Raw genomic sequence first — 63,218 nt, forward strand, 5'->3', positions numbered from 1 at the left:
CAGAGTCTTGCTGAATTGCTTATGGCCTAAGTTGCTGAAGCTGGTCTTGAACTTGCCATCCTCCTGCCTCAGCCTCCTAAGTTGCTGGGATTACAGGTGTGCGTCACCACACTTGACTAGAAATTTATAAATAATGAGCCTCTGGGGGTGTATCTTGGTGGTAGAGTGGGTGCTTAGCATGTGCAAGATCCTGGACTCAGTCCCCAGTACCCCCACCCACACCAGCATATATATAATAGTAAAAATGGAAAACCACCATCCAAATCTGTAGAAATGTTAAAAGCATTAAATATATGGGCTATATACTATTGGCATTTATAATGTTTTTGGAGGAATTTTGAAGACACAGGAGAGTTTTTCCATGGCTAAGTGAATAAAGCACAATCTAAAATTGCATATGTAATATGATCTTTGCAACTTGACTCAGTCCAGTTTACTTACCTTTTTTTTTTTTTTTTTTTGTTATCAGGGATTGAACCCAGGGGTACTGAGCCACATCCCCAGCCCTTTTTCATATTTTATTTAGAGACAGGGTCTTGCTGAGTTGCTTAGGGCCTCACTAAATTTCTGAGGCTGTCTTTGAATTTGCAATCCTCTGCCTCAGCCTCCTAAGCGGCTGGGATTACAGGTGTGTGCCATCATGCCCTGCTGTTATTTACTTATTTTTTTTTATTGTGAATTGGAAAATTTGTATATTTCTGTCTAGTTTAATTCCACAGAGCCAGTGCCTTCCATTACTAAAATACGCCTGCTAGAGTGTAGAGAAGAATGCATTTACAATTTTTTTTTTTTTTTTTCAGTTAGGCACCGTGACACACACCTGTAATCCCAGTAACTTTGGAGGCTGAGGCAGGAGGATCAAAAGTTCAGTTCAGCAACCTACTGAAACCCTGTCTCTGAACAAAAATTAAAATGGTTGGGGATGTAGCTCGGGGTAGAGTACTCCTGGGTTCAACTCCCAGGCCTTGCAAAAACAATAAAACACAAAACAAACACTAAAATACACCTGCTAGAGTGTAGAGAAGGAAACAAAAAATCCAATCTGTTAGGTATTGATACTTTTATGAAATATAAAACAAATGAGTTACTAGAAAAATGAAATTAAAAAGACAAGCCTCGATTTTTTCTATTATCAGGCATGGAATTATTAGTGGCTTACTGTAAGTTTTTGAATGCTGGTCCTCAGTTCCTGCTTTATCTGGTAGCAGACTAGTAACAGCTTGTGAAGTTCACTGCAGTGGGCTTTACGCTGCTCTAGGGTGTAGGGACAAGGGACAAGCCATCCTCCACAGGGCCCAGATCTCAGTGGTTTCCTCCTTCTCCTCCTCCTCCTTTCCCTCCCTCTCCACTTCCTCCTCCTCCTCCTCCTCCTTCTGGAACCCAGGGCCTTGCACATGCTAGGAAGTGCTCTACCACGGAGCTACGTGCAGCCCCAGCCCACACCTGAGTCTAGAGACCACTTCTGTATGGGCTTTCCTTTTCTAAAAGTAATATAAACTCATTTTAATAACAGCCTGGAAAGAGACTTCCTTCATGGCTACCCGCCTAAGGTGACACCACTGGCAAACGGCCTCTGCATCATTCCAGACAATAGACAGCACTGACAGCTTTGCCCATCAGCACACAATCTAGTTCACCATTCGCGGTGACTGCACGATGTTCCATTGTGTGGCTGCCCTACTAAGTGCTTTACCATTGCAAACAATGCTACAATAAATACTCCGGAGCTTTTTGCCAAAATATCCAGATAAGATGATACACAAGAAAATTCCTAGAAATTTCCTAGGTGCTGGACATGTGCACTTTCATTTTTTAAATGAAAGCTTTGCTGGTCAAGGAGGTGCATGCTTGTAATTCCAGTGACTTGGGAGGCTGAGGCAAGAGGATAGCAAGTTCAAGGCCCAGACTGGGCAACTTGTTTTTTTGGTGGAAGTGAGTGGCTACTGAGGAATGAACTAAGGGGCACTCAACCACTGAACCACATCCCCAGCCCTTTTTTTTTTGTATTTATTTAGAGACAGGGTCACACTGAGTTACTCAGGGCTTTGCTGTTGCTGAGGCTGGCTTTGAACTAGTGATCCTCCTGCCTCAGCCTTCCTAGCTGCTGGGATTACAGGCCTGCGACACTGTGCTGGACTTAAACTAGGCAACTTTGTGAGAACCTGTCTGAAAATAAAAAATAAAAAGGTACTGGGGTTGTGGCTCAGTGGTAGAGCACTGGCCTTGCATGCGTGAGGCACTAGGTTTGATCCTCAGCACCACATTAAAAAAATAAACAGAAAATAAACAAAGTAAAGTTAAACAAAAAACCTGAGGGCTCAGGATGCAGGTCGGTGGCAGAGTGCTAGCCTAGCAGATGTAAGGCCCTTGGTTCGATAACCCAGCACCACACAAAGAAAGCTTTATGGAAATATAATTCCTATACCATAACATTGAGCTTTTAAAAGAATATGATTGAGTGGCTTTTACTATATTCTTGAATTGTGCAACCACATTTTTTTTTTTCCTTTGGAATGGAAATTGACCCAGGGGTGTTTTACCACTGAGCTACATCCCCAACCTTTTTACTTATTTATTTTATTAGAACTCTATAGTTGTATGTAGTAGTTGGGTTCATCTTGACAATTTATTTTTTTATTTTGAGACATTACCATGCCTAACTCTGCCATGAACATTTGTGTGCAGATTCTTGTGTGGACATATACTTTTAATTTTCCTGGGTACATATAGGAGTAGAATTGCTGGGTCATATGGTAACTATTTAATATTTGAAGAAATTGCCAAATTATTTATCAGTTGGGGCTCACTCAGCTCACAACCCATCTAGCAGCGTAAGAGAGTTGTAATTTCTCCACATCCTCACCAAGATTCATTCTTGTCTGTTTACTTTAGCCACCCTAGTAGAGGTGAAGTGGTATTTCATAGTGATTTTGATTTGCATTTCCCTAGTGATGTTGTTGGGCATCTTTTCATGTGCTCATTGGCCATTGTATACCTTCTTTGGAGAAATGTCTATTCAAATCCTTTGCTCATTTCTGGTTTTCTTTTTTGTATCACATCCCTAATCGTTTTCATTTTGAGACAGTTTCTTGCTAAGTTGCTTAGGGCCTTGCTAAATTGCTGAGGCTGGTCTCAAATTCATAATCCTCCTGCCTAAGCCTCCCAAATCACTAGGATTGAAGAAGTCTACCACCACGCCTGGCTTGGGTTGTCTTTTTAAAAAATTTTATTTCAATTGTTGATGGACCTTTATTTTTTATTTATATGTGGTGCTGAGAATCGAACCCAGTGCCTCATATATTCGAGGCTAGCGCTCTACCACTGAGCCACAATCCTAGCCCTTGGGTTTTCTTTTTATTGAGTTGTGAAAGTTCTTTATTGTAGATGTGAGTCTGTTATCAGACATGTGACTTGCAAATACTTTCTCCTATTCGGAGTCCTGAAGGTGTCCTTTGTCCTTAACATTAATGAAGCCAATTAATTTTTTCTTTTATCACTTGTGCTTTTAGTGTTCTAGCTAAGAAACCATCGTCTAACTCAAAGTCAGGAAAATTTATAATTATGCTCTCTTCAAAGAGTCTTATAATTTCAGCTCTTACATTTAGCTCGCTGATCCGTTCTGAGTTAATTTTTGTATGTGGTGTGAGGTAGGGCTCCAACCTTATTCTCTTCTGTGTGGCTCTCCAATTCTCCCAGCGCCATTTGTTGGAGACTACTCTTTCCCCATGGAACCGTATCAGCACTTTGCACTTACATTTTTGATATTGCCAAATTGTCCTCCAAAGAGGTTGTCTGGGTGTATATTCTCACCTAAAGGAGCCTGCGTCTCTGGCCATGAAAGGTCAGCAAGAACATTGATGAACCTGATGAGCATATGGGGACCATCCCCAGGGTGGAACAGCGTGGGGTGGGCTAGAGAGAAAGTGTCATCAGCAGGGTGTGGTGACGCACACCTGAGATCCCAGCTACTTGGGAGCCTGAGGCAGGATGATCAAAAGATGGAGACCAGTCTCAGCAACTTGGTGAAAACCTGTGCCAAAATAAAATTTTAAAAAGGGCTGGGGGTAGCTCAGTGTTCAAGCACTTACCTAGCAAGTACAAGGTCCTGCGGTCAATCCCCTGTTCCTCGCGCGCGCACGCGCGCGCACACACACACACACACACACACACACACACACAGGGTGGCAGAGAGGGTGGGTTGAAGATGATGAAAATGTTCCTCAGAAAAGGGAAAAAAGTGGGGGAATATGAACTCTGAGCAGAAGGGCCTGAGTTTACAACCTGTCCTGCTCCTTACCAGCTAAGCAGCCACAGGTAATTAGCTCTCCAGCCCTCTGAACCTCAGTCTCATCCTCTGTTGCACGGAGAGGGTGACTGCTTACTTTTTTAGGGCTGTTCTGAGTAGGAAATACACATAAATAGCCCAGCCCATGACAGGCCCTCGATAGCAGTAGCTCCTGTGACATTTCTATATGTGGTATATGTGGCTGAGCTCCTGTGACTGTGGGGGGCATCACCGTGGGGGTGGTGTTGGAGCCATTTGGTGAGTGTGAGATTTTTAATGATGACTGAGCACGTGTAGAAGCTAGGATCCACTGGTATGTGTCACTGTCACCCAGAGCAAGGCAGTACTTGAAATCTTTGCTGTGACATGTTAAGGGGGGGAGAGGCTGTGACTGAGATTGAGTGTGACAGCAAGACAGATCCTGAGTGACAGAACGGAATAAAGTGGAGAGAGGCAGGCTGCGCCAGGCAAGCGTGGGTGCCCAATAGGGGCTGTGGGGAGTTCAGATGTCAGGGCAGGTGTCGTGTGTGTGTGTGTGTGTGTGTGTGTGTGTGTGTCCCTGTGTGTGCCCCTCCTCGCTTCCCGAATGCAGGGGAGAGAGAAAGGGCGCTTTTCCAGCCGAGAGGCGATCTTGGTCCCAGCATAGGACCTGCAGTATCCAAAGAGTGTGGCTCAGGCACCTTTGGTTTTGTCACTCAAGGCCCGGGAAAGGGACCTGCTGGAACTGTGGGCACAGTGTGTGGGAAGAGCCTGGGCCGGTTTCTTCTCCGAGCTTTAGTCTTCTGAGTGGCCAAAAACACAGAATCGAAACCTAAGCATTCCTTCCTCTTCTTTGTCCCTGGGGGGAGGGAAGAGAGGGACAAGTGCCACATCCCATTAAGCCTTTGCGAGCTCAGGCAGGCAGAGGGGGTCCATACCCGAGGCAGGCAGGGGACTGGGGGAGCGGAGCCCAGAACTTGAGGCCTACTCTGCAGGAAATGAAATAAGGGGTTAACAACAGATGTGAGGCTGACAGCTGCTTTTATTAAGAAGAAATCAGAAGGGCAACAGGGACAGGAAGTTGGGAGAGGTGGGGTGGACAGAGAGTGGCAGAATGAGCCTGCAGCTCTGTAGAACCTGAGGAGACAGCTGTAAGGCATAAGAGTCCTGAGGGTGGGAGGGAAAAGTGAGACAGTTCTTTGTACCGTAGGAAGCTGAGATAACGAGATTTTAAACAGCAGCAGGAACCCTACTGCCCTGACCCAAGGTGACTGCAACACCAGGTGGAAAGACCAGCATGGATATTAGTTTGAACAGGGCAAATGAGAACTCTTTCTTTGAGCTCAAGAAGATGAAAGAATTAAAATCGTGATTAAGGCTGTACACTGGCTTGGAGCAGAAGGATGGGAGAGAAAATAAATACCCCAGGGACCCACATATAAACAGACCATAAGCAAGGTGAGGCTTGAGGGTCGTGGAAGGCCACCTTGCCCATCCTGCCCCAGAGCACAACGGTGCCACATGGGCACCCATAAACACTGCATTCCCTGGTCCCTGCGGGGGTGTGGGCGAGGGGTCGGAACGTGTGCTGTGGTGTTGAGGCGCATCGTGGCCAGGCTAGGGCAGGACCAGCCCCTGCTGATGGAGTGGGAGGCAGGGTATGGAGCCCAGGCTTTGGGGGTCTGCAGAGAGAAGGCAGGGAGAGGGGAAATCAGGCTGCTGGGGCAGTGCTTGTAATATTGGGGTGACCCCGGGAGGCAGTGGCAGAACCAAGAGCAGCAGCCTTCCCAGGAAAGGTAGAAGCCTTAGGCTCATCCCCCGCTGGCGGCTGGGGAATCACGGGTTGGTCCTGTGTGGTAAGAGCCACGCAGCCAGACCCAGAGGCCAGGCCCACTTCCGCCATAAGAAGAAATACTGTGTGGCCAGGGAGGCGGACTCTGGCAACGGGACTCGGGGAGAGTCCCTGAGCCTTGCCCTGTCCTGTGCTCTGGGCATGTCTGCGGGGACCGTAGCAGGTTAGTGTTGAGGAAGGACGTCCAGCAAGGTGAGGGCGTCTGGCGTGGCACCCACTGCCTCCATCACTTCCGCAGGAACTTCTTGTTGAGGAGGAAGATGAGAAGGTTGACATTGACCTTGGCCTTGTTGAAGAGCTTCATGACAGCCACGCCCTCATACTGGAGCTGCAGGAGGTCCTAGGAAGCAGCGGGCAGGGCGGCTAAGGGCTTCTGGCTGCTGCCCAGGCAGCCTTCCCTCGCCACAGGTGGCACTGGCTGAATGCCACTGAGACAGGGCCCTGAAAACCCACTTCACAAACAAGGCGGCCAAGGCCGAGAGGGGTGTGGTCACTGGGCAAAGCAGCAAGGCAGGCAGAGCGGGGGCTTGGAATCAGTCTTTTCACTCAAAAGGCAAAAGCAGAGCAGAAAGATCTGGATTTAAAACCCGTTTCCCTGAACACCGGCTCTGACTTAGATTGGCTTCTTGACCTTTGAGCCCCAGGGACTGTAAACCAGGTATGACGCCTCAGGGCAGAGGAGGGGATTAAATGAGGTACATGAGATAGGGCTTCCGACACAAAACCTGCTTCTGACACCACCAGCCACTTCACTGTCCCGGTGGGTAGTGCTGGGGTCTGTGTCAGGGCAACGGAGGAGCTTGGGCTGCCCGGCCTCCCGCTGATCCGGTGGACAGCCAAGCTGAAGTCATGAGGCCTAGGGAAGTCGGGTGGCCATCCTCTTGAGGCCAGCACCTACAGCCCACCACTGGGTGTCCTGAGGGTCATGGCGTGTCCCCTCACCTGATAGTGAAGCTGGAATCGTTCCATGTCCACGCCTAGGAACTTGGCGTTGACTTCAAACATTCCTGCCTCATCTCCAGGGGTGATGTCAAAGATGACATTTCTGAAGCTGTCGGGAACAGAATTCAAAACAGGGACCCATGGCCTCTTTCCAGAGCTACAACCTGGCTCTTGCTGCTTCTCTTCCTGGGTGACAGGGTGCGATATCCAGAGCCCAGTCTTCCCGTCTGTCTCCCTGGGTGGGTGGAGTGGGGGGAGGGTGGAGCAGGGGCCGCTCTGTCTTCTCCCAGTTCTGCATCTGCTCACAGGGTATCTGTCCTGCTGCTCCTGCCTGGTGTCCTCACTTCCGGAACCATTCCCAGCACCCTGAGTCCATCCAGAACCGTCCTACACCATGTTCACGGTCCTCGACTCTGGGGTGCCCTGCCTGCACCATCACGCGAGCGGCTCCTTCAAGGCAGGGACCACGCTCCTGTTTCCCTTCTCCCCCCTGCTACCCTGTGCCCTGCCTAGAGCCATCGCCAACAGGGGACAGGAAGGGCTGACATCCTGCCTTCCAAACACACATACTGAGAGGTGGGGAGATCTTCGATTTCCACCAGGACGCCCTTCTCCAGGAGCTGGACAGCAGTGTAATGAAGAGATGGCTGCTTCTTCCCCTTCCTGGAGCTCCTGATGAAAAGAAGGACCCAAAGAGCTCATCCAACAAGCTCTCCAGCACCACAGACCCCCGTTCCCCGGGATGCAGGAAGGAAACGAGGCCCGAGGAAGGTGCCTCACTCAGGGTGGGAGACAAAGGAGGGGACTGCTGCTCTGAGATTCCCAGCTCCAAACTGGGAGACAGGGGCAGAGGGGGGCGTGGGCTGGGTAGAGGTCACAGGTAACTTCCAAGTGCAGGACGGCAGCACCTACTTGTTGCTGGGGGCCAGGTGGTCCAGGCAGGCCCGGATGTACTGGCTGTAGTAGTCGCCCTGCTCCTCGTAGAAGGCCGTCTTCGTGCTCAGGGCCTGGAACGTGGCCCGAAGCTTCACCAGCTCTGCCTTCCGCCGCTGCCGGTGCCTGCGCTGGTTGCGGATGTCCTGGAGTTTGGGACCGAGGGAGGGGGTCAGCTGGCCCTTCCTGGCTGGACAGCCCTGGGGCCTGACACAGGCTGTGAAACACTCACGGGGAGGATGTTAGGAAGAGCAGGAAGAGGCAGATTTCTAGCTGTTTTTCCTAAGAGGACAATCTCGAGGATGCCATCCCAGGCCCTTAAGGCACTCGTGACTCTGACTGGTTTCTAGGCCCCTCATTTTTTAGCAAAAGAACTGTAAGAACATCCCCTTCCCTGGCTAAATTTAGAACGTTTTCTTTGAAAAGAACCCTGTCCTTCCTCTAGCAGGTGACAATTTTGGGGAGCATTCACCAGGACAGGCCTGCCCATGAACCCCTCATGTCGGTGTGCAGGTACCTGGTACAGGTGTGTGCAAGCATTTGCACGCACATACACAGGTGCCTGCGTGCAGATACCCAGAACTCAGACCCAGGTCATTACCTTGGCCAGCTCATCCACCAGTCCCTGATAGCCATCGCTGGCACTGACCAGCCCCAGGCCCTCTAGTCTACGCAGATTCCGCAGGACACGCCGCTGCTTCTCTGCCAGGGGCAGGAGGGAGTGAGCCGTTAAGGAGCGGTGTCGACGCAGAGGCTCGGGGGTCTGGGCTTCACAGGCCTGGCGCCGGCACATTAGATGCTTGTGGGCTGCTTCCTAGGGGCAGAGATGCTGGATGGGGCGCCATTCTTCCCCCCAACCAGGACAGGCCAGGGACCCCAGCAACCCAGGGAAAGCACCCCAGAGCCTAGCTTCTGGGGGGGACAGTGGTGGGAAAGGACCTAGCAGTGGAAAACATCAGGGTGTGACATCCTGACACTTAGTGTGACACACGGACAGGCCTCGTGGACTGCCACAGGATGGAGGGGCCCCCAGGAGAACCAGACAGAGGCTGCAGCATAAAACATCTGGATGGACATGGCTGTGACTTCCCAACCATGGAGTTCTGTGCCGCTCAGGGTGTGGGGGCACCTCCCTCCCTGCTCCACTTGAGGACCTGCCTCTACTGCCATCACCCCCTTTCCTCTGGGGAGCCCGGCTTTGTTTTTATTCCAGCTGGCCCCAGCCCCCACCCACTTCCCACCTTCTCCTGCCTGCAGCCGTCATTTGGGGAGCGAAACCCTTCTGCACTCTTCCAAGTACCCTCTTGGAATGCCCCCTGCAGCCCCAGCACAGCAGACCCCCACAGGAAAGCTCATTTCAGCGTGGGGAGTGGGAGGGACGTGGCCTCCACCACCCGGCAACCCGAGGCCCCTGAGGCAAGGCTGCTCCTGAGCCTGCTCGGGGTGGAGGGCAGATGCTTGGCCCTCGGAGCCCTCGTCACGGGCAGGCCGGGCACCTGTTTTAGCCAGCCACACGAACCAGCAGCGCAGAGGGAGTGAGGTGGGTGAATGAGGCAGGAGCTGTGGGTGGGCTGGCCTGGTCACCTGGCCACTCACCTGCTCTCCAGTAGCCGAGAGGGACAGGATCTCCTTGAGGGAGTCCCCAGGGTGGAACTGTATGATATCGGCCAACATCTGCTTGGTGCTGTGGAGGGAAGGAGTGGTGGAAGGGAGTGGAGAGGCAGGACAGGGTCTGGACACGAGTGGCAGAAACCAGAGGGTGGGCGTACCCCTGGGGCCCTCGGGGGGGGGGTAAGGAGAGAGTGAGGGCTCAGAGGGGGGGAGAGGAGTGTGGCCAAGGACACCTCTCCCTCAGAGGGTATTCCTTGGAGTCCTTTGGCTGAGGGACATGTCCTCCTCGCAGCCCTGGTGTCCCTTCTGCAGCGCTCTCAGGGTACCTGGAACCCCCTTCCCCTGGTGGCTGTGTTCTCCCCAGCCCAGCCTACTGTGTGCTCTGATGAGGACCAAGCACAGGCCTTGCTGGCTCGTTTACTGAGCAATAAGTGAATGGAAGCGGCTGCCTCGTTGGCCAGGAGACTATCTGGTTGCCTGGCTCCTCTTCTGCCCAGGTGACCGGCCCAGTCCTGCTGGGGTCCTGCCTCACTCTTGCAGAAGTGGGGTGAAGAAGAAAAGCCCCATGCCCCGTCCTTATTATCACAGGAATGGGAATGAGAACGTGAGCTCCCTCACCCTCGGCCTGTGGGACTTTGGAGGAGTCTCCTTCCTACTGAGTTCCTTGCTTAGCTATGAAGAGGGAAACCACCACCCATAGCTTGTCCTAAACGCTGACATTAAAAAGAATTTGGCTGGGCACGGCGGGGCCTGCCTGCAATCCCAGCAACTCAGGAGGCTAAGGCAGGCAAATCACAAGTTCAAGGCCAGCCTCAGCAACTTAGTGAGACCCTGACTCGGATGTAGCTAAGTGGTAGAGTATCCCTGGATTTAATCCCCAGTACCACCCACAAAAAATTTTCTAATTACAAAAATTTTATAGATAGCACAATATTCAAACTCTGATTGTTGTCCATATCTTTTTTTCTTTCTTTTCAGGGGGGTTGGAGGTGGGTACTAGAGATTGAACCTAGGGGCATTCTATATCCCCAACCCTTTCTTTATTTTAAGTCATGGTCTTTTTTTTTTTTTTTGTATCAGAGATTGAACCCAAGGGTGCTTAACCACTGAGCCACATCTCCAGCCCTTTTTATTTTTTACTTTGAGACAGAGTCTCCCTAAGTTGCTTAGAGCCTCACTAAGTTCCAAGGCTGGCTTTGAACTTGTGATCCTCCAGGCCACTATGATTACGGGCATGCTCCACCTTTCCCAACTAAGGCAACGTCTTATTTAAGTTTATAGGATTTGCTTAAACCTTTCTTTTCCCCTTTTTTGTATGTGTGGTGCTGGAGATCAAACCCAGGGCCTCGTATAAACTAGCAAGCGCTCTACCAAGGACTGATTTATTACATTTTCTTTCTTTCTCTCTCTTTTGATTTTCTTTTTGAGACAAGAGCTTGGTAAGTTATTCAGGCTGAACTTGGGCTTATGATCCTCCTGCCTCAGCCTCCCGAGCAGCTGGGGTGACAGGCTTCGCTGTCGCCCATTTCTGAACCGTCCTTTTCTTCAGCTATAACCCGAGCACAAAGTCAAGGTGGCAGAGGGCTGAGACGGAAGCAAGGGGAGTTTAAGCGGAGCTTCAGGGAGCACCTCCTACAGGCTCAGGGGCCAACAGGAAAGTGGAGCCACAGTATGGGGCGCAAGGCCAGGGAGGGTCTCAGGGGGGCAGGGGCCACCACACCCACCTTAGAAGCAGGCTCTGGGCCTTGGTGTCGTCAGCCTCTGCCTCAAGCCCTTCGAATTTGTTGGCGAGTGTCAGGGACACTTCGAGCTTGCTCAGATCCACGTGCCCATCTGCAGCTATGTTCTCCCCTGGGTGGATTGAGGAACGAGAGGGACAGTGCTCAGATGGGGTCCCAGCACCGGGCTCCCCACACCCTCTCCCAGGAGCCCTTCCCGGGCTGCCCCGTGGTTCCACACGATACCCTCGACCTGAGCACCACAGAAGGACCCTGTGTTGCTGGTGGTGCTCCCCACACCTCAGCCCTGGGGCCAGAGCGGGGGCTGGGCCGTCCCCCCACAGCCTGGTGCCCCTGCTCTCCCCCAACCCCTTCGTTCCGTCCTCTAGCCTTGGAAACGTCCCTCCGCGTCTCTTGCACATGACTGAACTGGCCATCGACATAATGGGAGTGGGTCCCTCTGGGACCTGTCCACTCTCTCCAGGTCAGTCTGCAGGCCCGTGTCCACCTCAGAACAGGGAGGCGAGGGAGGGGGACGTCACCAGCTGCTGGCACGCACCCCAGGCTGAGCAGACATGCCCACGTGCCCTCCCACTGCCCCTTCCTGTCCCTCCCTCTTGGCAGGTCCCAGCTGCCAAGGGGGGGCACACACCGATGAGGTCAGGGATGGTGGGCAGCTCCCCAAGGTCCTCTAGGAGCTGGTGCAGGGGGTCCTGGTGGTCAGGAGCGACCCAGTCCTGGTGCTCCAGCAGCAGCTGTGGCGGAGGAAGGACAGAAGCTGCAGGGACCCAGCAAGGCCTTCCTTCTGGGACCAGCCTGCCCACCATGGGCTTCCAACCCCCTCCCCACCTAGCCGGTATCCTTCAGTCCCGGCCCCTCACCCTGTGCGTGTTGACCAGCTCCCCGACCGTGATGTACACCATGGGCTTGGCCACAGCCACCATGTCTGAGTACTCATCCATCGCAAAGCGCTCCTCTGGCTCTGGCACCTGGCAGGCTCTGCAGATGAACTTCCTGTCCCCAGATAAAGGGCAAGTGAGATGGGGAGGGCTGGCATCCCCACCGTGTTCTGTCCCCGTCATTCCTTCCCTGATCCTCTCTAGAGACTGCTGGGACCCCTTCTGACTCTCTAGTCTCAGCTCCTGCCCTGGCTCTGTCCCAGTGTCCCACTCAAACCAACCTCTTCTAATATAGCCCTCCCCTCTCCCCTGGGCAGTCCTCCCCCCGCCTGGCCCCCACCTGGCCCCTGCCTGCTCACCACGCCTCTCACCCCTGTGCCTCCCTCCCTCATGTTCTCCACAGAGGAGAAGTGGGCCACGGACCGTGGGAATGGAGAGAAAGGACAGAGAGCAATGGGATGCCAGGACCAGACCTGAACTTGAGGTGTGTCTCCTCCAGGTAGTCATTCAGCACCTGCAGGTGCCGGCTCTCCCCAGAGAAGGCCTTGCCAGCCGCTGCGTGCTGCAGGAGCTGGGCTATGGCCCCCAGAGCATGGCGCTGGGGGGCGGCCAGGGCACCGCCCGCTGCCAGGGCCACGATGTCAAAGGCATCAGGAGCGACCACAGCGGGGTTCAGGAAGCGGTAGTACAGCAGGTTCCCCACCACCTAAGGGCAGAGGACACTTTCCCAGAAACGCCTAGAGGCCACCCTCACAGCTACCCCTCTATATTCCCAGCTCTCGTAGCTAGAAGGGACCACTTGGGCCAACCCCTTACTTGGCAGAGAAGAAACCAGACCCGGAGCAGGTGGGCAATTTGCTCAAGGTCATGCATCAAACTTGAGCAGGAGGCGTGTCTAGAACCCATGTCTCCCAAGAAGCCACCCAGGCCCGGGTTCCTTCCTGGGTTCCTTTCTGTCGTGGGAAGCCCTGCTGATGGGCGAGGCTCGGTTCACAGGGGGGAGCATATTTCCTCCTTAGATTTTACAGCACAGGGTTCTCTCTCCCTTTGCCTGTCTGGGGAGTACGGCGCCTGCAGGGCTCAGGAGGGGGAGGGGGAGACGACACTTGCCTTATAGACCTCAGTCTCTATGGCATCGGGGAACTTCTCTGCCAGGGTTGTCTTCAGAACTTTGGCCACATACCGCATCCCATAGCTGGGGAAAAGCAGTAGGTCTGGGTTCTGCCATCCCTAGCCAGAGCGTGGCCTGGCTGTCTGGCTGCTTCTGCCTTCCCAGCCTCACCAAAGCTGAGCCCAATCCCCGTCCCTTCACTTCTATAGGCAGGCCCCTGCGGCCATCCTCCAACACCTCTGAGCCTTGTCAGGGACAGGGCCTGGTCATCTACTAAAGCTCTCCCGCTGCCTCCAACACGGCTGGAGAGTCTCTTCTTTGAGACTCCCGGCTCCTCTGCAGAATACCCAGGTCACCTATCCCCTGCCTTCCCCAGGGAGGCTTTAACCTACCCCTTGGGTATCTGGCATTCATAGACACAACACTGTCCCAAGACAACCCAGGAGGCTCTATTTTTTTAAATATTTTTTTTTTAGTTGTTCATGGACCTTTATTTTATTCATTTATTTATACGCGGTGCTGAGAATCAAACCCAGTGCCTCACGCGTGCTAGGCGAGTGCTCTACCACTGAGCCACGACCCAGCCCCAGAGGCAGCCAATCTTGTCAGGGATCTTAGGAGCTGTGAGAGGCCTGTCTGGGCCGAGGCAGGGCCTGCCCGGGCCGGGGCAGGGCCTGCCCAAGGAGGTCAATGAACGGGAGTGGACACTCCGGTCCAACTGCTCACCAGCCGGAGACTTCAGGCCCTTTCCTTTCCCTCTGAGGGTGTGTTCTCTGGTCTGGAAAGTGGCAATGACCACTCTTGTCCTTTCTAGCTTATTTTAATTTTTTTAAATTTTTTGGTACTGGGGATTGAACCCAGGGGCAACAACCCTACCCATTCTTTATATATATTTTTTAGAGACAGGGTCTTGTTGAGTTGCTTAGGGCCTTGCTCAGTTGCTGAGGCTGGCTCTGAACTCAAGATCCTCCTGCCTCAGCCTCCCAGCGGCTAGGATTACAAATGTGCAACACCATACTCGGCTCTAGTCAGACGACTTTTATTGACTAAATTTTAAGAAGGGAAAAACTATAAGGTGCTTTACTATTTCGAAGTATTTCTTCTGTTTGACTTTGTGGATCAGAGTTCCATTTGATCCCCATTTGCTCAGACAGTAATGTCCCCATCATCATCTCAGGTTCCCTGCTCTGGCTCCCATGACCTCCAATAGGACAGACCCGCCGCTGAATTCCACCCTGGCAGTGGCTCCTGGCCCTCCAGGCTCACTCCCCTCTCGGGCTGTCGTCCAGTTCTGCCCTCCCCTGATGGCTGCCCTGGGCATCCAGTGCCCAGCCTGCGGCACAGCAGTCCTACTTACGGAATTTGGTCCACAGAAGAAACAATGGCCACGAGGAACTTGTCAGTCACGGCAAGGAGGTTGCGCAGGGAGATGTCCAGCCTTCTCTGGACCTCGGGGTGGCTCAAGGCCTGCTCGGGGGTGACGTCATAGGGGAGACGGCTGTGGGCAGAGAGACCAGGTAAAGCCGGAGCACCTTCCTGCTATCTCTCTCCCCAATCTCTCTCCCAACACCAGGGTTTCACACTGACTTGCTAAGGACTTGGGGAGGTTTACAGAACTGTGTGGCAGGCGAGGAAGAGTTAGCGTACCCACGGGAGGCTGGAGAGTGTGGGAAGGAATGGAGAACCTAGAATTTATGTCAAGACTCCTAAAGGGAACCAGAGGAAATAAGGGGACGCCCATCAAGGTGTGTCTGTGTGTGTATGGAACTTGGGATTAAAGTCAGGGGCACTTTACCACGAAGCTACATCCCCAGCCCTTTTTATTTTTTATTTTGAGACAGGGTCTTGCTAAGTTGCTAAGGCTAGCCTTGAACTTGTGATCCTCCTGCCTCAGCCTCCCAAGTTGCTGGGATGACAGGTGTGCGCCATTGTACCCGGCCCCATCAAATAGTCTTTGGCACTTGGGACAACAGGGAAAGTTGGGGACTTGTATTTCCCTCACTTATAGCCTCCTATGCCATCCAGAGCAGCCGTTGGGATTGCCAGATCTCCTCACTGGATCCATTTCCCTAGCACCTGTGAAATTGAGCAATGCCCCCAACCTACAAGGATAACCTATTACTTCCATGTTCTCATTTGCTTATTTATCTGTAAGTCTGAATATTCATATGAACCCCTATCAATAAGAAGTCTACATCCTAACTCCCACAGCTATTAGGCACACTAGCATAGTCGTGTGTGCCCACTTTATGTTGAGCCCACAGGTGTCAATCACTGGAGCGGGTCTGAAAGGCTACCTTATTTACTCCTATAGGGGTGGTGTCGTATTTGCATGAATCAGCATGCTCATCCATATGTCACCTTCAAACCCACCCAGGCTTCCCCAGTGAGGTCCAGCTGAAGCTGATCAGAGAGAGCTCTCCTCTGCCCATCTGCTCACCTGCGCTGCCCCGTCTGGGCCTCAGTCTGGTTGATCCAGCTCTTGTAGATGTGGACGGGGTCTGTGTGGATGCTAAGCACTTTGTCCTCCAGCACATCCTGGATAACCTTGCCCAGGATCTCCCGCAGGGCGCTCTGTCCCCGCTCATTACGGTAGAATCTCACCACCAGCCTCACCACCATTGGGTTGCCTGTCACTATGTCCTGGGGCCGTTCCACCTTTGACCTGTGGTTCAAAAGATCAATGCAGCTGGTCTCCGACTCTGTGTAGGACAGATAGTTTCTTTTCCTTTCTGGGATTTTGGTTCTTGGAAGCCTGCTCTGGTGTCCCTTTTTTTTTTTTTTTTTTTTTTTTGGTGCTGGGGATTGAACCCAGGGGTGTTTTACCACCAAGCTACATCCTTTTTATTTTTTATTTCCAGATAGGGTCTCACTAAGTTGCTCAAACTTGCAATCCTCCTGCCTTGGCCTCTTGAGTCACTGGGATTACAGGCATGCACCACCATGCCCAGATAGTGTCTTTATCTTAAGAAATGTCCTGCTATCTCGGTTTCATCCTTTTTGCTAATATGTCAGCCCATGTCCGCCCACTGTGCTACCTGGAAATGCCCTATAGTCCTTCCATGGAGGCAGAGAAGACGGCTTCTGCTGCCAATCTACCCTGCACCTCAACAAACCATCATCTTGTGTGGTTTTTTGGTACCAGGATTGAACCCAGGGACTCTCAAGCCACATCCCCAGCCAGCCCTGTTTTATATTTTACTTAGAGACAGGGTCTCCTTGAGTTGCTTAGGGCTTCACTAAATTACTGAGGCTGGCTTTGAACTCATGATCCTCCTACCTCAGCCTCCCAGATACTGCGATTACAGGTGTGCGCCACCGTGCCCAGCGGAGCCGTCACCTTGTGAGGGAGTCCCAGGGGCATCACCTCTGAGCCCACCCTTTCCCCTCCTCTGCATCTGGAGAACCCACTTGATTTCCTCCTGCAGCGCAGTCTTGAACAGCTGGAGCAGCAGGTAGGCCTCCCGGCGGTTGGAGGCGTAATTGTACAAGCTGAAAATCACTGCCTCCATGAACTTGGTGGTCCTATTCTGTGGCATCTGAAAGATCAGCTTGGCCAGGTAGATGGGTTGAGTCTACAGTTGGGGAAACAGGAAGGGCGGATAATGGAACCCAGATTGGAGAAAGTAGTCTCACCTTCTTAGGAAGCAGACAGTCTCTCCCCCAGGGATGGGGCATTAGGATTATGGGAAAGGATACCTTGCAAGGGGGAAAAGACACAGAAAAGGTCTTGGGCCCTGAGGGGGTGGTAGAGCCTTCTCCTTCCAAAGTCCTCTGCTCACCTGGAGCAGGTAGAAGAGGTGCTGGTAAGCTTCTAGTTTCTGCCGTTTCTCTTTGCTCAGCGACTTTAATCCCTTCTGCTTGTCCAGAACCATCATATCTGACAGCTGCTCCTTATTCTTCTTGGTCAGCTTCTTGCAGTGGGAGACCACTTCCTGCAGGTGCAGGAGAGCAGGCAATACGACCAGCCCAGGCCAGCACCGTGCATGGAACATATGGTCTAGAATCAGCGCCTGGATGGGCCAGGGCTCTCTGCTGTTCAGGGAACAGGCGTGAGCCAGGAAAGAGCAGCGGTTCTGGGGCGAGGGAGGGCCCCTCCTACTGCCCAGACTCCATCTGGCACCTCTGCTTTCACAGGAGTGAGTCCCCAAAGAGGACCCGGCTGCCAGGCTGGAAGCATTGTGTCTACTTGTGTTTTGTGATTCTTTATTTTTTTTTCCCCCTTCAAGACTGGGGATTGAACCCAGAAACACTTTACCACTGAGCTACATTCCCAGCCCTTATTTATGTATATTTATTTATTAATTATGGTCATTTTAAAAATTTATTTATATGCAGTGCAGAGAATCAAACCCAGTGCCTCCCACATGCTAGGCAAGGGCTCTACCACTGAGCCCAGCTCAGCCTATTTATTTATTTTTAATTATTACTATTATTATTGTTAATTTGGTACTGGGGATTGAAGCCAGGGCTGTTAGCCACTGAGTCACATCCCTAGCCCTTTATATTTTTCATCTTTTATTTTGAAACAGGGTCTCACTAAGTTGCTTGGGGCCTTGCTTCGTAAGTCGTCGTCGCCGAGGCTGGCTTTGAACTTGTGATACTGTTGCCTCAGCCTCCTGAGCCACTGGGGTTACAGGTGTGCACCACTGTACCTGGCCCCCTTTTTTGTTTTTTATTTTGAGGCAGGGTATCTCCAAAGTTGCCTAGGGCTGGCCTCAAACTTGCAATCCTCCTGCCTCAGTTTCCCTAGTGGTTGGGATTACAAGTGTGTGCCACTGTGCCCACTTTGCTATTATTTCGTATTAGACTGTTATGCAAATTTGAGGGCAATATCACAATGTCACTACCATTTTCTCACTGCATGTTTGTATATCCGTTAACAGTTTAAGAAGTTTCCATATTTACCTTCACATGTGGCCTGAGGGTGGGGTGGGTAAACACTCTTATTATTTCAGTTTCCTAAATAGGAAACAGGCTTAGAGGTGAAATGACCACCCACAGCTCTTCACTAGCAGGCAGCAGAGCCGGACATTCCAATTCCACCTCCCCTGTTCTTGCCTACATCCCCAGCCAATGGCTCACTGCAAGGCCAGAGGACCACTGGAATAGGACTCAGGCTTTAGTGAAAAAATCCACACATTTTGAAAAGATTTCATCAGCAACCAGAGACTGGCCAACGTGCCCTCCCCAGAGGCAGCTGGATTTGGTGGTGGGGGTGTGGCTGAGGGCCCCTCACCTGTAGGGTGATCCGGTTCTTCACCAGCAGGCCGATCTTGATGTCCATGAGGTTGAGGTCCTGCTCCAGCTGCTGATTGGAGCGGATCTTTCTGACCACCTCTTCCTGCAGCTTCAGCAGCTCGGCCTCGGCTGAGAAGTCCTGCTGGCTTTGGTTGAGGAGGTGGGCAAACCTGCGCACCACACTGAGCGGCGGGTGGGCTGCGTGCACTGCCGGAGGGCGGAGATGTGGGGTCAGAGGCCTCCCCCAGCCTCTCTCCACTCCAGTCAGCTCACCCTCAGGCCCCTCTGTTGACCTCTGCTCGAGGCCACAGGCCCTGAACTTCAGACCTGCTCTACCTGGCTCTGTCTCCTGGCCAGGTCTGTCCCTGGGCTCCTTGTCTTACAGTTGGGGTTGACAGGGAGCTGTTCTTCTGCCCTGATGTGCTCCCTGCCCTCTGTAGGTGACCTGCCACACCACAGCCAGAGCCCAGCTGCCTCTGGGTCTCCTTGGAGGCCTCCTCCCGTCCATCCCCCTCTCTAACTGGGTTAAGCTGCTTCTCCTGGCACTGACCAGCCTCCTCTTGGCCCCGCTGCCTGGCAGAGCTCTTGTTGGGAGGGTCTGTGCATGCAGGGGAGCCCAAGAGATGGGGCGGTTGACGTGTTCCATAAGACAGAGAAAAGGTGGGAGGAGAGGAGGAGCAACAGAAGAGGAAGAAGAGGAAGAAGAGGAAGCAGCAGCCTCTGAGCCGCCAAGCCACCAATGCATACAACGTCCGCTATAGGATGGACGTCATGATAAGGGCTTTGGTTTTTCTTTCTTTTTTTTTTTTTTTTGAACCCAGGGGCGCTTAACCATGGAGCCAGACCCTAACATCCTCAGCCCTTTATATTTTATTAGAGGCAGGGTCTCACTGAGTTGCTTAGGGCTTCATTAAATTGCTGAGGCTGGCTTTGAACTCATGATTCTCCTGCCTCAGCCACCCGAGTTGCTGGGATTACAGGGGTGCGCCACATTGTTCTAAGTGTTTTAAAATCACTCCACGAGGTCCAGACGCCATCCGTCTTACTGATGACCCTACGAGATGGGTGTCACCATCTCTAACGTGTAAAGGAGGAAACTGAGGCAATAAAGAGGTTAGGTAACTTGCCCAAGCCACACAACTAGCAAGTGGCAGAGCTCTGGGCAGAGTCTGGGGGCTGAAGAAGTTGGGAAACAAGACCGGGAAGAACAAATTTTTTCTAGAAAAATCAAGAACTGAAAAGATAAAGGACGGTCTTGGGTCAGTGCAACAGCCAGGCTGGGAGAGGTGGGCAGGGAAGGAAGCTGGCTGCCCTGGAGACGCCCGAGGCCCCTGAAGGGCAGGACGGGGGAAGGAGGACTGAGGAGTGAGGGAGGGGACTCGAGAGGGCATGTTCAACCTGAAGCCCAAGAATGCGTAGCCTCCAGCCCAGAGAGGCAGGGGGCTGCGGGACCAGAGGTAAACATGGAGATGACACTAGTCAATTCCACAGAAAAGAAAGGCACCTCAGGGCTAGGCTTCTGGATTTGAGGGCCGGGGCCAAGAGCAGCAGAGAAGGGTGTTCTTGGGAAATAAAGGGCAGGAAGATGGCGCCCCCTCCAGTGCTTTCCAAGTTCCCCTGCATGGTACAGAGACCGTCCGCCTTGCCAAGGCCTCGTGTGTGGGGCCACAAAGTGAGGTGGCAGAGTCCCGGGCCAGGGAAGCGACAGAGTTGGAGAAGGTGGGAGCCCCAGGGAGAGGAGGGGAATCTTGTCGTTTTGGCCTGCTGTGGTAGATACGCCGGGAGCAGAGAGGACCTGGCGAGAGGCCCTTTGCCTGTAACGGGCCATTACTGGGTCACCACCCCCGCTCCACACTCCTGCGCGGGCAACTTGTGAATGCCTGTCCCCTAACTGCTGTGCACCCCAAGAAGGACCACCTAGACCTGCCTGGCTCTGGGGTCTTATGTCCCCATGAAGAGGGGAAGGGTAGGCCAGGCAGCTCACCTAACATCCTGTAGTCATCCCGGGCTTTCCTGGCTCGGAAAAATGCCTGGATCTTCACAACGGAGTCAACCTGCCATGAACACAGACAGCAACAAGGTGGCTGGCTGTCCTTGCTCTGGTCTCATGGGCAAAGGTTGGACTAGGGGCCGGGGGACCAGGGTGACACTCACATTCTTCTGGAAGTAGCGCAGGCGCCTCAGGTATTGCCTCCGAGCTGCACACATCCGGGCCCAGGCCTGGATCTGGAAGGACACGCTGTCTCAGAGCACAAGGGTAGAGACCCACCCATAGACCCAGGCCAACCCAGCCAACTCCAGAGGTCACGGGGTTGCGAGAGGACTACAGAATTGTTCTCAGAGCATCCCTCAAAATTCAGAAACCCACCAAGCCACGATACCTACCTTGATTATGGCATCCAGGTTTGCTTTAAAATACTGCAACTGTTCCAGGTAAATTTTGCGCTGTCTATAACCCCGCCAGTGAGCCTGCAGAGCAGGAGAGAAAAGGAGGTAACCACAGCAGGTGTCCTCTGGCTCAAGAGACCTGCAGGAATAGCCTGTCCTAGGGTTTGCAGAGAGGGTGGGGAGAAAGGGAGGAAGGGAAACTGGTCCTGTTCTCAAAGAACTTCCCACTTTATGGGGAAGACTGAATGGTGACGCGTCGCCAACCATGTCTCCTGCACACTCCCTGGCCCCAGAGGACACGACGCAGACACACAGACACCACCCCTGCACACTAACACCCCCTCATGGAAACTCAACTGCAAGAAACAGGCCTAAGAGATGATCTATTAATAGAGCAAACACCTACTCACCAACTTCACCAAAGCATCCACCATATCCCCCCAAAATACACTCAAGACACCCATATGCAGACCACCCACACCCTATCACACACTCCACCTCCCTCACACGCACAGAAAGTGGGTAGAGAACATTCTGGAGCAACATGCAGCTGCGGATGGGAAGCGCGTACAGGCACAGAGCCGTGTGTCCATCTCCGCCAGTGGCCACTTGGGCAGCAGGTTCCTGTTGTTCTGATAAGTCACACTTTTCTCTATAATGACACCATGCAGCAGCGGACCCCTCTCTCAGCAAATCTTCCCGCCAAGGTTCCTGATAGCTGTCAGTCTGTTGGCCTCTCCGGGGCTGGTCTGCTGCAAAGGGTCTACCAGACCAACCCCTCCCCAAGCCACACCCCATCTCTTCTCTCAAATGCAAACCTCACAGCCCTCCTGTTTCAGTCTTTCCCAGGAACCTCTTCCTTTCACCCCAGGCTTGGGAGAGATTAACCTTTCTGAAGTACCACTTGGATAGCACTGGACAGAAGTTCCTGACCCTCTGGCCCCACCCCCCACCTGACTTTCCACTGGTCTTCGACCATCTTAAGAATGCCGGCCACAGCGGACATTTCATGCCTTATGAGGTTCTGGCCTTGAACCTTTATTTGTGCCCACCCCCAGCCCAGCTCTACCTCTACACACTGAAATTCTTCCTGTCTTTTAGGCCAGTGCCAAGCATTTCCCAGTGTGCAAGCCTAGGTGGTCCTCTACCACTGACACTGCTGTGGCTTCACCCAGTTGTCCCCCCATCCTGCCTAAAGCCACTTCTCCTGGACAGGTTTCTTCCTCAGGCTTACTCAGTCCCTGTTAAGCTAGGATGAAAAAGAGGCAGCCTGGCCCATACACCAGCGGTCCATGTTGGAGCCCAGAGGCCAGCAAACCCATGCCTGCCCTCTGTACTCCCCCTCCCACTTCAGCCTCTGCTGATGTACCCAGTGGAAAGTACTGTAGGGAGAGGCAGAGGGCTCTTCTCTCTTTCCTTTTATTTTTTTTCTTTTTGGTACTAAAGATCGAATTCAGGGGCACTTAACCTCTGAGCTACATCCCCAACCCCTTTCATTTTTTATTTTAAACAGGGTCTTGCTAAGTTGCTGAGGCTGGCCTTGAACTTGTGATCCTCCTGCCTCAGTAGTCTCCTGCATCGTTGGGATTATAGGTGTGCACCACTGCCTTTTTCTTTTTTAATTTGGAGACAGGGTCTCACTAAATTGCTAAGGCTGGCCTCGAACTTGCAATCTTCCTGCTTCGGCCTTCCAAGTTGCTGGGATTTCAGGAGTGTGCCACCATACTTGGCACCAGAGGGTTTCTCTCTCTGCTCAGTCCCTACCCAGCCCCGACAAAGCGCTTCCTTAATAATCTGCCTCCTGGGCTGGGGCATGGCTCAGTAGCAGAGAATCTGCCTCACATAAGCCAGGCCTCAAGTTGGATTCCCAGCACCACAAAATGACCAAAAACGACCAAAAGATACACGCTTCCTAATCTGGACTAGTCAGAATTCAGAACCCTGGTTGGGTTCCAGCTGGATCAGAGGTTTCAGGAAAGACTGAAATCTCAGCATGCCCAGTCAGTCTCATCTTTGAGGCTAGAGGGCAAGTGGCCTGAGGGTCTCAGCTACCTCTCTGATCCAGGACCCCACAGTTCTAGAATGAGAGACAAATGCCCCTGCACACAAACACGCGCACCATCCCCGTCTCCTCTCCCACTGTCGTGTGGCTCTTCATCTCCAGGTGTGAAGTCCTAGCCTAGGCTCAGGAGGGGAGTCCCCATGATTCAGAGTACTACCTGAAATTCCAGAAGCTCTGTACTGAGCTGTGGGACCAATGTCTTAATCGCAACATCTCATAACGGCAACCACTAATGGAGCCCACGAAGCCTTCCATGTGACTTCCTACTTACTCCTCACCATCAACAGAGGAGGTGAGTACCGTCATTATCAACGAGAAAACTGACTGCTGGAAGGGTGCAGATAAGGGGCACAGACAGCGTCTTTGACCTGGAAGGGTAGGTCAAGGAGGCAAACTCTGGCCTCTGACTTCAAAGCCCGAGCTCTCAGTTCCTGCCCTGCAGGCCCGAGGTCATAATCGAGGGCCATCTGCCAGTCTCAGGCTCACAGGTGTCTCCCTTGGTATTTCTGCTGTTGTCTTTGTATCCTGACTATCACAACATCTAACGTCGCCTGCAGTTCCTGCGAGGGGAGAGATGTGACCACTCACTGGGGGTCTCAAGCCCATCTCCCGTGCTTGCCGTGTGGCGTGCTTTGCAGATGCGGGGCCTTCCGAGGCACTGATTAGATCAAGCTAACAGCCCCATGTGGTCCTCCAGATATCCCTGCCTGCAAGGTCTCCCGTTATTCCCGGCTTGCACAGTGCCCTGGCTATCCTCCCAGCTGGCCAGGTGCGTGAGGGCCAGCCTCAGAGGCCACACTGGACCACCAGAGGGTGGACGAACCCGAAGGGCTGGCTGGAGCTGAGGAAAGGAAGAAAGCTCCCCTGTCCCCAGGCACAGTCCAGCCCTCTCTGTTCAGCCACTAGCACCTCCTCACACCCCCTTTTCTCATGAGGACATCCCCCTGGTGTCTGACTAAATCTTACCTCACTCTTCCTTTGGGGAGGCTAAAAAGCACCCCTTCCATTCTCTGGACAGTGACGAGGAGGCCACTAACCAGGTCACCTCATGTTCCTGCCTGCTTGCCAGGCACTGCTTATAAACACTGAACTTCACTCACTGAACTCTGTAACAACCTTACCATCATCTCTTATTTTTCTGGGAGTAAACAGGCAGAAAGAGTGACTCTGAAGGTCACACAGTTAACAGGAGCAGGGCTGGCTTCCAACTTCAGTTGTCCCTTCCAGGCTCCGTGCTCCACTGCCACCGTCTAGAGGCCCAGGATCCTCCCAATCCCCGCGGTCAGGAGGAAGGGGAGTGACACCTACAGCTCAGGTCAGCCTGGGCCCAGGACACCTAGAAAGCCGGAGATGCACCTGGATCTTCATGACGGCTGGGACCCAGGTCCTCAGAAAGTGTGCACGCTCAGCAAACTTCTGGCGGACCAGGAAGCCACGGAGGCGGGCCTGCAGCTGGACGATGAAGCCGACGTTGGCCTTCCAGAGCTGCTGGCGGTCATGGGCAGCAGTGACTTTGGTGATGGCCGACTGTGGGGGCAGGAGAGAAAGCCTACGGTCCTCTGACGGGCAGGAGCCTCTCCTTTAGGGCAACCCCGTCCGTGACCCCTTGCCCTGGAAGGGTCCCTGCCCACCTGGATCTCTTCACGACTCAGGTGGGAGGTGTGGAGGTGGCCGTTGAGGGGTTTCTCCCAGGTCCCCTGGAAGGTCTTCAGGTGGAAGTAGTAGGCGGTGCCATCCCTCATGTCATGTTGAACCCAGAAAGCTGTGTCCCCTGAGCAGGAGCCAAGGAAGCAGACAAGGTTGAGAAGGCACGAGTTGGCCGGGGTAGGCAGAGAAGCCGAGGGCCAGCGGGGCCCTTACCTGCACGCCTCTTCTTGGCCACGGCACCCTCCAGGGCCCGCTGGTAGCCATCGGCACAGTCGGGAACCACTCCTCGGAGGGCCACAGCAGGGTTCCGCAACACCCGCTCTGTCTGGGCCGCCTTGCCCTCCTTGATGGCCTGGTTGATGGCAGCCACACCGAGGGCCACTGACAGGCGCAGGAGAGAGCAGTCAGTCCTGCCCTCCAAGTCCCTCCCACAGGCCCTGTCCTACCCAGTGGGGCAGGACTAAAAAGAGAAGGACAGGGCTGGGGCTGGGGCTCAGTGGTGGAGCGCTTGCCTGGCAGGTGTGAGGCACTGGGTTCGATCCTCAGCACCACATAAATATAAAATAAAGGTCCATCTATAACTAAAAAAAATTTAAAAAAAATAGAAGGCCACGAGGTCACCCTATCTGATGGAGATGGGGAACATCCCAGGATGGACAGACAGTCATGAGGAACAACAGCGGGTGCTGTGCTTGAAGGAGGAGCTGGCCGTGCGGGAGGCTCCTGAGGAAGCAGGCGGGCCAGGCAGGCAGGTGCTCAGGGGAAGCAAAATTGGCTCATTCCAAGGTCAAAGGCAGGATATGGGCAAGGAATTCTGGGAGAGTTTCTTAGGAGAGTACAGAAGTGGGAAGGGCTAATGTGCACCTGCCCTCCAGTCCCCACAGACCCTGAAAACCGGCCCCCTGAGCACCCCCAGCACACCAGGGTCTGCCTGCACCATCCTGCCCGTTCCCCTCCAACTCTGGCCAACCTTTCTTCTCCTCCCCAGGACTCAACATTCTTTAGCCAAGCCAGAACTCATTGTTGGAAGCAAACTCAACTGACCAGCAGAAATGGGGTGGATTTTGGGCCACCCCATGATCTCACAGGCTCATGTTGCAGGGAAAGCGCCCACAGGAGGGCAAAGCAGGAAGCAGTGGTGGGCTAGGCTGTCCATTCCTAAGAATTTCCTGCCGCGCTGCTTGCCAGGAAATCCACCCTGTGGTGCAGGCAGCAAGCCTCCTGTTCTGCCTCCTCTCAGAGTCTGGAGGGAGAGGCGGGGTGGGGTGTGGAGGTGCTGGGTGGCTGCTTATCTGGGATGCTGCCGAGTCCCTGTGTCCTCCCCTGCCCTCCCAGTGCCCCTGCTCAGCCCGTTTACTTCTCTGAGCTGTGCTTGTGTCCTGGTTGGCTCTGACCACTCCCTGGCGGATCTCCTCCAGCCACAGCACAGCTCCAGGATCACCTGTCACCTGGAAAATTGAGAGAGACAGAAAAAAGATAAGACCTTAGGCTGACCTCTCCAGGTTCCCAGGCTAAGCAGCCAGGGAGAACCGAATCGCAGGCAGACACCAGGAGCCCAGGGATGGCAAACTTCATTCCCTTCTTTCCTGCGCAGGCATGGCCTTGTGGCTTCCTGGGACTGCCACCAGGCACCCAGGCACAGAAGGCTTTTTTTCTTTTTTTGTGTGTGATACTAGGGACTGAATCTGGGGGTGCTTAACCACTGAGCAACACCCCCAGCCCTTTTTGGTTTTTATTTTGAGGCAGGGTCTTGCTAGGTTGCTTTCAGCCTTGCTAAACTGCTGAGGCTGGCTTTGAACTCACGATCTTCTTGCCTAATCTAATCCTAGTGGCTTAGCTTCCTGAGCCACTAGGATTACAGGCGTGTGCCATTGCACTCGACTTCAGAAGGCTCTTTTTCTATCCAGGCTGTCCGGAGCACTGATTCCACTTGTCCATGGGTCTCTACCTGCCTATCTTCTCATACCCTCAATATATTTTTTTAATTTTTCCCTCAGGACTAGGAACTGAACCCGTGTGCACTCCACCACTGAGTTGCATTCCCAACCCTTTTAGAGACAAGGTCTTGCTAAGTTGCCCAGGCTGGTCTTAAACTTGAGATCCTCCTGCCTCAGTGACCCGAGTAGCTAGGATTACAGGTGTGCACCACTCCAACCAACATCTCAGTCTCTACCTCCTTCCCAATAGCTCCATTCCCTGCCCTGTGTCTCGGCCCTGCCTAGGGACAGCCCACTCTGGAGTCTCCACCTACCAGCCCCCACCCCCACTTCTCAACACCTCAACTCACACCTTCTCAGGCTGGTCCTGGCCCCAACCTTTACCTACTCCTTTCTGTTCTTGCTCCACAGGCCTCAGTGCAACAAATTCCACAAGGGGGAAGGAAGATTAGGTGAGTCCACAGGACAACACAGCCTGTGCCTGTGACAGTGTCAGTCTGACACCCAACCCCAGGTTTTGCTTCCTCCCAACTTTCCTTATAAGTAACAGACGATGGAAACTAACATTTTCTTAATAAATATGTGCCAGGCGCAGAGAGAGTGGGCGGGGAAGGGAGGGGAGGGAGAAAGGGAGAAAGAGAGAAAGAAAGAAGGATCCTATTATCAGTACTAGGGATTGAACCCGAGTGCTCCACCACTGAGCTGTATCCCCAGTCCTTTTTTATTTTGAGACAGGGTCTCACTAAGTTACCCAGGCTGGCCTAGAATTTGATTCCCCTGCCTCAGTCGTCCAAGTCACTAAGATTACAGGAGTGTGCCACTGTGTCCTGCTGAAGTACTTTTTTTTTTTGGTACCAGGGATTGAACTCAGGGGTACTTGGCCACTGAGCCACATCCCCAGCCCTATTTTGTATTTTATTTAGAGACAGGATCTCTCTGAATTGCTTAGTGCTTTGTTGAAAGCCACAGCCGAGTTGGGATGGCGCCTGGCATGTTGCCAGAAGGAGTGGTTGAGAGGTGACTCCAGCGAGCCATTAAGATGATGATAATTAAGTTAAGCTGTGTATAATTGCTGTGACTGGATGATGCTGGATTGAAACAGGCTGTGTATTCAGTTGTATATAGACCCCTGCTGTCCAGCAATAGGGCTGCTCCTGCTGCCTCAGGCGCCCGCTACTTTTGAGTTCTCAGGGAGTTCCCATTGAGTTCTTGCTGAGCCCGTTGAGGGCGGGAGAGTTCCTAGTGGAGTTCGGGCAATAAAGGAGTTCCTGTTTGAACCAACAAGTGGCTGTGACCTCCCGATTTGGTGCCACCAAATGCTGCAGTCTGGCTGGGCACAAAATAACTGAGCTGCCACAAGGCACTTGTAGGTTCAAACAGGAACTACTTTATTGCCCGAACTCTCACTGGCACTCCACGTGCCCTCAAGGGGCTCCAGGAGAACTCAAAAGTAGCGAGAACTCAAAAGGGAAAAGCAGGAGCCGCCCTATTGCCGGACAGCAGGGGTCTATATACAACTGAATACACAGTCAGTTTCGATCCAGCATCATCCAGTCACAGCAATTATACACAGCTTAACTTAATTAATCATCTTAATGGCTCGCTGGCTCACCTCTCAACCACTCCTTCTGGCAACATGCCAGGCGCCATCCCGACTCAGCTGTGGCTCTCAACATCTCTTCACTGTTGCTGAGGCTGGTTTGAACTTGTGATCCTCCTGCCTCGGCCTCCAGAGCTGCTGGGATTACAGGTGTGCGCCACTGCGCCTGGCTTGCTAAAGTACTTTTCTGAATTAATGTTTATAAGGAACATAAAACAATGCTTGGCACAAAATGATGCTTGGCACCTCACTTAAGCCCTGTAACTGTGAGGTGAGCTCGTTATGTCAAGTCTGTAGACGAGGAAACAGGCAAAGGGAGGTTAAGTAACACTGCAGGATCAGACTATGCGACACAAACTCAAATAATCTGGCCCGGGAGCCCTAGTTCTCAGCCACTCTCTCTACTGCCACATACTCAGGGCACCGCTTGACAACTCTCTTGATTTTCACCCACGTTCTGGGAGATCTGTAGGAGCGAGGTATGTAGTATTTTACAGATAAATAAATAAAGTTCAGAGACTTTAAGGGTTTTGTCAAGGACAAGTGGCCAGCAGGCATCGGGGTAGGGAATTCAGCCCAGGTTCTCTGAGTCCCAGGCCTGTGCTCTTCCCAGCTGTCCAGTGCCCTGGCAATTGGAGCCATGCTTCCCCATGAGATCCGAATGCTGCCTGTGCCCCGCACCTTGGAGTGTGGCCATCAGGTTGGAGCTCTGCCTGGGTGCCTGCTGGGCACAGCTGTACCCACAGGGCTGTTCCTCCTGCTCTGGTGACCCACCCGGCCAGCCCTAACCTCACCTGGGCCTTCTGCCTCTTGGCTGCCACAAGGAGGAGATGATACCGAGGAGCAACAGGAAGGGTGACATCTTCCAGGCCAGCTGCAGGAAGCAGCAGGGCAGACAGGGTCTTCTCAGAGCTGCCCTGGTCCAGAGCCTCATTGATAAGACTGACCGCAAGGACCTCTGAGAAAGAGAGACCTAGATGGGCAGAGGCCCCAGAACTGTGGCTGAGGGAAGGGATTGCCTTAGTGAGACCACCTTCCCCCTGGCCTGGACTATACTCACGATCGGTCTCTTCTTGGACCTGGGCGTTGACCTGGCTCACGGTGGCCTGCAGGTCATTCCAGCTCAGGAAGGTCCCATCTACTCCACGCCCCTGTCGCAGCTTCATCAAGGCATCAAAGTACCTGGCAGCAGGGAGAGGGGAGCGAGGTGAGTGGTGTGTGCACTGTCAGCCAGAGTCAGGAAATGTTTGAGCCAGTTCCTCTCGTGACCTTGGGACATCATACTCTCTGGGCTCACCCCCACCCCCACCCCCACCCCACCCCCACCCCACCCCCACCCCCACCCCCACCCCACCCCCACCCCACCCCACCCCCACCCCCACCCCCACCCCCACCCCAGGCAGTTCTTTCTAAGGCTTCTCTGCAGGTTTCTCCCTGACCTCTAAACAGGTGCATCCTAATTTTTTGTCTATAGAACTCTTCTCCCTGAATTCTCGCCCCTAACCTCAGGACTTAAATGCTAATGACTCCCATTATATCTCCAGCTGCCAGATATCCCAGCAGCCTCTTCAGAACCTCCACCCGAGCGTACAAGGAGCACCTGGGCCAGGCACGGTGGCACACGCCTGTAATCCCAGTGCCCTGGGAGGCTGGGGCAGGAGGATGGGAGTTTGAAGCAGCTTCAGACATTTAGCAAGGCCCTAAGCAACTCGGCGAGACCCTGTCTCTAAATACAATACAAAATAGGGCTGGGGCTGCGGCTCAGTGGTTAAGCACCCCGGGTTCAATCCCTGATACAAACAACAACAAAAACGCACGGACACCCCTCAGCTCACATCTGGACTCCTGATTCCCCATTAAACTGTGTCCCAAGGTCTCTTCCTTGCCCCAAACCCTGGAGTCAACCTGACTCCACTCCCTGTCACATCCCACATCACTCCACCACCAAACCCTGCCACTTCTGCTTTCAAAACAGCCACAAGCTGACGCTTCTCTCCACCCTCACTGCTGCTGCCCTCGGCCACAGCCCATCACTAGTGTCTGGATTACTCTAACAGCTCCTAGCAGGTCTTCCTGCCTCGCCCCTCGCATCCCTGCCATCGATCCTCAGCCCAGCATCCAGAACGACCCTGCTAAAGTAGGTCATGCTGTCTCCCTCCTTGCTCACTTGGAGTAAAATCCAGAGGCCCCCATGGTCTGGCCTCTGCTACCCCGTCTTCACCTCCCACTCCTCTCCCTGCCTCAGGTCACCCTGCTACCTGGGCTTCCTCGTGTTCTGTTTTCACTTTTTGTGGTCCCAGGGATGGGATCAAACCAGGGCCTTGCGCACGCTAAGCACCCACTTGGCCATTGAGCTAACAGCCCAGTCCTTCCTGGTGTCCTCTGAATGCACCCAGCATATTTCTTTCTTAGGCCTCTGCCTCATTAGGCCCTTTAGGTCCCTCTTGGGTGACCCCCACCATGCACAAGGTCATCTGACATCACACAGTGGGAACAGGAAGCCCGCCCCTCCCGTGCGCCCGCCCTCGGCTTCCCTGGCTTCCACTCTGGTAATCACCCTTCTCCTGCTCTCTCACGGAGGCCTGAGGAGAGCGGCACCTAGAACAGTACCTGGCCTGTGGGTAGCTACTCAAACATTAGCTGTGATAGAATCCGTCAGTGGAGACAAGGGGAGCGACCGAACTCACCCACACCGGGGAACAGGCCCAGAGCTGTGAACAGACCCAGAGGCGCCTGGGCCCAGGGTGGAGCATCCCACTAAAGGCTGATCTCCAGCACAAGTCTTAGTCTCATCCGTATTCCCTCCATCCCCGGCTCCCACAAGGGCGGAACCTTTCTCACCGCTGAGCATTTCCTCCTTCCACCTCCGCCAGGCCGGTGGCAGGATCCGCCAGACTGCTCCAGAAGCCACAGGCATCCCTGGCCTCCAGGGCCCTGTTGATCAGGACCACGGCCGACAGCATCTCCACAGCCACGAAGAGCTCCTCCTGGCAGAGCTCCTGCAACGGGAGGGAGGGGGGGTTCCCAGGGGAGCAGGGCCCCTGGGGAATCCTACTGGCCTGCCCAGGGTCCTACCATCCCTAGACTACGCTCAAAGCCTGGGGTCTGGATACACTCACTGACAACAATCACACTCAAAACCTGGGGATGCTTACTCTGAGCAGCTAGAAGCACTTCACACATAGCACCATTTAATTTTCATAACGAGCCAATGAGGCAAGTATCATGACGAGTCCCGTCTCACAGCCAAGCCCATGGCCAATAATGTCTGTTGACCCAACTGCTGGTTCCAGAGCGCAGACCTGAGCAGTGGCCTCGCCAGCGACCTTCTAGTCTCTACTTCACGCCAGTCCTGCTCTGGGCTGATAGCAAAGCAAGGCCCTGGTCTTCATCCCCAGTACCAGGGGAAGAGAGCACTACTGCACTAGGCCAGAGATGGGGGCAGAGGGGCACCTCCACCCTGTGCTGCGCATGGCAAGGCCCTGGACCCCTTTCTCTGCCCAGTTCTCATCCGCCTCCTCTTCAAATATTTGCTGATGCTATTCTCTATCTGAGCACCCTTCCTGCTTTCTATAAATAGAACAGTGCAAATAACAACAAATAGTAAAGATAGCCAGAACCTCCTTACCAGGCCCTCTCTCTAAGCCCCTGTTAACTCACTGAATCCTTATGACAATCTGATGAGTAGATATATGATTGCTCCCCCCCCCCGCCTTTATTATTATTATTATTATTTTTGGTAGTTGTGGACACAATGCCTTTATTTGTTTATTTCTAAGTGGTGCCCAGGATCGAACCTGGCGCCTCATACATGCTAGGCAAGCGCTAAGGATTGAACCCAGAGGGCGCTTACCCATGGAGCCACATCCCCCGCCCTTTTATATATATATATATATACATTTTTTAGAGACAGGGTCTCACTGAGTTGCCTAGGGTCTCACTAAATTGTTGATGCTGGCTTTGAACTCCTGCCTCGGCCTCCTGAGCTGCTGGGATTACAGGCATGAGACGCCATGCTTGGCTTATGTTCCCTTTTTATTCACAAAACAGTGACGGGTGTAAACGACTTGCCCAATGTCACACAGCTAAGGACTAGCAGAGCCAGACGTAAACTGGGGCCTCTGAAGTCCCTAACCTCGCTCACTCTGGTTTACCTCTTGGTACTCATTTCGCACTTCCTTGTTCTAAGGGGATTCGCAGGTGGCAACTGCTCCTCCTGAAGGCGCAGCTTGTGCCTTAGGTTAGCTTGTGGCCGCCCTGCAAATGCCTGCCGTGGGTGGACGATTCTCCTGTCTCTGGAAGCCTTCCCAGGGCCCAGGCTCTGCTGCCTCACCCCCTGCTCTGAAGCCTTCTTGCAGCTATGTCGCCTGCTCTCCTTTCCTGTCTCTGTCTGGACCCACAGGGGTACTGTAACTCCCCCATAGACAGGGAGTCCCTGAGCGAGGTCCCATCATCTCACTGTCAGAGAAGCTGGACGGACTGGACTGGGGTGGACGGCGGAGTTGTTCAGAGCATGTGCTTCCAGCACATTCCGGCTTGCATTCACTCCCAGCATTGCTGGTTGCACAAGTTACTTTGCATTTCGGTTTCCTTACCTCTAAAATGGAAATACTCCTCCTTACCCAGTGGGGTCCCCTTAAGGACTAAGTGAGTGCGGAGCAGGGTTTGCTCAGGGGCATTGGCTGTGTAATCCTCAGGAAAGCAAAAGTGACAGCACTTTCCCTGGCCTATCTCGTGCCAGCATCTTGGAGAATGGACTGCCCTGGTCCCTCTGCCTGCAGCCCCTGGCCCTGCCCTTCTGGGCTTACCCCCTGCTGCTGTTGCTGGAGCACTGCCAGCTCCTGCTGGTACACAGTGGCGGCAAAGGGATACACTGGAGGCAGCTGGGCTTCAGGGCACATCAGCTCCCGCACAGTGTCAGCGGCCACTCCCCTCTGGATGGCTTTGTTGACCCGCCTCACAGCCTGGAGCACTGCAGAGGAGGAAAGCAAGAGGCTGCCCAGGCTTGGCCTTCCCTGCCGGGGTTCTCTGGCTAACTGGGCTCTGCGGGGGACCTCCAAGGGGTAATGGCCTTGTAACTGCTCTAGAAAGCCATTCATTCTTCAGGCTCAAAACGTGTTTCTAAATGTTCAGGAGGAAAAGGGGCTGGGTTGCTTTAAGAAGAGGCTCCTGAAGAAGCAATTTGTCAGGCCTGGAAGTAGAGTAGCTCAGCAAGAACAGGAGCGGCTGTCAAGGCAGAGGTGAGCTCCTAAGGTAGTGAGCACAAGATTGACAGGTGGCTACGAAGCGTAACTAAGAGAAGCTTAGTCAAGGGGCTCCAGGGACCAAACCTTGGTGACAGCGCAGAGGAGTATGGAACCAGCTCCAACAGGCGGGAATAAATTCGAAGGGGGCCATGGTGCATTTGAGTAGTTTGAGTTTACAAACTCTGGGCAGATGTGGACCCTGGCATCAAGGTGCACACAGCCTCCTGGGGAGAAATACGGCTACAAAAATACCCGTGGAGCACTGCTGTCAAGGCCAGGTGAGAAGCACTCCCCCGTCCCCAGGGAAGGCTACGGCAGCAGGGGAGGAGGGATTCTGGCTGCGAGGGAGCAGCGAGGCCTCAGGAGGAAAACCATGTCTTTGAGACAGCTCTAGAGGTGTCTCCAGCTGCTCCTGACAGGTGAAAATGTGGGAGAGATGCAATCCAGAGGACCAGAGGCCTGGTGCCGGGAAAGGCTGGGGGCATCAGGAGCAGGTCCTCGGCTCAGCAGAGCCGGATGGAATGTGGACAGAAGAGGTAGGGAAGAATTCTGGAAAGGTCTTATCTGCCAGGCCAAGGAGATAGGACCAAAGTGGAGGATAAATAATGAAAGAACCCACGAAGATCTGAAGATGTTGAACAAGGGAGAGGAGATCTGATCTGTGCTGAGATTCCTCTGGCAACAGCCATCGGGAATGTTCCAGCCACGCAGATAAGGCAAGCAGCCAGCCAGGAGTGACCTGGGGGCTACTGTGAGCTGGCGTTCGAAAGCTGTTAGGCATAGGTAAACGGCTACCAAGCAACCTCAAAACCTGACAGCAAGTCAGACCGAGTCAAGCAATCGTGACCCATCTAGTGTCTGCAGGCCACGGTAGCCAGCCTGAGCATCCCTCTCTTCACTCTGGCTAGACAGACTGACCTCTTGGAGGGAAATCATGACTCATTCACATTCTTTGAATAAGGAATTATATTCGTAAGTAATATTTTTAAAGGAAACTGAGCTAGAATATGAGTTTCTTCTCTCACCTGGGAAATCACTACATTTCATAAGCCAAAGAAATTTAAGCAGGTTGACACTTGTCAAAATTATAGGTGAACTGCCCGGATGGAAACTGCATGCCCAGGAGTCCAGGCCAGTGCAGCACTGACAAGGCACTATCTCTAAGGCCCTGATTAACTTATCTGTAGTGTCCCTCCAGCCAGCCAGGAATGGGAGCAGAGTATGTGAGGGCGAAAGTCCCTTACTGGGCTGGGACACTGGGCAGTCGTGAGCCTTGCACAATACAGAACCCAGGAAGGGATGGGATGCTCTTTTAAGGGGTTGGGAGCCACCCAGTGTGGGCCTCGGCCTGGGGAGGACTTACTGGCTTGCTCCTGATCACCCTTGGTGTTGGCTGCAGCCACAGCAGCCTGTACTTCCTCTTTTTCCAGAAGCTCCACCAGGCCCAGCTCCTGAAAGAGGGAAGAGATCCAGTAAAAGAAAAGTCTCCAGGACCAGGGACATGCTTCAGGAGTGGCCAGCAAGAGCTCCCAGGTCCACCAACCCACCCTCCCCGAGTCCTACCTCTCTCACCTTTAGGCAAAATAACCTCAACTCATCCTATTAACCCATATATATATTTTTTCTTTTCTGGTACTGAAAATTGATTCCAGGACCTCACACATGCTAGGCAAGTGCTCTATCTCTAAGCCATTCCCAGCCCTTTCTATTTATTTATCTTATTATTATTAATTTTTTTTGGGGGGGGGATTGAACCTAGGTGCGTTCTGCCTCTCAGTTATACCCCCATCTCTTAAAAAACTTTTTTTTTTTTTGAGACAAGGTTTCTGGGGCTGGGGATGTGGCTCATGCGGTAGCGTGCTCGCCTGGCATGCGTGCGGCCCGGGTTCGATCCTCAGTATCACATACAAACAAAGATGTTGTGTCCGCCAAAAACTAAAAAAATAAATATTAAAAAATTCTCTCTCTCTCTCTCTCTCTCTCTAAAAAAAAAAAAAAAAAAAAAAAGAAGTTGTTTTGAGACAAGGTTTCCCTAAGTTGCCTAGGACTTGTGATCCTCCTGCCTCAGCTTCTGGAGTTGCTTGGATTACAAGTGTCCTCCATGGTTCAAGTCCTTTCTTTTTTAACTTTTGCATTACTGGGGATTGAACCCCTGGGTACTTTAACACTAAGTCATATCCCCAGCCATTTTTAAAATTTTGAGACAGGGTCTCACAAAGTTACTCAGACTGGCCTCAAACTTGCAATTCTCAAGTTTGAGGAATTGAGGAATTCTTGAGGAAGCTGCCTGAGCTTCCCGAATCATTGGGATTATGGGTATGCATTGCATCTGACACCCAGTCCTTTATATCTTTAAAATACTTTTAGATGTTGATGAATTTTTATTTTATTCATCTATTTATATGTGGTGCTGTGGATTGAACCCAGAGCCTCACACATGCTAGGCAAGTGCTGTGCCACTGAGCCACAACCCCAGCCCTCCTTTTTATTTTATTTTGAGACAGTCTTGCTAAGTTTTTGAGAATGATCTGGAACTTATGATCCTCCTGCCTCTGTCTCTCAAGTAGCTGGGATTACAGGTGTGCACTATGACACCCAGGCAATTAACCCACCGTTAACTTTTCTTACCAAGAACTTGAAACAACAACCTAGACAACACAAATGTCCACAGTGTCAGAGAGAAAGTCCACAGCACTGAAAACAAGACTAAGTTGAGGCCTCAGTTCAGCAATGGGGGAGTCTGCCAACTAGACGGCTCCTGGGTCCCTCCTAGTTAGTCTGAGGGATTGTCAGAGAGTAGAAGCTGGTTAGTCTCATGCATTAGGCTTTGGAGTGACTGAACCATCTAAGCAGTTGATCACATCCTGCTGAATACAAAGAACTAACAGTGGAGACGCTGAGAAGAGCCCTCTCCTACCTCGCAGGAAAGAGTGTCAGGTAACAGAGCCTCACCTGTGCTTTCTGCTCCCTGTCTGAGCTCAGCTGTTCCAGGTACCAGTCAGCAAAGTCTCTTCTCACCCCTTGCAGGGCCAGGGCAGGGTCCTGAAGGGCCTCTAGCAAGGCTTCAGGGCTCTGTCTTTCCAGGGCTTCATCAATGACTTCTAGAGCCCCACGGACTGATAAAGACCAAGACTCCATGATGGTTAGTGTGAGACAGCCCATCTCTCCCAGCCCAGCCCAGCCCTGGGAATCCGCTTCTTCCTATAGGCCCAGAATTACCTCCACCCTTGCCCCCTGGGTTCCAGAGCCCATTTGGTCCAGCCCCAATTCTTCAGCTTGGTCTTCACAGCCTTTCCATCTTACCATCCTGGACCCTGAGGATATTCTAACCCCAACTGGAAAACGCCCACCCATCTTGCCCTTCCTGCCCTGATCTCCTCTACCTTCATCTTTACCCCATTCCCTTCTCCAAGGGACCCCAGGTCCAACTGCCCCCCTGCACCAGGAGCTGAAAGTTCTGCCCCTTTGTCTCTGCTCCCTCCTTGGGCCTTCAAGCAAACAGAAACTTCCCTGGAGGGACCACTTCTCCTCCACACACTGATGACTGGAAAGCAGAGCAGCACTCCTCAGACCTAGATTTCCCCGAGGTAACACTGGCCCAAGTGGGGCCAAAGGGCTTCCTGGCCTGAGAAGGCATCCCTCAGCCTTTCAGTGCAAAGGCTCACCCTTCAGCCCCTCCAGCCCCTCCAGCCCCTCCAGGCCTGTCTCTTACCATTGACATGGTTGATGTTGCCCTGGATTTCAGCCTGGGTAAGGTAGTAGTCATAGATGTCCTGGTTTTCCCTGTCATCCTGCAAAAACCATAGTGAGTGGGACTTCTGGGAAGACCAATGGAGTCTTCTTCTCGTCCCTCCCTGTCTACACTGATTTCTTCTTCTGTAGACCTTCCCAAGACCAAAGGTCAGTCCACGCCTAAGGACTCTGGAGACAGTGTGGGGTCTAACGCCTGACACTGATACAGTTAAACCAGACCCACCTTTGGAATCTCCAGTCTAATCTCATCCTGTCCCCCATTCCAGAGCCTCTCAGGCTTCCATGGAGACCATCCCGCCAGAGCCTTTTCTCCAGTTGACTCTTCTGAATTCACACCCTTCTCCCACGTTCCTCTCCATTTCTCTAAGATCACTCTAGTTACAGTTTCTCTAAGAAGCAGCTTCGGGACTTAGAGACGGGACCCAGGAGTCCTAGTTCCGCTTGAGACTTCCCAAGCCACTCACTTTGGCTCTGCCTTCCCCTGTGGTCCTTACGTGGTTCCTGGCATTGGCAGCCTTCTCCACCTTGGCCAGGGCCAACATTTCCTGGTAGATGGCTGCCAGAGGCTCTCGAAGATTCCCCAGATGGGCACTGGGATTCTGCAGGGCAGCCAGGGTGTCCTGGACCACCCCTCGCTCCACTGCCTCATTGACGGCAAGGACAGCTGCGTGGACTGGGTGGAGACATGGGAACAAGGTCAGAAGGCCAGAAAAAAATGCTGGGCCAGAGCCCAACCAGTTGTGGGCCACTCTACGTCACCCCCTTTTCATCCCTAGAAGCCAGGTAACTGACCACCCACGCCTACGGACGCCAGAGAACAGAGCCGGGCACTGTGAGGCCTGGAGTCCTCCCACGTTCACTGGGCCGATTCCCAGCAGGGCAGAGCCCAGGCCCCACCTGCAGCCTCATCCACGGAGAGCTCATTGGCCAGGATGCCCCCGATCTTGCTGAAGGCAGGCAGCTGGAGGCCGTACTTGGCCAGTTCAGAGGCCATGTTGCTGAGTTCCTCGGCTGGAAAGAGACCACAGGTGCCCTTGGTCAGGCCAGGCATCCCCAGGCCTTGGCCAGGGGGTGATGTCTGGGAAGGAGCTGGCTTACCTGTGAATTTCACTTTCCCGTAGAGATCCTGGATCTGAGGGGCCAATCCCAGCTGGAAGAGGAAGAGACTGGGGAAGAACGGAAGGCGTTGGGGCCTGTTCACTTCAGTGCTCTGCCTATAGTGAGTTTGTGGGGCACACCGTGGGGACCAGAAGGCCACTCAACGCCTGCCCTCAAGCCACCCCCAGTCCACAGGGAGAAATGTCGTCCCTACAGAAGGTCAGCAAGATGCCGTGGGAGGTCTGGGGGACTGGGAAGGCTCCGCAAAGGGTATGCTGCAGTAGGAGGTCACAGGATGGAGACGGAGGACAGGAAGGGCTCAGCAAGCCCGAGACCTGCTGAGCCCAGGAATGGAGGCACAAAGGACAGGGGAAGGCAGGAAGAGATGGCATGGTGACCACAGGAACCGGTCTGTGGTTTAGTTAAATGACAGCCTTTGCCATTCACACTCAGTGGCTTGCATGTGTCGCTCTGGATGGGTCCTATTCTGATTCCTTTATACCCCAGTCACAAGCTGAAGGATCCACCCCAACTGCTCTTTCTCACATAAATGTCACAAATCTCAGCTTACCCTGGTGAGTCTAACTTTCTGGAGAGGTACTTGCTGTGGTCTACCCTCCCTCCTTCCTATTGTGTTTCTTGACAATTGTTGGTTACATCTACCTAGAGGAACCTGGGTGACAGAATTTGGGATCTCTCACCTAAGAGCATGAATGCAGTAGATCACCCGGGGCATGTTCTTCTTGTCATAGATGTCTGTGGTCTCCGGGAAGAAGGTCTAGAGGGGAAACCAGCCAGTTATCACCACTGAGGACCTTTGAGCAGCACCAGGCATGTACAGAGGAGCGGAGCAACTGGGTCTTCCTCTCCAACCCGAGGTGTGTTTCCCCATGCCCGAGGCTTCTACGTCAATCTCCTTAGTCATTTCTAGGCAGTCCAATATAAATAATGAAAGGCAGCCGGGCACAGTGGCGCATGCCTAGAATCCTGCTGCTCAGGAGGCTGAGGCAAGAGGATTGTGAGTTCAAAGTCAGCCTCAGCAACTTAGCGAGGCCCTATGCAACTCAGCGAGACCCTGCCTCTAAATAAAATATAAAAAAGGACTGGGGATGTGGCTCAGTGGTTAAGTGTCACTGGGCTTAATCCCCAGTACCAAAAAATAATAATAAAAGAACAGCACTGGGGACACACTGAGCCAAGACAGCCACAGTCACTCAGTCACAGGGTGCCCGGTTTAACTCAACCCCAGATGACGCTATCAAGGCCACAGGATACAAACCCTATCTTCCAGGAAAAGCAGGCCCCAGTCACTTATAGCCACAATAAGCCTATGCTCGTGCCCCTCACCTTAGATTCCCACCAGAAAGGCGATATGCTGGGGGGCTGGCCATGTTCCCACGGGGAGCCCAACGAGGCATGGGTTGCCAGGGAGCACAAAGACATCAGGGTATGTCATCCCTGTGTCCAAGTCAGAGGCCCCTGATCAGTGGTGGCCCCTTTAAGAACTGGGTCACCCCAGGCATGTCTTCTCTGGTGACTATAATGAGGCCTAACCTCAATACATCTTGGCTACATGTAGGCTTAGGATAAAGGACCAAATCTAGAGACTTAATGCCAGACCCACTGAAGGCACACGCCTTCCATCGCTTCTGCCTCCCGTCAAAAACCAAAAAGGGCATCTTTCTTCACTACTGTTTCCCTTCTACAGGGAAGGAAATCAAAATGGAAAGAACCACACCTTAGAGAATCCTATCATGCCTTGTAGTTCTTTACAAAGAGGATTTGCACTGAGCATGGGATCCCATCAGAAGATAAAACAGGGCAGGGTCCTTTATCCATTTCAAAGTTGAGAAACAAATTGAGATTCACAGAGTAAAGGAACATGCAGCAGGCACCCAGCGAGGGTCTTAGGCCTAGGAGTCCAATTTGAAGCCTACCATCTAAGGATGTCCCTACTCCATTGGAATTCTTATGGAGAGATGGCTGGCTGATATAAGCATATCTGTGGGGTTACACAGGGGCCCCACTGCAGAATGGCAGCTTCAACTCAGGCCAGAAGACCTTCACCTCATTTTATCCATAGGGAAGTGGAACAGAGACTAAGAACTCAGTTCAAAGACACACAGCCCCAAGGAATTGTTCTCTTAGAGTCATTTAGAAGATACATGAAGATGGGAGCCCAGGAAGATAAAGCTTATGGAGCTGGGGGTCGGAGGGGGGGACTGATGAAGGTAAAGACGAACAACAATCTTTTTGTTTGTTTGCAGTGCTGGGGATGGAACCAGGGCTTCATGCATGCTAGACAAGCACCCTGCCACTGAGCCCCACCCGGAGCCCGAACATGGGAAACGATCTTGAGGCCCAGTGTTACCGAAGGCAGACCGATGTGGGCAATGGCCGACAGCCAAAAGTTGATGTTGTCTGTGTGGCGGAAATGCAAGCCTGTTGCCTGAAAGGGAAGGGAAGAGAGAATTTATTTCCACAGTTGTCAGTGCTCCTTATGGGCAGAGAGCAGACCACAGCTTAGAGAGTCAAGAGGAAAGGGTGGGGGAAGCCGGAGGACCCCACCCTGTGGATTTCCCATCCTCCCAGGACAGAGGAACACGACAGAGAAGCCACCAGGAATGGATGATCCACTTGGACAGCTGGAATTGACGGCACAGGGGTGGGGCTAACAATCCAGCAAAGGGGAGTCTGGAGCTGGGAGGAGGTTTGAGCTGGCTACAGCATGGAAAAGAGGTGCATGCCCAGGAAGAACTCAGGGTGGCAAAGCCCACAAGTCACTGCGTGAAGCCTGTGGGCAGAGGAGTCTGCAAGCAGTTCTAGTCTCAGGGTCATCATTTTCTTTTTAACTTTGCTGTGCTGGCAATGAACACCAGGACCTTGCACATGCTACCCAAGTGCTCTGTCCCTGAGCTCCATCCCTGTGCTCCATCCCAAGCCCTTCAGGGCCATCTTAAAACACACCTAGCAAGTGTCCTTGCTGCTAAAAATGATCCACGCCCACTTGGCAGAGAGACACTGATTAATACCTGTTGTCCCAGTGCAATGATTAATAGCACCCTCTTTCATCCTTTAAAGTGTCCAGATTTGGACAATAAATTCTGTGGGCACTCTACCCCTCGCAGCTGCAAGGAGACGGGGTAGCTTGAGAGGAGGAAAGTAGAGAGTGCTCGCCTGGTACCGCAGCTGCTCCACGTCGTAGATCTTCTTCAGGGGAACCACAGAGGGCGCAAAACAGTGGCCCAGCTTAGCCAGCAACACTCCGTTGCGGAGGCTCTCCTCCAGCTGCACCGGGGAAGGAAGTTCCTCCTTCAGGCAGGCCTCCATCCAGCTAGGAGCAGGAAAGCAGAGAGCCTTCTCACCCGCTCTGGTAGGCCATGCTAGTTTACACCAACTGCAGGACCTGTCCTCCCTCCCACACCCTTCCCTGCCTCCCCTTCTGCCCCATTGCCTGACTGATCCCAGCTTCTTCCAAGCTGCCCCAAACACCTGGACTAGCCAACCCTCAGCCTCACTGACCCCAGAAAATCCTCTCTCAGGGATCCTGCACCTGCCCATCTTCAGTGAGGCTTAAACAGACTTTGCTTGTTATATAACATAAGCTCTCGTTTGCCTGGCTGCGTAACAGTCTACTGAACCAAGGTGAATCTGCTTCTTCTTCCATATTGCATTGTTCCCTGGGAACCTGGTGCAGAAAGCTCATGTTTGCTCATGTTTCGGTGCAGAAAGCTCGTGTTATGTGGCTCATAACTCAGCTTTGGCCAGGCGCAGTGGTGTACGCCTGTAATCCCAGTCTTTGGAGGCTGAGGCAGGAGGACCACAAATTCAAGGCCAGCTTCAGCAACTCAATGAGACCCGATCTCAAAATAAAAAATAAAAAGGACTGGAGCTTTAGATCACTGGTACAGCACTTTGGGTTCAATCTCTAGTACTCCCTCCCCACCCTCACACACAAAAAGACTGTTGGTTAAAAGGAAGGAATTAGATGTTTATCCTGCTCCTCCTCCTGGATAAATTGGATGGTAGAATAACCAAATAGTCCCAAGATGATGAGGGAAAGTTTTGTTTGGTCTTGTTTGAGCAGATTTTCAGCTGATTAATGAAGAAGACATAACAGAATTAGAAAACAGTTATTTTGCATTTCCAATAAAATAATACATTCTGGTGGGTCAACCATGGAGGAAGCCATTAGAAAGGTTAATGGTGACTTTTATGAAATAAAGAAAAGGCTATAACCTGAGCTCCCAGATCACACTAACATCACTAAAAGTGGGACAAGCAGACACTGTTCCTCCTATGAGATGTGAAGTGAAACACACCACCACCCATGAAGTCTGCTTGTCAAAAAAATGTTGAACCTGAATCTAATCAAGCCTTGAGAACCAACATCCATTTATAGGAAATTTGGGGTTTAGAGGAACAAGTTGAATGACATAAGGAAGCAAATAAAGTCAGAATGTAGGATGTTCTACAGGAAAAGTGATCCAGTTTCTTAAACAAGTCGATGACATAAAAACGGAAAATGGGGAGGTGAGCTGCTCTGGATTAAAGAAGACTGAAGAGGTTAGTGTAATACGAGAGCTTCTCTAGAACCTTATTTGAATGAGTCGAAGGGAAAAAACTGGTTGTCTTTTTCAACAATCAGGACAATCTGAAAATGGCCTGGGCATTGATCTTCCAGGGACTGACAGATAATTTAGTTGGGTATTATAATGGCGCTGAGGTTATGTAAGCAAATGTCCACAGGTTTTGGAAATATGCATCGAAGTATGAAAGGGATTAAAAAGATGTAATGTTTGGGATTTGCCTTAAAGAAACAGAACATGCTGACCCACACAAGTGGTCCCAGCAACTTGGGAGATTAAGGCAAAAGGCAAGATCAAGTCTAGCCTGGGCAACTTAGCGAGACTATCCCAAAATAAAAAATAAAAAAGGGCTGGGAGAGTAGATCAGTGGTAAAGCACCCCTGAGTCAACCCTTAGTACCAAAATAACCCCCTCAAGAGAGAAGATGCTATTTTAGCTTGCCCTTTCCCACAGAACAGACCTTCATCCTGTTGCATTTGCTTTGGGAGCAGGTGCCTGGGGGTGGGGGAGTGGGAAAGGAGACCAGGAGGAGTCCATCTTGCTGGGCCTCACTCACCGCTTGGCTTCTTCCAGCCGACACAGGTACTGATAGGCCACGTTCTGCCTCCTCTGGTTATCCATCTCCTCAGCTGTGAGGCGTTCATCTGCGGAGGGAAGAAGGTCCGTGAAGGCCTCAGCACCGAAGCTTTAACAGACTTCCCGAGGCAGCCCTGCTCAGAGTCCTGATACGTCCCCATTCCTCTTCCAGGACAGCCTTTACCGGGGGCCTCCTATGCCAGAGGCGTTTCTTCCCTTGCCTCTGTAGCCATCTTCCTGTCCTCCTCCTCCTTCCCTCCATCTTGCCCAAGCAGGGCTGTCTAGAACCTTCCTTGGCTGAGAATTTCACTCCATAATTTATTCCTAATTAGCCTCTGAGTTCTCCAAGAGGGTGACCTGTGCCATCCTCGTCAGGTGCTCTCTCAAAGGCTCAATTGACAGAACCACCCAGGATTCATCATTCAACAGCCACTCATTCATTCAATACCTCCTTCTGACCAGGCCCTGGGCACTAGTGGATTCTACTCTTCTTCTTCTTCTTTTTTTTTAATATTTATTTTTTAGGTGTACTTGGACACAATGCCTTTATTTATTTATTTGGTGCTGAGGATGGAACCCAGGGCCTTGCACGTGCTAGGCGAGCGCTCTACCACTGAGCTACAACCCCAGCCCCTTCTTTTTTTTTTTTTTTTTTTTAATGGTGCTGGGGATCAAACCCAGGGCTTCATATGCTAGGCAAGTATTCTACCACTGAGCTATGTTCCTAGCCCCCAGAACTTTACTTTTTCTTTTATATATATATATTTTTAGTTGTAGGTGGACACAATATCTTTATTTCATTTATTTATATGTGGTGCTGAGTATAACAGAAATAAATAAACAAACAAACAGAAAGAAGAAAAGGTGGTCCAGCAGTGAGAACCACACCACTCACTTGGGATTAAGTGGAAGGACAAAGAGAATTTTTGTAAATCACAAAGGTACTTCAGCTATCCTTTTGTTATAGGTCATCAAGGAGCAAAATAACTTTCAAGTTAAATAAAATGCAGACAGCATTCTGAATTTAAACTTGAGAAGTGGAAATGCCTTAAATGATACTGTCCTCCCACGTGAACTTAGCCTCAGCCTCCATTTAAGCTCTGCCTCCTCCTCTCCCCCAGCTCTATATTCTCGGGCTGGAGATGTGGCTTAAGCGGTAGCACACTCGCCTGGCATGTGTGCGGCCTGGGTTCGATCCTCAGCACCACTTACAAATAAAGATGTTGTGTCCACCGAAAACTGAAAAATAAATAATCAAAAATTCTCTCTCTCTCTCTCTCAAAAAAATAAATAAATAAATAAAATATAAAATATATATATTTCTCTTTAGGGAAGACAATTCAAAATCAAACACAAAGGGTGAGAGAAAGTGAAACACACCCACCAGAAGGATAAACAGAGAGATCCTAGAGAGTCAGAGCTTGGTGATTCTGTTGTTGACTCAGCATTTAATGTCATTCTCACTCCTTATCCTATTTCCTCATATTGCATATCCAGCAATATGGTTTGGGAGAGGGCAGGACAGTAGCAGTTATGAACTGGCAGTTATGAAAGCTAACACACACACACACACACACACACACACACACACACACATCTCCAAGTACAGATTTGAAAGCACTGGCCAACCACAGGAAATCCATCAGTTCCTCTGAGGGGGTGTCAAGGAACAAGTGTTGGCTGTTGAGCATGGAAAATAAAACAGTAAGTGGGTGACATCACCTCAGAGTTATGAATTGAGGACTGAAGGACTTTGCACACACAACTAACTCTCTCTCTCTCTCTCTCCTAATGGAGAAGGAGGGGGTGAAGGAAGAGCTATCAGGTTTTGCCTGTCATTCAGACGACCTGACGGAGACCTGCCCTCCCATCCTTCCAACCCATCTCGGTCCCTAGCGCAGTGGACTGGAAGTGAGGCTCAGGACCGCCGGCCTCCACCACCTGGGTTGGGTGCTCCTTATAAACGCTGACTACGGGCTCCAGCCCAGATCTACGGAGCGGGAACTCCGGGATGGAACTCGGGAATCTGCACTCTAACAAGCCTCTCGGGCCATTCGGGCACCTGAGGGACACTGTCTCAAAGCCCAAGGGCTTCCCGGGTTCCCCAGAAGTCCCGATCCTCGGCGGCGCTGGGCAAGGGCGTCGGTCATCAGCGACAGCTGAGTTTTCAGGGGCGTCTAGGCCACTGCGTTCTCCCGCCCTGCAGTCCCACGGTTCGAGGATGAGAAGGTTCTGGAAAGCTCCGGCAGCGGGGGGCGTTTCGCTCCGGCCAGGTCCCCAGCCGCTCGCCTCTCAAGCCCGGCGCAGCCCCCGATCCACCCTGCCCGCCATGCCCACGACCCCACAGCAGCAGCCCCCCGGACCCTCCCGGACCCTCTCAGAACTCACAGGCCGCCCGGCCTCGGCCCGCTCCTCTCCCCTCCATGTTCCTCCTTCTTCCAGGTTTGAATCTCCCGCCGCTGGGCCACCGCCCCTCTCCGTCGCCACCCTGGGACAGGACACTTCCGGTGTCCGCCGCGGGAGACCCTGGGATTTGTAGTCCTCGGCCGCGGAGTCCGGCGGCCCAGGTGGGGAGGATGCAGGCCACCTGAGGCGGCGCTGCCCTGCCTCGCCGTTTCCCCAGGCTCCTTCATTGCCCCTAGCCTCGCCTCTGTCCCTCCTCCGTAGTGTTCCCATTACCGGCCCCGTTTCCCATTGTTTTCTTGGGTCTCGCTAGCTTGCGGGCCTACTAGGTGCGGTGCACTAAAGCAGGTGGTGGAGCAGGTGGTGGAGCAGCGATGGATGATGCAGTGAAAGCTGGAGCTGAGTTTGCTGTTCTAGGACGGACAGCTGGACAGCCGGACAGCGAGTTGTCAGATACATTAGGGTCAGCGACACACAGGAGGGAGGCAGTCCTTGCAGTGAGGGGCTGGGCAGTCTGCCTTTTGGAGGTTGACAGCTGATGTGGGTTGAAAAGTGAAAGCGAATTTATCAGATTGAAGGAGAGAGGCGTTCAGGGCAGCGGAAACAGCTTGTTCAAAAAGTGATTTGGAGAAGCCAGAGAGGTGGCTCTTGCCTGTAACCCCAGCCTCAGCAATTTAGAGAGGCCCTAAGCAACTCAGTGAGACCCTGTCTCTAAATAAAATATAAAAGAGGGCTGGGGATGTGGCTCAGTGGTCAGGTGCCCCTGAGTTCAATCCCCGGTTTTTTGTTTTTAAGTGATTTGGAGAAATAAAACCAAATTCAGCTTCAGGGGAGGACAAAGTTCAGCCAGGGAGAGGCAGGATGGGATCTCTGAGGTCAAGCCAGGTCCCACACAACCATGGTGTCATGCTAAGGTGTTGGGATGGGGTCTGGTTAGCAGTTATCAGTCAGGGAGCCCTTTAGACCTAGATCAGGACCCAATTTACAATTTAGAAAGAGTCCTCTTATAGCAGGGGCTTGGAGGAAGATGTTGCTAAGGACAGAGACCAACGGGGGACTAATGCAGTAGCCCTGATGAAAGATAATAAAGACCTGAACTAATAAAAGAGAACTATAACAATAATTAGGCTGAAAAATATTTTTGGCGTGTTTTTTGATGGGGTCCCTCATCTTGTATTTTTCCTATCTCCACTCAAGTAACCAGGCCATCTATGCTCACTGAATCAGGGGAGACGTGTGAATGGGCAGAAAACAGAAAGCATCCAAACCTACAACCTTCAGAGGAACAGAGAAGATTCAGTGCTGAGGCAATACTCAGAAAAGTAAGACTTGAAGACAGTGAGTATTCCCCTGAAGACGTGAGGGGGTCATTCCCCTTGCCTCTTGCCAGCTGGGGGAAGTAGAGAGAGTCCAGGTGCTGGGGGCTCCTGGTGATAGGAGTTCCATATTCCACTTCCTGGGGAGGCTGGGAAGGCTTCCAGTAGTACTGGACCCTGAGACAAAGAGTTTCAGAAGCCAGGCAGATACACCCTTAGACAGCTGTGCAGAAATTCCCTAGGCAACAAGAAGTCAAGTTCCTGAACGAGTTACCCTCCTCTTCTGCTTGGTGAAGGTCTGGGCCTGAAAGCGTCAGCAGGAATAAGAAGGAGGGTGGTGTCAATGGACACCTTTGTGAACAGATGGCTGAGGACCAGATGGGCCTCCCCTCTCAAGACTTGGTAGCACATATCATCATATCATCTCCTCTTGGGCCCCACCCTGGGAGAAAGAAGAGAGCAAATCCCCAAACTGACTCACATTGCTTCCACAATCCCAGCAGAATTGGGGCAAGAAACAGAGATGAGTAGAGATGTATTTCTTGTACACCAAAGTTGTGTACCAACACATGACGTCAATATGTATTGAGTGCTTATATTCTAGATGCTTTATTTAGCATCATAAGAACCATCTTATTTAATTTTCACAATGTAGATGATAAACTGAGGCTCTACACAGCTAATAATTGGTAGATGCCGCAGTCTGGCTGGGCACAAAATAACCGAGCCCCACGAGGCACTTGTAGGTTCAAACAGGAACTCCTTTATTGCCGGAACTCCTGGACTCCCACAAACGCCACCCACGCGGCCCTCCCAGGAACACCACAAGCCAACCGGAACTCCCTCCACCAGAACCTCACCAACCAAGGGGAACTCTCCAGGAATCCCCGCAAGAGCTCAACAGGAACTCAATGGGAACTCCACACCCTCCACCAGAACCTCACCAACCAAGGGGAACTCTCCAGGAATCCCCGCAAGAGCTCAACAGGAACTCAATGGGAACTCCACAAGAACTCAACGGGCGGGCGGGCGCCCGAGGCAGCAGGAGCCGCCCTATTGCCGGACAGCAGGGGTCTATATACAACTGAATAGACAGCCTGCTTCAATTATACACAGCTTAACTTTTTTTTTTTTTAAAGAGAGAGAGAGAGAGAATTTTTTAATATTTATTTTTTATTTTTTAGTTTTCATCGATACAACATCTTTGTTTGTATGTGGTGCTGAGGATCAAACCCGGGCCGCACGCATGCCAGGCGAGCGCACTACCGCTTGAGCCACATCCCCAGCCCTACACAGCTTAACTTAATTATTTCATCTTAATGGCTCGCTGGCGTCACCTCCCAACCACTCCTTCTGGTAATATGCCAGGCGCCATTCTGACTTGGCTGTGGCTCTCAACAGGTAGAGCCAAGATTTAAATTGGATAGTCCCCTTCCAAGTTTAAGTTCTTAGCCACTATATACAGTTTCACCTCCAAGGTCATAGTCATGAAACTGTGGAAAAGAACATGCACTGGACAGGAATTTCAAAGGTAAAACCATTAACCAGGTGAGGTGGTACATACCTGTAATCTCAGCAATTTAGGAGGTTGAAACAGGAAGATTGCAAGTAGGAGACTGGCCTCAGCAATTAGGGACATCCTCTCTGAGGAACTTAGTGAGACCCTGTCTCAAAATTTTAAAAAAGGACTGGAGAGCCTGTAATCCCAGTGGCTCTGGAGTCTGAGACAAGAGGATTGCAGGTTTGAGGCCAGCCTCAACAACTTAGTGAAGCTGTAAGCGCTTCTGTCTCAAAAAATATAAAGGTGGGGCTGGGGATGTGGCTCAAGTGGTAGCGCGCTCGCCTGGCATGTGTGCGGCCCGGGTTCGATCCTCAGCACCACATACAAACAAAGATATTGTGTCTGCGGAAAACTAAAATAAATATATATATATATATAAAAGGGCTGAGGATGTAACTCAGTAGTAAAATGCCCCTGGGTTGAAACCCCAGTACCCACTCCCCACCCCACTAACAAAAGAAAAAGAAAGAAAGGAGGAATCATTGGGCTAAGACTAAGAATCAAAGAAGGAGGTGAGGTTTTCTCCTGGGTTTCTACTAGTAACACTATGAACATGAAGAAATACGAGTTTTATTTGGACAAGTTAAGTCTACAGAAATTATTGACTTATCAGTGGTGTCAAAATCAAAGGAGTGGATGAAATGTTCTTGAAAGAGGGCAAAGGACAGAGTTTAGGGAAAACTAGCTTAGGAGGTGGAAAGAGGACCAAGAAAAGGTGATGGAAGAGGAATTGTCAGCTAAGAAAAGAGAATCAGGAGATGTGGGTGATGGAAAGTAAGTGGAGAGGGGCAAGGATGTGGGAGATACAGCGTGAAACCGAACAAGGAAATGATTCAGAAGCCATGCACTTCTAAAATCCCACATCTGTAAATCCAGCAGCTCAGGAGGCTGAGGCAGGAGGATCACAAGTTCAAAGTCAGCCTCAGCATAATTTAGCAAGGCTCTAAGCAACTTAGCAAGACCCTGTCTCTAAATAACATATAAAACGGGCTGTGGGTGTAGCTCAGCACCTGTACAAAAAAAAAAAAAATCAGAAATGGTGTCTGGATCATTGGAAGGTCATTGGAATCTTGGTGAGAGCAGTTTGGGTCCTTTCCCTCACCACAAATCATCCTGTCTGTCCTTAAGGAAGGCTGCTGATTGAAGGACAGACTGAGCTGCGTATTTAGCCCCGGGCTAGAATGTGGTAGGGTCCTGAAGGCCTAGAGGAGCCTGCGGTGGGCAAGGGCACCCGCTAGGACGTCTGGCAGGATGCCTGCCCACAGCCAACACCCAGCAGAGGCCGCAGGGCAAATGCAGGTGAGCCCAACAACTTCCTTATAGGTTCGTTTCTGGCAAAGAACTCTCTACTTAAAAGAAGCCTTTCTCTAGGTAAATGAGGACATGTGCTTTCTGATTCAGGCCACCCTTGGAGAGTTGGGTCATTAGGTCCCTGTGGTCCTGGGGCCTGCTGTCCTCTCATTAAGCAGAACCTGGAGGTTGCAGATCAGTGGAGCTAGGAAAAAGAGTTTGGGGGCAGGGAGATCTTCTGATCTTCAGGCCTTTTCTGACCATCAACCTTTTTCACCCTGTTCCCAAATGTAAAACTACCACACAGAGGCACAGTTTGTAAGAGTGTGTGTGTCTGTGAAAGGATTCACCCCCAGAACAGCCCAAGCCCATTAAAGCTTGTAATCACGCCAGGGCGAAGGGGCTCGGGGCTAATTATCTTGAACCAGAAAACCTGGGGTCTAATCCCAGCTACACGACTGCTCTGGGCCCTCTTTCAAGTCACATCTTCTTTCTGAGCCTCAGCCATGTTGCCTGTGCAGGGAAGGGATGGGAGAGATGACCTCTAAGAGTTTTAATTAGTAACCAGCCCTATGAGGCTGTGATACTTTCCTTGAAGGGACTTGGGGTGGGGGTGTTTGCAGGGAATGGGGGGACAGGAAGGGGAATAGACCTCTGGTGTCTGTGTCTCAGCACCATCAGGGCATAGCACTAATATAGGCCACCTGAGCTGTCACTCAATTCCTTGGGAGGGGAGGGCGGTACCCCGTTGTCTGGTAACCCTGGGGGCTCCCAGCTTAGAGCTAGGGGAAGTAACCCAAGCCAGAGGAACCATTCCAGAAAGCCAGCTGCAGAGAGAAACCTAACAGGTAAGGCGTTCTGCAGCAGGGCACCCAAACTGGGTGGGGATGGCCAGGAACACCCAGGGTCCAGGGTCTTGAAAAGTCAGGAGGTCTGGGTCTGTTTTTGTTTGTTTTTGATATTGTTTTTGAGATTGAACTCTTTGGTACTGGAAATTGATGCTTTACCCCCAAGCTATTTCCATAGTCCTTTTAATTTTGAGACAGGGTCTTACTAAGTTTCTGTGTCTGGCCTAGAACTTCCAATATTCCTGCCTCAGCCTCCTGGGGTCCTGGAATTGCAGGCTTGTGCCACTGCGCCCGGCCAAAGAGACTGTATTTAAAAAGAGAACGCCTCACTTCTGCCAGCCCTTCCTAAAAAAAAGATGGAGTCAGGGGAGAAAATAGGAGGGGCCAGGAGCCCAACACCTGGGGTTTTTCCACTCCTTTTCCGGTGTCCTAGGAAAGAGCTCAGGAATGGGCTTTGCATTTGTTTCAACAGGAAAAATACTAAGAGGATACACATGCGGATGAGATGAATGTATTGGGGTTTAAGAGAACTCTGGGGACTGGAGCAGGATGTTGGGGGACAGAAACCGACAAGCAGGTAGAAGGCGGAGACAGGGAGAGAGAAGTCCCCCCTGAGGTAGGGAGGATGTAGTAGATCTGGAGACAGAATTGCTCTTCTGGAGGTTGGCTCCTTGCCCATTCAGTAGCCTGTTCAGCTTTGGGCCCCGATGCCTCGTATGGCTCCTGACCACAACAGGAGCTCCCTGACCTGAAGTACATCTTGGATTTGACAGCAGGGAGCCTATATTATGCCTGGACAAGTGTATGTGCAGGCATAGTGTGACGAGGTGTCGGAGCAGGGGTCCTGTGTTTCTTGTTCTTTCTTTGTTCATTCCATAAACTTAAAAAAATTTTTTTGCATAAACTGTTTTTTGTTTTTTTTTTTTTTGGTGGTGGGGAGTACCAGGGATTGAACTCAGGGGCACCCGACCACTGAGCCACATTCCAAGCCTATTTTGTATTTTATTTAGAGACAGGGTCTCCCTGAGTTGCTTAGCACCTGACCTTTGCTGAGGCTGGCTTTGAACTCTCGATCCTCCTGTCTCAGCCTCCTGAGCTGCTGGGATTACAGGCGGGCACCACTGTGCCTGGCTTGCATAAACTTTTTTATTGTGGTAAAGTAGATATAACATAAAATTTGTTTTAATCTTTAAAAATTTGTGTGTGTGTGTGTTGGGGATTGAACCCAGGGCCTTATGCATGCTAGGCAAGTACCCTGCCACTAGCTACACCCCCATTTTCATTAAAAGAAAATTTTGAGGCCAGAAGTGGTGGCAGTACTAGGTATTGAACCCAATGGTGCTCTATCACTGAGCTATGACCCTAACCCCTTTTTATTATTATTTTGAGACCGGATCTCACTAAATTGCCCAGGCTGGCCTCCAACTTGTAATCCTCTTGCCTCAGCCTCCCAAGTAGCTGGGATTACCGACTTGCACCTCTATGCCCAGTTATTCTCACTATTTTTTTTCCTTATCTCTTTTTTTTTCCTCCATAAGGCTAAGTCTGGCCTTGAACTTGCCATCCTCCTGCCTCAGCCTCCTGAGCTACTGGGATTATAGGCATGAGCCCCGTGCCCGGAATTCTCACCATTTTTATGTGTCCACTTTGGTGGCACTGAGTACACTCACGTTATATACCCATCACCAGCAGCCATCCCTAGAACTCATTCATTAAATTTATTAAGAATCTATTCTGTGCCTTCAAGTTGCTCCAAATCTAATGAGCGAGACAGACAAGAAAGTTAGCGTCTCCAAACCAGCGTAATAAATACCGTAAAAGACACAGGCATAAGGGGCTGTAGGACCACAGAAGTCTCCAGTCGGTGGCAGGGAAGGGGACTTTCTGAAAGAAAAAATAAGAATCCTGAGAGCTGAAGGAGAACTAAGAACAAGATCCTCAGAATCAGTGTCAATCTGCGGCACAATGGGACAGATGACATGAGGTGAGATGTCAGAGGGAGACCCCGGAACCTGTGGGTTCCCCTGGACAGGGGCAGAGTTGGATTGCCCTTTAGGGATCCTGTTGGGGAAGCCAGGGTGGACGTACTGACCCTCTGTTCCCCACTGTCAGCCCAATGTCTCCCCCGAGTCCTGAGGATATCCCCCAGGAGCCAGAGCCCTCGAGTGACAAGAAGAAAAGAAAGTGGCTACAGCAAGAGGCCATTATCCAGGCCCTCACCAGGGCTGGCCACCGGGCTCTGCAAGCCGGTCAGAACCACGAGGCCTTGACCAACTTCCAGAAGGCTTTCCTCCTGGCCTGTGAGGCCCCACGAACCAGAAACACCCCTGTGCTTCGGGCCTGCGCCTTCAACCTGGGGGCTGCCTATGTGGAGACTGGGGACCCGGCCCGAGGCCTTGAGCTGCTCCTTGGAGCCCAACCTGAGGAGAAGGCACAGGGCACGTGTCATGGTGACCAGTGTTTCAACGTGGCTTTGGCTTACCAAGCCCTGGGTGACCTGCCCCAAGCCTTGAACTGGTACCACAAGGCCCTGAGTCATTACCAGCCACGGGGTGACCAGGGGGAAGCCCAAACAAAGATGGGAGCCTGCTACCAAGCCCTGGGACAGCCCGAGAGAGCAGCCCAGTGCCTGAAGGAAGCAAGCCAAGCGTACGCCGAAGCAGGCCGGCCTCGGGCTGCAGCCCTGGCACTGGGGGCTGCAGCGGAGTGCATGCTCAAGAGTGGACGGCACGGGGTGGGCGAGGTGGTGCAGGCGCTGGAGGGGAGCCGGAGGCTGGCCAAGAGGAGCACCAAGCAGGGGCTGCTGGGTGAGGCCTTGGGCAGGGAAGATGTGGGGTCTGGGGAGACACCGAGCTGATGCTACTGTGAGGTTGGGGAAGGGGCGAGTGGACGGTCGTACCTGCAGGCCCTAGACGTGACTGCTCTGTCTGTGTCCTCCAGGACAGCTCTATAACGATCTAGGCCTGGGCTACTCCCAGCTCCAGCTGTTCCCTCTGGCCGTGGAGACCTTTCTACAGGCCCTGTCCCTGTGCCAGAGGCCAGGAGAGCAGGCCACTGTGCTAAGGAACCTGGGGATGGCCCACAATGCCCTTGGCAACTATCAGGAAGCCCGGCAGTTTCATCAGAAGGCTGCTGACCTTCATGGTGAGTGCAGGCGCTGGGGAATGAGACTGGGGCTCAAGGAGTAAGGGGGGGCTTCAGCGGGGCCCAGGACTCAAGGTAGATGACCTTTGCAAGGTCGTTGGGCCTGGAAGCCGGGAGAGAGGAGGTGAGGGCTGAGAGTACAGGAAATGGGATAGCCAGATGGGACAGAGGGTTGCTCTGTCCAGGAGCAAGCTGGGGCCCCATGTTGCAAAGGCAGCGATGGACACAGGGAAGGGCACTGGTTGGGATAAGAGGCTCGGGGCGGAGCCCAGCCCTTCCTCTGAGTGTGTGAGCTCTCCTTCTGAGCTTCTGTTTCCACCCATATAAAATGGAGCTATTAAGGTCTGCCTTGCCAGGCACGGAGGTTCATGCCTGTAATCCCAGCCAGTCAGAGGCTGAGGCAGGAGGACTGCAAGTTCAAGGCCAGCCTGGGCTACTTAGTGTGACCCTGTCTTAAAATAAAAAATAAAAAGGACTGGGGAATGCAGCTCAGTGACAAAGTACTTCTGGGTTCCCTCCTCCATACCTAAAAGTAAAAAATTTAAATTAAGTTTAAAGGGCTGGGGATGTGACTCAGTGGTAAAGAGCCCCTGGGTTCAATCCCCAGGACTACAAAAAAAAAAAAAAAAAAAAAAACCCAAACCAAACCAAAACAAGTGCCTTGCCTACCTCACGAGGTTGGTGCATGGTAAAACCAGCCAGGGTGGGCAACGGGGTCAGAGCTCAGGACAGAAAAGCCGGCACAGAGAGTTCAGGCCTCTGTGGTGAACCTGGAGCTGGGCCGGGGCTGGGCGCGGGATCCATGGGCACCCTTCCTTACTTGCTGGGAGGCAGGGTCCTGATGCCCCGCAACCAAAGTCCCCTCTTAGGATGGGCTGCGATCTATCATCAGGCTCTTTGGGGCAGCGGTGGGAGCAGGGTCGAAGCTTTGGCAGCCTGGCATTCGCCCTGAGCCAGCTGGGGGACCACAGGGCCGCCAGAGACAACTATCTGCATGCCCTGCTGGCTGCCCAGGATGCTGGTAAGAGTTGAAGGGGGAGCCCATGACTTGGGTGGGGTACCCCCAAACTGAGGATCTTTGGGGCTATGAGGAGGCAGATGGGGGATCTAGGGGTGGGAAGTACCTCTGGAGTGGACGGTCCATGGGATGGGACAGGATGAGAGAACCTTTCAGACTCTCTTTCCCAGGGGACACGAAGGGGCAGTGGCAGGCCTGCGAGGGTCTTGGGGCTGCTGCAGCCAGACTGGGACAATATGACCAGGCTTTGAAGTACTATAAGGAAGCGCTGATACAATGTCAGGTGAGGTCCTCCTCCCCACTGTCCCTCCAAAAAGCCTTCCCAGCTGATATTCTGGTCTTTACTCCTTCTCCTGTTACTCACTCTCAAACACGCTGGAGCTGAGTGTGAGGTCGGGGAAGGGGTGAGTGGACGGTCCTGAGGCAGGAGGATCCCGAGTTCAGAGCCAGCCTCAGCAACTTGGTAAGGCCCTAAGAAACTTTGCGAGACTCTGTCTCTAATAAAATATAAAAAGGGATGGGGATGTGGCTCTGTTCAATCCCCAGTACCAAAAAAAATAAAAATAAAAAAATAAAAAATAAAAAATAAAAGAAGAAGAAGAAGAAAGGAAGAAAAGAAAAGGAATAAAGAAAGGAAAACATACCCTGGAGGCTGGGATTGTAGCTCAGGAGTAGGGTGCTTGCCTAGCACATCTGAGGTCCTGGGTTCGATCCTCAGCACCACATAAAAATAAATAAAATAAAGGTATTTTGTCTATTTACAACTAAAAAAAATTTTAAAAAGAAAACCATACACTGTACACATTGAGTGCTGGGTCCTGTATACTACTGGAAGGAAGAGGCTTTCTCTGTCCACTGAGCGGTCAGTGTCAGGACACTGGGAAAGGCACAGGGCTGGGGTTGAGGAGGGGAGATAAAGCCCCTTTCCCTCCCCTCTTTCCTATTTCTTTCTCACCCAGTTCCCTGAGAACTACAAAGTCCAGGCCTTTCCTTTCCCCCACTATCTCCCTCTTTCCAGAAGGAGCCAGATTCTGTGCGGGAACGGCTGGTGGCCAAGCTGGCAGACGCCATGAAGACCCACTTGGCCCAGGTGGGGCTGGTCCAGGTTCACCCATCGGTGAGATGACACCTGAAACAAGAAGCAGGGGAGGAGGGAGAGGTTGCCTGGAGAAGGAGCAGGGACAGGGCTGATGTTCTCAGGGATGCTGAGCTTGACTGCTCATCTGTGTCATCTGGGTTGGCGTGTGGGATGTGTATCATTTTCTCAGTGGCTGGGAGGTGGGCAGGGATTGTGGCACACATCCAGCACAAGAGCTGCTCCAGGAGTGGGAGCTGTAGTGCACTCCTGTAATCCCAGTGACTTGGGAGACCTGAGGCAGGAGGATTGCAAGTTGGAGGCCAGCCTCCGCAATTTAGCAAGGCCCTAAGTCACTTAGTGAGACCCTGTCTCAAAAATAAAAAATAAAAAGGGCAGTGGGTGTAGCCCAGTGGTAAAATGCCCCTGGGGTCAACCCCCAGTACCAAAAAAAGAAAGCAAACAAGGGCTGCTCCAGGGCTTTGGTTGGTTGCTAGCAGCAAGCCCACTGGGTGCAAGTAAATGAGTTCAAGCAAGGATACTAAGCCTTTTGTGAAGGGATGAAAGGTGTAAATCTTTAGCTGCAGTTCCCTAAATGGCCACAGGATGGGGATGTTGCTTTGAGGAAATCTTACTGGCGAGTGTCCAGATTTTTTTTTGGGAGGGGAGGGATATGCAAAAATAAGAGGATGTAGGGAGAAAAGGAACACTTTTATACTGTTAGTGGGATTGTAAATCAGTTCAACCACTATGGGAATCAGTAAGGGATTTCCTCAAATAACTAGGAATGGAACCACCAAATGACCCAGCTATACCATTACTTGGTATTTATCCTAAAGAATTAAAGTCAGCATGCCCTGCTGATGCATGCATACCCACGTTTATAGCAGCACAATTCACAATAGCCAAATTATGGAACCAGCCTAGGTGTCTGTCAATGGATGACTGGATAAAGCAAATGTGGGATATATACACAGTAGAGTTTTATTCAGCCATAAAGAAGAATGAAATTATATCATTTGCAGGAAAATAGAGGAACTTGAGAGTATTGTGTTAAGTGAAATAAGCCAAACTCAGAAGGTCAAGGGTCATATGTGTTCTCTCATATGTAGAAGTTATGGAAAAAAAAGGGAGGAAAAGTGTGTGTGTGTGGGGGGGGGGAGAATCTCCTGGAAATAGAAGGGGGACCAGTAGACTGGAGGAAAGGGACCAGAATGTGGGTGGGGAGATACTAGGGAACCCTGGGACAAATTGAATTGTTATATTGTGTGTGTGAGCGCAAATATGTAACAATGAATCCCACTATTTTGTATAATTATAGTGCACCAGTAAGAAAATATAGGGAAAATGAAAATAGTTCTGAAAAAAAAATATTAGCCTGGCTCAGGCAGGAGATTGGATTTGTGGCCAGAAGACCTGGGCCCCACCTGAAATCTGCCACTAACTTTATGGTTATACTAGGTGAGGCCCTAGGCAGGATGGGGCAGTAGTCAGGCTCTGGCCAGGTCCGTGAGCCTGAATTCTAACTTGAAAGTTGTTACTGGGGACCTTAATGGAATAAAGAACTTTATCCTGGAATTTTATTCCCAGTAATGTGGACACACCTGGGGTGTCTCTATTAGGTGAGACCGTCTCTCTGGGGCCATGATGTCTCCCTGCAGGCAGGTGAAGGGAACACACACTCACATACACATATGCAGCGGAGAGGGGTTTTTCTTAAATCAATTCTTTGGACTCCTCTTTCTTCCCAGACCCCAGCACCAGGAAGACCCCAGGCTCCAGGCAGGATCAGCCAAGTGGCAGGGACCTCAACCAGGGTACAAAGCAGTACAGCAGATGCCCAACACAGGTGAGGCAGCTTGGGTCAGAGACTGGGGTATTGGGAGGTGTGGCAGGGGTGGGACCTCCTCTGCCCCTCCACACCTCGGTCACCTGCCCCTGCAGACCGTCTGGTAGATGGGAAGATAAAGAATTTGAGGAGGGCCAGGAGGAGAAAGGAGAGGAGGGATCGGTGAATGTTCCCACGTCTGTGTCTCAGAAACTAGAGGGTGAGTCAAGTAGGTGGTCCCCATCTCACCTCAGCTGGTGCTCTCTCCTTACTTTCCTGGTCCTCCCGCCCTCCGTCTGTCCTTGACTCACCCAGATCCAGCTCTCCAGATTGCCAACCCCTGGAAGAGTCCTCCCCACACTTCTGCCTCCCTCTCAAGGCCCTGGCCTGTTCCTCGACACCCCAACTCCACCCCAACCCTAGCCCTTTCCAGATTGGCCTCTCCCCCCATGCTTCAGGCTTTCTAACCTCTAGAAGTTTACATCTCAGAGCACCAAGGTTTGTTGAGAGCCTGCTACCTGCCAGGTACTAGGCTGGGTGTTTTTCTGACCCCAGCTTAATCTTCACTAGAATGTTCCTCAAAGGCTCCCAACTCTGGGAGCCAAGTTCGTTGTTATTTGCTGGGCTCCTTCCAAGCAAGTAACAAATTGTAGTGACTACTAGCTTTTAAGTTGGCCCATGTGCCCCTGTAGAGAGAGGGCGTAGTCTTTTTTTTTTTTTTTTTTTAACCTGGGATTGAACCCAGGGGTGCTTTACTACTAAGCCATATACCCAGCCCCTTTATTTTATTTATTTTAATATTTTTTTAGTTGTAGTCAGACACAATACCTTTATTTTATGTATTTATTTTTACGAGGTGCTGAGGATCGAACCCAGCGCCTTGCACGTGCTAGGCGAGTGCTCCACCTCTGAGCCACAACCCCAGTCCCGCTTTTTTTTTTTTTGAGACAGAGTCTTGCTAAGTTGCTGAGGGCCTTGCTAAGTTGCTGAGGCTGGCTTTGAACTTGCCATCTTCCTGTCTTGGCCTCCCAAACTGCTAGGATTATAAGCATGTGCCACCACACCGGCTTCTTCTCCTTCTCCTTCTCTTCCTCCTTCCTTCTTCTTTCTTCTTCTTTTTTTTTTTTTGTACTGAGGATTACCCAAGGGTATTCTACCACTGAGTTACATCTCCATCCCCAGTACCCCCCTTTTTAAATTTTTATTTTTGAAACAGGGTTGCACTAAATTGCTCAATCTGGCCTCAAATTTGCAAACTTCTTGCCTCAGCCTCCCAAGTCACTAGGATTACAGACATGCCCAGCTGAGGGCACAGTCTTTGGTACACCCTCCCTGTACCATGACCAATGCATTTTCTGACACCCACCCTCCTTGTTCCTCCCCCAGAGCTTTCTCTTTCCTACCATGATGTTCCTTGGTATGAAGAGGCTTGTGGTGAATGTTTGACCCTCTCCATTCTAGGTCCAGGACCCAGGACCCATCTTCCATTTGGAGGTTTGGGTGCCCCTAGAGAATACTCTGGTATCCTGATACCCAATGGCTCCCAAGCCAATAGGTGAGTCCTGGAGGAGGGGAGAAGAATGGATGAAGGAAGCAGAAGATGTGTGTGGCTTGGGATGATATTTGATGGGACATGACCACTGCCATAGTTGGGCAAAGAAATGATCTGGTGCCTGGGATATGGGGCCCTGAATGTTTGTCTTACTTCAGCAATCTGAACAACCCTCACCCAGCTCTGGAGCCCAGGGTCTCCCTGCCTCCTGCATGGCCTGACTATGGGAATGAGAGAGAGAGAGAGAGAGAGAGAGAGAGAGAGAGAGAGAGAGAGAGATACAGAAGTGGGGAACATGAAGTTTAAGCCTCCTGCTTCCTCCACTGGAGCCCACCAGTGGAGGCCAGAGAGGGCCTAGGGAGCTGGAGCCAGGGCAGGCCCCCTGCTCTTCTCCCTTGCTGATCCCACTGGCCAACCCCTTCTTCTTCCCTCCTTCAGGTCAGCCAGGCGGCCCAGGGAAGCCCTCCACAAGAACCCTCAGAGGAGAGTCACCCAGTCTGGCTTCTGCATAATCATGTGACCTGCACCCTGCTTGCTGCAGCCCTCACCTCTGCAGGACTCCCCAACACACACACTTCATAGACTTCTGGGGACTGAGCCTCTTCCCAAATCATTCAACCCTGTACGGAAATAGAACAACACAGTCACTGAGTGGACTCCTGAGCAGGTGGGCTAAGGGCTCTGCAGTCCCAGCTCCAAGAGATTCTCTTTGTTCCTAATTGGAATTTTTGGACTCAAAAGGCAAAAGAAAAAGAAAACGGATAGTGAACTCCTACGCTGCTTTTTTTTTTTTTTTTTTCCTTCCTTCTGAGTCCAGACCTCATGATTGCCGAAGCCCTTGCCAGTTCTAAAAACTATGACTTCTTGCTAGGTACAGCAGCACACGCCTGTAATCCCAGAGACTTGGGAGGTTGAGGCAAGAAGATAACAAGTTAAGGCCAGCCTGAGTAACATGGTGAAACTGTCTCAAAATAGAAACTAAAAAGGGCTGTGGATATAGCTTAGTGGTAAAGCACCCGTGGGCTCAACACAGGAACAATCAACCAATAAAACTCTGACTTCTTGGTCAGGTGGTTCTGAAGTCACTGACTTTCTTCCGACCTTCTTTTCTCAGATGGGAAATGGAGATATAATGCTACAGAAGACCTTACACTAACCAACCCAGACCTCTGTTCACTGCTTTCTCAGGCCCACAGCCTGTAGGACAAGGCCAGCTGCCAGCCAGGGCAATAGCAATGACACTATTTATTTGGGGTCATTGGGGATTGAACTCAGGGACATTTGACCACTGAGCCACATCCCCAGCCCTATTTTGTATTTTATTTAGAGACAGGGTCTCACTGAGTTGCTTAGCGCCTCCTGGTTGCTGAGTCTCGCTCTGAACTTGTGACCCTCCTGCCTCAGCCTCCTGAGCCACTAGGGTTGCAGGTGTGTGCCACTGTGCCCTGCTAGCAATGACATTATCAACATTTATTGAGTACTTAGCACATGTCCCATATACTAAGTGCTTTACTAGTGTTTTCTCCTTACAACAAAATTTTGAGGTGCTATTATTATCCCCTTTCATGGATAGGAAAAAGAAATCTCAAAGGGGAATTTCCAGGTCACACAAGCTGTATGTGGAGAAGGCAGGATTCAAACTTAGGTGCTTGCTGTCTGGTGTGATTTATTTTATTTATTTGTTTATGTATGCAGTACTAGGGATTGGAACTGTACATCCTAAGTAAGCGCTCTACCACTGAGCCACACCCCCAGCCAGTGATTTATTCCAATGTGCTCATAATGGTTGTTTTATTATAATATATAACTTAGTTAAATATTGTATAAATTGATGAACTAAGTGTGAAAACAAGCAGCGTTTCTACAAAAACTAAGTTGGATCCTTAAAAGACCTGATGGTAAGGTGAGTCACTTTTAAAAGCTGCTGTTGAATTAGACTTGAACAAGGAAATTATTACAAATTGGGAGGAAATCACAAGATTCTAGATGAATTCTGCAATTGGATTGCTTCAGACATGCCCATTAATTGATTCATTTTAAGGAAGAAAACTGGAAATTGCAGGTAATAAGTAACTGGTGAGGTTTATGTAAGAAAAAAGGGGGCCCTAACCTCAGAGAAAAGACTTGGGTCCCAGTTTGACAAGAAGCAAATGAATGTGTTTTGTGCTTTAAGCTGAAATGAGATAATTCAATCCTGATCATATTTGATAAGAGGGTGTAGGAGAGGCAAAATTTAACCTCTACTCTCCTTGGAGGCTCTGACTGTGCCTGAGAATTAAGTTGATGTAAAATGGATTAAAGAGAAACACATACAAATATATTTAATATAAATTTTGTGACACAGGGCCCCTCATATCATAACAAAAGGAACAACTCAAAAAAGCAGCAAAATCTAAATGTTTTAGGTTGAAAAAAAGGAAGAAATTGTGGAAAATCAACTAAAATATATATGGAGGCTAAAGGAAGATAACACTGTTGAATTTTAAGAGAGTTTGTACAGAGTTCTTAACCTCTGTTCCCCGTCTTCAGGAATAAGAATATTTCTTTCCTCCTAGTACAGGGAGCATATCTTTCACATGAGAATCTTATTTCTCCTGCTTTCAAGAAGGAAAGGAGAGCTTCGGGCAGTGATGCATGCCTGTAATCCCAGCAATGCCCTGTTTCAAAAAAAGGGGGGGGGGCGGGGATGTAGCTCAGTGGTAAAGCACCACTGGATTCGATCCCTGGTACAAGAAGAAAAGGGGAGGTAGGAATGCCTTCTATTCTTACTGTTTTTCCAGTGACTTTAATTCAAAATAATCCTTATGCCAAAGTGGCATATTTTGAGGTGGCATACACTGTCACCCTTCGAGGCTTTTTGGTGTACCACGAACGAATTCACAGGGTGTACACTCCCCAGCTTCTTACCCATGCAGCACTGTTTGCATTCTCAAAAGTAGCAGGGTGTGGTGGTGCATGCCTGTAATCCCAGCAACTCAGGAGGCTGAGGTAGGAAGATCACAAGTTCAGAGCCCTGAGCAACTAAGAGAGATGCTACCCTGTCTCTAAGTTAAAAACAAAACGGGCTAGGAATGTGGTTCAGAGGTTAAGTGCCCCTGGGTTCAATCCCCCCAAAAATAAAGTACTTGGATAGCCAATGTGCACCTGTAACACCAGCTACTCTGGAGGCTGAGACAGGAGGATTACAAAAGACCAACCTGGGCAATTCAGCAAGACCCTATCTGAAAATGAAATTAAGAAAAAAATAAATAAATAAAGGGTTGAGGATATAAGCTCAGTGGTAGGGTGTCCAGGATGTGCGAGGCCCAGGGTTCAATCCCTAGTATTGCAAATAAGTAAATAAAAGTACTTGCATAAAATCTTATTCTCCTCAAGGTTCCTAATGGAACATCGCGTGACCTGGGAACCTCTGGTTTCAATGACATCTTTAACCTATTTAGGATTTACAGTGGAGAAGTACGGCGTGATGTTCTGGTAGGAACGAGGTGGGAACTAACGCAGTGGAGGGGGTTCCTAGATTAGGTAAATATGAACATGAGCTTACTGTCGTGTCGGGCAGTCCCGGAGGGCCCTCGCCTGGCTTTGGATGCAGGCCCTCCCTTCCCCGGTGTGTGTCTGCGGCCCGCCACCCGGAGGCCCAAGTCCCCCCAGCAGGTCCAGCGGCCGCCGCGCTCACAGCCAGGCAGAGCTGGAGAATCGCGGGTCACTCCCCGAGG

General features: G+C 51.6%; 2 protein-coding genes across 2 annotated transcripts; one reads left to right on the forward strand and one right to left on the reverse strand.

The window, feature by feature from the left end:
* Positions 1–6,247: 6,247 nt before the first annotated feature.
* On the reverse strand, positions 6,248–45,892 carry Iqgap3 (IQ motif containing GTPase activating protein 3). The gene is made up of 38 exons (XM_076861723.1): positions 45,856–45,892; positions 43,448–43,535; positions 41,480–41,636; positions 40,674–40,751; positions 39,004–39,080; positions 38,303–38,370; positions 38,102–38,215; positions 37,699–37,877; positions 37,164–37,242; positions 36,404–36,567; positions 34,815–34,902; positions 33,014–33,177; positions 31,047–31,204; positions 29,266–29,387; positions 29,000–29,163; positions 26,026–26,116; positions 24,882–25,049; positions 24,653–24,792; positions 24,378–24,548; positions 20,957–21,040; positions 20,726–20,797; positions 20,556–20,625; positions 18,570–18,778; positions 17,113–17,265; positions 16,742–16,905; positions 15,771–15,995; positions 14,688–14,828; positions 13,330–13,414; positions 12,693–12,925; positions 12,202–12,334; positions 11,973–12,075; positions 11,327–11,453; positions 9,588–9,675; positions 8,593–8,805; positions 7,971–8,137; positions 7,629–7,730; positions 7,059–7,167; positions 6,248–6,456 (listed from the first exon to the last, which is right to left on the reverse strand). The coding sequence occupies exons 1-38, from the start codon at positions 45,890–45,892 to the stop codon at positions 6,343–6,345; spliced, it is 4,899 nt and encodes a 1,632-aa protein (XP_076717838.1). The 3' UTR covers positions 6,248–6,342.
* Positions 45,893–53,001: 7,109 nt separating this feature from the next.
* On the forward strand, positions 53,002–60,144 carry Ttc24 (tetratricopeptide repeat domain 24). The gene is made up of 9 exons (XM_076861566.1): positions 53,002–53,692; positions 53,826–54,029; positions 54,922–55,050; positions 55,218–55,330; positions 56,066–56,164; positions 57,874–57,971; positions 58,067–58,170; positions 59,412–59,505; positions 59,941–60,144. Exons 1-9 carry the CDS (start codon positions 53,002–53,004, stop codon positions 60,020–60,022), a joined length of 1,614 nt encoding a protein of 537 aa, XP_076717681.1. The 3' UTR covers positions 60,023–60,144.
* Positions 60,145–63,218: the final 3,074 nt, after the last annotated feature.

The sequence above is a fragment of the Callospermophilus lateralis genome, chromosome 7 (genome assembly GCF_048772815.1).
Source record: "Callospermophilus lateralis isolate mCalLat2 chromosome 7, mCalLat2.hap1, whole genome shotgun sequence".
NCBI classification, from domain to species: domain Eukaryota; kingdom Metazoa; phylum Chordata; class Mammalia; order Rodentia; family Sciuridae; genus Callospermophilus; species Callospermophilus lateralis.

Bases quoted from the DNA above. Each gene is read 5' to 3' on its own strand.
- Iqgap3 (XM_076861723.1), bottom strand. From the start codon at position 45,892: ATGGAGGGGAGAGGAGCGGGCCGAGGCCGGGCGGCCT. The intron at 43,536-45,855 runs GTGAGTTCTGAG...TTCCCTCCGCAG, and splicing joins GGGCCGAGGCCGGGCGGCCT to ATGAACGCCTCACAGCTGAG. The intron at 15,996-16,741 runs GTGGGTTCTCCA...TTTGAACCACAG, and splicing joins GCGCTGCAGGAGGAAATCAA to GTCAAAGGTGGAACGGCCCC.
- Ttc24 (XM_076861566.1), top strand. From the start codon at position 53,002: ATGTCTCCCCCGAGTCCTGAGGATATCCCCCAGGAGCCAGAGCCCTCG. The intron at 54,030-54,921 runs GTGAGTGCAGGC...ATCTATCATCAG, and splicing joins GAAGGCTGCTGACCTTCATG to GCTCTTTGGGGCAGCGGTGG. The intron at 55,051-55,217 runs GTAAGAGTTGAA...TCTCTTTCCCAG, and splicing joins GCTGGCTGCCCAGGATGCTG to GGGACACGAAGGGGCAGTGG.